At 41.2% G+C, this 71193-nt stretch overlaps 4 protein-coding genes across 6 annotated transcripts in view; 2 read left to right on the top strand and 2 right to left on the bottom strand.

The window, feature by feature from the left end:
• Positions 1-1238: 1238 nt before the first annotated feature.
• bin2b (bridging integrator 2b) lies at positions 1239-13535 on the bottom strand. 2 transcript variants are annotated; one of them, XM_061041463.1, is made up of 12 exons: positions 13054-13535; positions 10681-10761; positions 8457-8511; positions 7904-7998; positions 6605-6700; positions 6392-6499; positions 6211-6296; positions 5333-5408; positions 5135-5217; positions 3399-4077; positions 2231-2317; positions 1239-1729 (listed from the first exon to the last, which is right to left on the bottom strand). In XM_061041463.1, the coding sequence occupies exons 1-12, from the start codon at positions 13150-13152 to the stop codon at positions 1619-1621; spliced, it is 1656 nt and encodes a 551-aa protein (XP_060897446.1). In that variant the 5' UTR covers positions 13153-13535; the 3' UTR covers positions 1239-1618. The 2 variants fall into 2 exon arrangements, with proteins under 2 accessions (XP_060897446.1, XP_060897445.1); XM_061041462.1 differs by having other exon boundaries at positions 1239-1732; positions 13054-13534.
• Positions 13536-17131: 3596 nt separating this feature from the next.
• txnrd3 (thioredoxin reductase 3) lies at positions 17132-31900 on the top strand. 2 transcript variants are annotated; one of them, XM_061041464.1, is made up of 16 exons: positions 17132-17482; positions 18632-18692; positions 20212-20321; positions 21677-21784; positions 21977-22049; positions 22165-22347; positions 22422-22564; positions 22968-23083; positions 23580-23805; positions 24201-24293; positions 26244-26320; positions 27206-27362; positions 27984-28091; positions 28792-28887; positions 28983-29117; positions 30711-31900. In XM_061041464.1, exons 1-16 carry the CDS (start codon positions 17366-17368, stop codon positions 30771-30773), a joined length of 1866 nt encoding a protein of 621 aa, XP_060897447.1. In that variant the 5' UTR covers positions 17132-17365; the 3' UTR covers positions 30774-31900. The 2 variants fall into 2 exon arrangements, with proteins under 2 accessions (XP_060897447.1, XP_060897448.1); XM_061041465.1 differs by having other exon boundaries at positions 17133-17482; positions 22165-22284.
• A 9086-nt stretch (positions 31901-40986) lies between these two features.
• LOC132977088 (carbohydrate sulfotransferase 11-like) lies at positions 40987-57779 on the top strand. The gene is made up of 3 exons (XM_061041475.1): positions 40987-41477; positions 52451-52530; positions 55867-57779. The coding sequence occupies exons 1-3, from the start codon at positions 41384-41386 to the stop codon at positions 56710-56712; spliced, it is 1020 nt and encodes a 339-aa protein (XP_060897458.1). The 5' UTR covers positions 40987-41383; the 3' UTR covers positions 56713-57779.
• Positions 57780-60532: 2753 nt separating this feature from the next.
• LOC132977087 (solute carrier family 41 member 3-like) overlaps positions 60533-71193 on the bottom strand; it is an 11364-nt gene continuing 703 nt past the window's right edge. The window contains exons 2-10 of the mRNA XM_061041474.1: positions 69974-70081; positions 69493-69564; positions 66998-67142; positions 66618-66764; positions 66110-66254; positions 65919-65998; positions 62213-62347; positions 61472-61620; positions 60533-61366 (exon numbers count right to left, since the gene is read on the bottom strand). Coding sequence (XP_060897457.1) covers positions 61187-61366; positions 61472-61620; positions 62213-62347; positions 65919-65998; positions 66110-66254; positions 66618-66764; positions 66998-67142; positions 69493-69564; positions 69974-70081 — 1161 coding nt within the window. The 3' untranslated portion in view covers positions 60533-61186. The remainder of the gene's footprint in view (positions 61367-61471; positions 61621-62212; positions 62348-65918; positions 65999-66109; positions 66255-66617; positions 66765-66997; positions 67143-69492; positions 69565-69973; positions 70082-71193) is intronic.

Raw genomic sequence — 71193 nt, forward strand, 5'->3', positions numbered from 1 at the left:
TGAGGAAAAAAGGCTTTTTATTTTAATTGGAGCAGAGCCCAGAGTCTTCCACTGTGAATATCAACCTTCAATATTAACCTCCCAGTGACACAGAAATCTATAAATAACAGTTTCACTAACCTGGGGATTTCTATCGGAGGGGGAGGGGGAGGGGGATTGCCCTTACTCTGATCTTTGTGGAAGTATTTCTTCAGGCTGCCTGAAACCTCTTCTACACAAAACAAGCTACAATGATGCACAGTTATTTTTGGTTATCATGACAAAAGTTTTTGCTGCATCAGAATGAACCTTCAAATAGAGAAGGTCCAGCTCCTCAGAGGCCCACTCCTCATCACATCATGCATCCTTCCTTCACCATCACCATCACCACCAGTGTCTAGACTCAATGAGTACATGAACACATCACGATGGAGTCTCATTGCCTAAGACAGTGGTTCTCAACTGGTGGTTTTGTGGCGTGACTGTGTTCTGTGGGTCAATAACATGTCACTGGAGAAAAAAAAAAAGTGTCCAAAATTCTATGAATCGCTCTTAAAACATTCTGGGTTTTTTCCTTCTCTTACTCCATCATGTTTCGTACCGTCTGATGTCCAATCTGCACTTTATTTCATTCAACAAATCTGATTGGTTGGAAAAAAAATATCAGAAATTTATGTCACGACTGACAGACCCAGCGGTTTCACCCAACTGTAGCCACACAGTAATCAGACAAAACCCAATCAGCAAATCAAATTCTAAATACCCAAGAATTACCCATGATGCAGTGCTGCCCTGTAGCCGTACAGTAGTCAACTCCTTCCTGTCGTTTAACACCACATTTTGTAAGCTCATTATCCAGCTCGAAAAAAATAAATCTTAATTTTTAAGCTCTGCACAGTGGAAGAGCAAAGCTAAGCGATTTTCAGCTTGGTGGTATTTTTTTTTTATGCAAGACAGACTTTTCAGCTCTAAACTCGTCGCAGTCAATCAGCTTGTTTGTCTCACTTCCCAGCTCCTGACAACATCTTCACATTCCAGTCTGCTGAAATCACTGCAACCCTCTCAAATGCTCAGGCTGTTTATCTCTGCTTTTACAGTCATCATTCCTTTATTTTAAAAATGCAAAAATATTCACAATATGTAAAGTAATTTATCTGCTGCTCTTGGTTTGCAAATCTCTACATCTCATATCAAAGGCAGTACTGGTATATAAAACCTCGCTACCTATCTGTAGAGTTTTAAACCACAACGACATCCAGTTTTATTTTATGTATAACTTTATTAGGAAAATGTACACACGGTTATAGCATCAGTATAAAAGATTCTTTTTTCACAGTGTTTCACAGCAAGTTTTTAAAATTTCTAAAAAGAGAAAAATACTGTCAATTATTCCCATCCCCAAAAAGACAAACATAATGTTCTAAAAGTCACTTTTGTTCCACTTGTTGCATCACATTACCATGTGAGTGACCACGTGTTTGTCAGTCACATCATCTGTTTGTACAGCTTCTGCACCCAAAACACATGGGTTCACTCCCTCTGTGTGCGAGTGTGTGAATGTGTGTGTGTGTGAATGCGCGTGAGTCACCGAGAGCCTGATGGGAGAGAAAGTATTACAGGCTGAGGAGTGACTATTGCTTCACTCCGTCTGAACGCGCTCGATGAGTTTTTCCAAGAAGATCCCAGAGTGAGTTTCTACATCCCTGTGCTGGTTCCAGTTCTCCTCCTTAATCCCCTTCACCAGGCCGTCCTGCTGTGAGACACAGAACACAAGGAAGACGTTAGGGGAACAAGTCCACCCTCTGATTACATAGTTTGTGAATGATGGTTCACTTTCTGGGGGATTTCCTGTTTTCTTGGGGGACCAGTAAAAAGTATTGGGGCCGTTTGCACAAAACGATTTACCAAGAGGAGTTCTCCTGAAAGCTCAAGCCAGGAGTATTTTCTTAATATCCATCAACAAAGCTACATAGAGCAACTGTTACTGAGGGTTTGAGAGAACTATGCTAAGATAAGAGACAGCTGGGGGAAACCCTGTAGCTACCAAATAGTGATTCAATAATGGGCAGGTCAGTTTATCTTGATTTTGGTCTTGACTCGGGTATCTATCCCTAAATGTCTTGGTCTCTGAGCTGCTCTGGTCTCGGGTAAGTCTTGGTCTCTGTTAGTGTGGTCTTGACTTCAACACTAGTCATGAGTGCATTGATGAGCCAGGGGAAGCGAGATTTGAGTCACAAGAACACACACCCACCTGTTGGTTATCTGAGAGCACCAAGATGATGTCTCCCTGTTCAAACGGGAGCAGGCCGTCAGCTTCATGGCTCTCTACCGCCACCCCCTGGTAGAAAAACAAAAGTCACGTTAACACAAGCTCTAAACAACTCACACTCATCACGGGTACCTTAAAAACGAGCATCTCTCCTTATTGAGAACCATTTTTCAGGTTTGAAGATAAAGAATATTTAATTCATTTCAATGCATTTGTTTTAAAGGTTGTTGCAGCCACAGATGATTTTATTTCAATCCATCTCCTCTGCATTGATGTTGAAGCAGGAATCTCATGAACAGATTATTTCAGATGCACAACAAATGAAACCTGTTTAATGTAACACCTACATACAGCTGGAGACACTTGGAAAAGAAAACAACAGTTTTTCTAACATTTATTGTCTACATTTTGTCCCTTCATTATCTGAAGCTAAAGGTGCATTTGATTTATGTGTTTTTGCAACATGAATTAATTAGTAGTCAGATTCAAACATTTGGCCTTATCCTATAAGATCACGTGTTTGACTACAGATTATATGTTGTGTCTCGACGATTCAGAGACATTATTTCATAACAAAACACTGATTTTTGCTTCATTCAGCAACAACACAAAACTGCACATCCCATATTACTATTGGGTAATAGTTTGATGATGGAGTTGTTCATTTTAATTAAAAGCCATTTACATTATTTTTTTAAAGAATAAGACTTATATATGGGAGGTTATTGTCTATTACATCAAGAGAACATCAACTTCAAGCAAAAAAAAAGTCTTCATAAATGACGTTTCTATTAAAAAACACTTTTTTCTAGAACTATTGACCCCCAAAAAAATTATTTTGCCTACAAAACGCAGTGTGAAATCTGACAGACATGGTTTGTTGGGTCTAAAGACTACAAGGTGAAAGAGAATGTGAACAGGTAATGGGAAGTGAAGCAGGGCCTCTGTAGACGGCTTGTTTCTACATTTATATTGTATGTAATGTTTTTGACACGAGAGTGTACTGCACGGAAAAAATCACATCCTCTGATGCTGCTTCACCTCTTTTCATTGGTTGTTTTTTGACAATATCATAGGAGCAAGAAAAGAAAAGCAAATGAACATTCGATGAAATATAAATGTCTTAGGTTCCTAAGTCGCAGGTGTGTACCTTGTAAATGAAGCCTGGTGGATTGTCCGAGCTGCAGTCTTCTCCTGAGTCGGCCGTCTCCTGGTTAACTGATGCTTCTTCTGTCTCCTCCTCAGCAGGTGAGCGGGGGCATCTCTCTGCGGAGCGGAAAGAGCGGCGCGGGGCAGGAACTGGTCCAGGTTTTAGCTTGGCCTCTTCTTCTGACGGCGGATCGTTCACACTCTCCTGCTCTGGGCTGTGCGGGGCGTCGCTGTCTGCAGAATCAGACGGACTGCACACCTCTTGACTCACAGCCTCCGACTTCGCTACTCCAACCCCGGAGTCATCCGAGTGGTCTGAAGCGAGGTCTGCTTCTACTTCCGCTTCTCCTGCCGCCTCCACCTCCTTTGTGCTCTGATTGCTTGCGCTCTTGTCGCTGCCCTCGTTGTCGCACACCGACTGCCTCTTGGGCGTGTTGGTACCGCTGGAGCTGAGATCAGAGTCCGACGAGTGGACGTCTTTGGACGAGACGCTGCTCTCCTCCGCTTGGCTGGTGTCTTCAGAGGTGCTCTGAGGTCGCTCGGCAGGGGGAGAGTGCACAGCGTCTTTTCCATTTTCAGCGGAGGCATGGATGGAGACATGGTCGGATGGGAACGCTGTGTTGCAAGGGATGGGGTTTGAAATAACCACGGACTTTCTCTTCTTTGACTTGGTTGTCGTGCTACAAGAAAAAGTGCATCATGTGTTATTTTTGAACAAAGCACCTTTAACAGAATCTCCACACAGAGAGCTAGCTTTATCACAACATCAGATTACTAAACACTAAAGGTGTGTTTGTAATTTACCTACAAGACATGACATGACAAGAGCTCTTATTAAGAACACTCAACCACAGATAAGAAATCACATTAGGTGTGTCTGAAATCACACACTCAACCTGCACTATCTACTTCCCATATAAAGAGAGTTCTCTGTAGTGGACTGCACTCTGCTCACTCATTCAGCACAATAAGGAAAACATTTATGATATATGCTGCCAATAATGACATCATTTCTGTTGCACAACTAAAAGGTGTGCCTTAACGCCGGCCGATGACCAACAATAACGCTAAATAACAGCAAGAATTTCAGTGATAAATATATAATACTGATCGTATTTTCAAATGTTTTAAAAATCAATGAAAAGTACTGAATTTTGGCGTGCATAATGAAACACATTTTCGCACCAAACTCATTTATTTTAGCTTTTAGACGATGGTCTCGTGTCTGTCATCATGAGTAAAAAAAAAACTAGCGTCACTACTTTGAGGAACCTCTACCCTTTATCGAAACGGCTTCGAGATTTTGGGACAAAATATTCACTTTATTTGTGTTTCCGTGTTGAGTGTTAACGCTGGTCGCTCCTCTCGTCGGTCTGAGAGCAGTCAAACGACACGAAAAATAATTTGAACCAGGGCGCTGGTAGCCTTGTGGTTAGTGCGAGCCCTCCAAGCGGACGGCCCGGGTTTGAATCTCTCTCTCTCTAAAATAACAGCATAAAAGGCCCAAACATAAACCTAAAACAATAAACATTTTCTTGAAACAAATTGCATGATGGTATATGTTGCTTGGATAGTGACCATCGGTTGCACACTATTTCTCACAATGCATTGTGGGATACAATAGGGTATGATAATGCTCACTCAGTATTTGAACACCACTGGAAAATGGCTAATTCACTACATATAGTGCACTATAAAGTGAGCAGTGAATGAATTGGGACACGGCCATGTTCTTACCTGTTCAGACCCTTGATGATGAAAGCTTTTCCTGAGTGTTGAGTCTCCAGTTTCTTCATCACGTCGTACAGCTCGTGGTTCAGCTGCAACACATTGAGATAAATGATTAAGAGTGTTCATTGTGTTTATGTTTCGGTGGTTTTATTAACACATTACTCTTTTAAGAATTGAAATATGAGGATCTGCGTCACATCTTACCACACTCATTTCTTTATAGAAGACATCCCTCAGGTTGGATATGTTTTGGAACACCGTCACGTAGCAACCTATGCGGCTACACAAACACAGACAGCTTTTGTTTTGTCTCTTAGCTCATTCACACGAAGCAAAGCCAATCACTGGATCCAGTCTGTAAATGTTACAGGTCTAGAAAGCACATTTACACATCTGAGCTCAAAGTTACGTTTTCTCTTGGTTAATACATGAAGTCATAAAAAGGTACTGTTAACAATAGGTTTGCAAGTGGTTGGGTACGATCAGGGGGCTTAGGGATTAAGCTGCAGGCGCTCTGACTGCAAAACAAAAAAAAGTGGGAAGACATCTGGATTCTCTGCATTACTTCAGTTTATTATTACAGTTAAAAAATGCCTACAGATGAAGCCTCCGGACATTTCTCATGTTTACGTGGTAAGGCTGAGAGCAGTCCTTGATGGGACTGTGGATTGTGGAAACTAGTTGCAATCATTAATCTATCCACCAGGAGGAGCAATGATTACTGAAGATAAAGTGATTACAGCATCTGAGAACAGCTGCTCTTACTGTGCGGTTAAATGAATACGGAGGGATTTTACATGTTTGAAAAATGTCATCTGAATTTGTTTATTATTCAAAAACTATAAATGCTTATTTGCACCTCTGCACACTCCTCACATGTTGTGTATTCCAAATATCTAGAGCAGATCCTGTTATGCATGAAAAGCATAGTAAGCTACATGCAGATCTGTGTCTAACCTGCTCATACTTAAACTGTTATTGTACCTTTACCAAACTTTTCTGAACCTTTATGATGTAAAACTCAATTGAGAAGATTAGCCTTGTTAATTTACCGTTATGTGCAGTTTTTTTTTTCTTCTTACCTCTGATAGAGAACAGGCAGCTCCTCCCTCAGCTCACTGTTCATTTCTTCAAAGACGGTCTGGGATTTGTTGAACTCTTCCTCTGCCTGTTAAAAGTTCATTTGGAAGTCGATTATTAAAGCCTTCAGCTAATACCACTCTTATCATTTTTACGATCTGTGTGATGTAGAGCGAAAGCTACCTTTGCTATTTTGGCTTCATCCTTTTTCTTTGCACTCTGCAGCGCCTCCAGGTGGTGTCGTGCTGAATCGTAGTCGACAAGTTTCCGACCACGTTTAGCGACTCTTTCCTGAAAAAACAAACAATAGTTACCTTACGTGTAAGACTGCTAACCAGTCTGAGGTTTGTTAGCAATAAAGCAGGAACGTGTTCAAGTTCTAAAGCGTTGTGTTACCTTGACCTCTGGGAACTGGCTTGTGTAGTTCTCCATGGTGCGGACAATCTGGTCACTTAGTTTCTCCTCAAAGTCGTTCCAAAGCAAGTCTTCACTCTAACAGATGCAGTCGGTTTTAGATATTAATGCAACAACAGATGCAATTGTTTACAGATGATTACAACAGTAACAACTAAATGTCAGACATCGCCACAAACCCTGACTCATTCATCTTAACATGCTGTTTACTGTGATGCAACTGCAGCAGCTTATTAGCTAACTGGCCTGCCAACTGAAGTTAGAAATTAAGTTCCCCATGTTTGGCATCTCTTTCAACATGCTAAGGTGCAAAACACAACTTGCGTTCATGTTCTTGTGCAAGATAAGGATACTTAGGCAGGGATGCCGATGTGGAAATCTGCAGTCTGGCTCAATGTGAATGCGCTTGCAGCATGCAAGATTTGATTGGCTGTATCATTGCAGGAAGCTACTTTAAACCCAATGTTTGCCACCTGCCCAGCCCCAGAAAATCCCAAAGGCATGAGGGTAACAGCTGGTACGAGCACACATAATGGCTAGGTCATCCGCCGCCCCATAATAAACAAATCAAACGTAATAGGGCTTTAAAAGGTCACATATTATGAAAATACACTTTACCATTGTTTTCTAACAATAATGTGTCTCTAGTCTGTCTACAAACCCATCCTCTCCGTCTTCTGCCTGCTCCTCTTTTCAGGAAGATGTGTGCTCAAACAGACCGTTTAGAGATTTTCCCTTAATGACATCACAAAGGGCTTTAGCCCCTCCCCCTAGGTGGGTGACACTCCCACAGCGGAGCAGTGTTTATTCTACCCTCTGAGTCTGTCTTCTCACCGTAAACAATGAGGCATGGTGCAAGAAAGCCCGAACCACCCAAGCCCTTCCAGAAAGGGGCGTGGTCAGACACAGCTCATTTACATTTAAAGGTACAGACACAGAAACAGCCTGTTCTGAGCAGGGCTGAAATAGAGGGGTTTCCAGTTATGATCAAATACAGGATCAGAGTGGATTTTTGACAAGAAACTTCAAATACATATTATGGGCGGCTCTGAGACTTATTTAAACTGGTTGAAAAGGAGTCAAGTATGTGACCTTTAATAGTGCTGTCAAGTTCTGCCTACAGCGTCCCCATTTTCAGGGAATAAATTAGATAGAGCCTTAAGCAATCGACCCCTACCTGCTGAGACCAAAGTCATTTCACAAAATGATCTGGCTTTAATGACAGACTTACAGCCAACTGCTTTTCATGAGAAAATTCCCATAAACACATCATGAACATACTTCTGTGATTACTGCAAGGCCCTCCACGCCGTCCCAGTCTGGTTCGTAGATGTCTCGCAACGTCTGAGACAGCCGTTTGGACGTGTCATGCACGGCTGTGGAAAGGAACAAGAAGTCGTCTTTAAAATATTATTCAAACAAAAAAAAAAATCTAATTACCGTTTAACATTAGCAGCACAGTGCATTGTGGTGGTGTTTTTTTGTTTTTTTAGGGTTTGTGGTTGCTACACCCACGCCGGGAAGGTCAAACAAACACCAGTTTCCTGAATGGCGCTTACAATGTTGGAGCAAGAGCTGACACATTGAAAACATCAACAGTATCTTGCACATGCATCACATGCACAATGCTGTGTCTGCTGTTTTAGCTGCAGCGTTTTATTTGTTCTCGTACAACATGGCAAGATGGAAGACGGAATTGAGTAAGTCTGAAGAGAATCCAAAAATAGTAGAAAGTAACTTCCCTTATATTGACTAACTCTGCAGAGCAAAGAATGGCATTGTGTTAACACTGTGTTGTGGCTCTGTGTATGCTTCTCATGGTTTAAACACCCACCTTTTACTGCTGTATGGTAAGCTTTGACGTCTTTAAACAAGCGGCTTCCATCTATCTGTAAGCACAAGAAAAAACAGAACAAACCAAGTTCAATTCATGGACATGTTGTACATCTCTTCAGCTCATCTAAACCATGTACGCTTCCTCATTTCCTTAACAACCTAGATGGTGATGATTGATTTATTGTGTCATGCATAAACAACATGCCCAGCACAAAACAGGCTTACAAGACACCAATTATTAATACACAGAGACCACAGACAAAAAAGTAGACACTTAAAGGCAGGGATGGTAATTAAAAAAAAAAAACTAGCATGATTTTGAAAGTGGCATTCCCTCAGTGCTCCGTCTGCACCCACCCCCTCCCCTCTGTGTTCCCTCAAAAGCCACGCCCCTTGATGAGCGGACCTCAGCTCATCGATTGCATTGTGTAGAAACTACATCGTCATATGTCATTCAGCGGTACGTAAACAGTAAACGTTATCATAATAAATGTTTTTAAATAAAAGTGACTATTTTACTACTCACAACGGCCAACGACAAACTCACAGTGAACTCTGTTATCTGTGGCTTTGAATGTGGACGAGTGCATGCAAGGGGTAGAGAACGAGCAGGGAGACAGGGAGGCGTCTGATTGGTTCATCAGATTGGTACCTCGTGGCAGACATTGGTCAAAGTTTTTACAGGTTTACAAACGGATACAGATGACGGATTTTCTTTGTTCCTTTTTCAGAGAACATGAGTTATTAATGTCTGTCAGGACCTAAAGACAATTTCTCTGAAAAAGTGTATCTGGAGAAAATTGCCAACCCTGTCTTTATTAATACTTATACTAGCATATATAAACCATCCTGACGTTTCTTCCAGGCTTTAGAGACAAACATGGCCGAGTTTAACATTGAAGTTAAACAAACCGTTCCGTCCTGTCGTCATCAGAGCTCCAAAACATTTCAGGATTCTGAGCGTACATCTTATTAAATATAAAAGGTGTTCTGGACTCATCATAAAAAGGACAAAACAAAAAAATTCATTCACCATTTTTCCTAACTTCACACAGTCTGTGTTCCTGCAAGTTGCTTTTAAATCTGCCGACTTCAAGAGCCAAAAGAAAGGATTTCTGTTCTCAACTGAGCGACTAAAGATCTCGTCTAGATAAGTTTGCTTTGACATCCGATTGAGAGATTCAGCTGCTTTAAAATGGTGACATCATGTGTGTTTATGTTGCACTGAAGTCCGATTATTTTGCCAAGTAACTTTTCTTGCGTTTAACTCACATACTGTGACTCCATGACCCCAGTTTCAGGTTTTAAAGAAATAAGAATCACAACATTTTCTGTGGTGAAGGCTGAGGTGAAGTGAAAGCAGCATGTCTTGTCAGCGTGAACATTTGGCTTCCTGTTTTTTTCCTCCTTGGTTTCCCTCCAGTAGGTGCTGTAGTTGCACTTCACACTGAATGAGCTAGAGCCATTTCATTGCACATTTTCCCTCCAAAAGAAGCAAACCCGGCCACAAATGGGTTAGGGGAGAAAAATGAATGCTGAAATAATACCAATAGAACAAACAGGAAGGAGACTAAAGGGTGATTGTCTAACTTCCTTTGTAAAGGTTCAGTCTAAAATGAGCTAAACGAGCTATTATTAACACGAGGAAAAGGTCATATCGGACCAGGTGAGCCTGTAGATGTGGGTGTAACACAGAGGAGGGGTGCATTTTATTACTTTTGAATTCAATCCATTCCTTACATACACTCACTTCAAATCTTTTCAAAGACCATAAACTGTCTCAAGACATTCCTCTATGAGTATGTTGTTCCACTAACGACTGTTTCTTTAGTGCATAAAGAAGGTTTCTTTTGATATCAAGGGTGTTGTTTGTGTCAGGGCATCGATCGGAGACAAAGCATGCAGTATTTATGCAGAATGGATACAAAAAAACGAGAAGGAGTTTTATCTTTCTCAGAGTATTTCCTGTGTTCAAGGTTAGGCTGACTGTCTGAATTTGTGGCTTGGCATCTCAGCAACAAAAACAAAGCGCTTTCCTTTTTTTTTTGCAGATTAAGGAGCGCTCCATTGAAAGGGGAGTTTTTGATAAAGGGGACGAGATGTTTAACAGTTTACTTAAGAAAAAACCGAACATTACTCCTCTTCTTAAACTTGTACAGTGAATCAAACATGACGTGCATGTGGAGGCACGCTCCCATGTTATAGGCTACGTGTTTGTTTACCTGTTGTTTGTTGAGGCTCTGGCAACACAGCTCAAACTGTTCGTCTTTGGTCTCCATGGTTTTGCCCAGTTTTTGAAGGACCTACGAGAGCACAACGGAGGGGAGAGAAAGTTACAACAAGAAAAAGACAAAAAGGGTTCAGGGATGATTTCTTACCAAAATCTAAAATAGTTCACTTCATGGGGAACTCCACCAATTTGACTCCTCAATGTCTGTATGCAGGTGCTTGGCAGTATTACAGCATATTTAAAAATCTTCATTTTCTTCATTAATGTCACTCGAGTCTGAACTAATGCAGTCTGAACATGACAAGTTTAAAATCTCGGTGGCAAGTAATGGATAAAATAAGAAACACAAAACAAACCTCTATCTCAAATCTGGAACCGAACTGTTGTTGTCAGTGGTTGAAATTGCATTGTGGGTAATATGGGTGCCAGAATTGGGGTGGATGTGGTTGCTTCTTTAGCCGGTTCATTGTGAGCAACACAACATTGTGTAAGCGAAATGCTAACTTGGTGGAGTACGCCGGCTTACTTTGCTTTATGTAACTTGGTAAGACTGATTTATCTGCAGATATCAGCTACCTGCTCACTCTGTGTCCCCGTCACAAGTTAACATGTTTTTATCATGATGTTTTTCTTTGTTAAAATTACACCAATCTGCTAACTTTTGACAGCAGATTTATTTAAACTCTGGAATTTCAAATCGACATCAGCCTAAAAAATATGCACCGGCAACACCCACCGTTTATGATATTTGATAAGAGTCCCTCAATGTGATTTTAAAATGATTTTGACCAGCTGTGTAATGTACTGAAAAGCACATTCTGCAGAGAAAAACTCAGCTCTCTGTGGAGGTTTATCCTGAATCTGATAACGTGTCTTTTTATTCATGTCTGTTATCACATGAATGTTGAACACAATCCGGCTGTATAAGTCGTTTCCTGTCTCAAACTCCATTCTTGGGTCTCAATTTGCTTAGAGCTTAAGATTAGACATTCATGGGGCCGGATGTGGATCAGTGGTCGTCCTTCAAAAAGGAAGGTCGGGGGTTTGATCCCCAGCTCCTGCAGCCACATGTCCGATGTATCCTTGGGCAAGACATTTAACACCAAGTTGCTCTGAAGTGCTTTGAGTAGTCTGAAGACTAGAACAGAACTATACAAGCTCAAGTCCATTTACCATTTATTTACATATCTGCCACCTACACTGACCATGAAATATTGGCAGTCACCCGTAGCTCACAAAATACATCCTGATGCTTAAGAAGTAAATATCGGCCTAGCTTATAAAACTGTCTAGCACTATTAAATATAACACCCCAATACATCATAAACTGTGACGTACTCCATCGCCTGTCCCAGTCCACTGGTAACATATGAAGTGACCTTTGACTCCGCATCAAACGCTCTCATTATCATGTCTTTCCATTTATCCTTCAAAGCCCCAAAATAGGTCTTGGCCTACTACAACACATTCCAGTGCATGCAAACTAAAGCTGCTGTTTTGAGGTTTTTAAGGTGGAGCATTGAAATCAAACAAGTCGGCCACAAGCAGAGTGAAAAGAAAAAGTCCCACCAAGCGAGAGGAAGTGCACACTCGCATTCAGGAAGTGACAGCTTTTGTGTCCACACACAGCTGAACAACAGTATGAGGCTCAGACTGTGTCGTTGGGGTTTTTCAGCGTTTAAGTTAACAGCCAAGGGCCGACGACTCAGAATGAGAGAGTAATAACATGTGATGGATAAAAGGCTAAGAGCGAGAGGTTGTGTTTTATAGTCGTCTACGTTGAATGGTCTGCATAGAGAGGTTTCCCGTTACCCTCATGCCTTTGGACCAAGCTTTGACTTTACCCTCGTGGTCGTAATCACAGTTTCTCTCACTTTCTTTCTCGAGGTCCACTAACAAGGCTACAGATGTTTTTATCCTCTTGGACCATCTACTCATCAGCTTAGAGCAGGGGTAAATGATGGACTACAGACTGGGATGTTTTTGTGTAGTAGTAGTAGTAGAAGGGTGACATATTTTATAGGCAACACAACTGCACTCAAACACTTCATTTTCCATATTCTAAAAGGTAAATAATAGCTGCATTAAACCAGTCTTTGTAATCTGCTGCTTCTGACTGTATGGGAGTTTTTGCTCAAGCCTGTAAAAGCTACACATTCATCAGATAAGAAACAACACCTGGTCTAATTCTGAGGAAAAGTCGTTTGACTGCTATTTGATCAGGGCTCCGAACAAAGATACCTTTGGATGACAGGCTTGGATAAGTCTGTGTCTTGGCACAACAAGCTGAAGAGAACAGTTTATAGAAGAAGAAAAAGAAGACTCGGTATGATTTTTTTTTAGAAAGTTCATACCCCTGGCTCACCTTCTCCTGAGCTCGATTCAACGACTTCTGGACCCGTTTGGCGAGGAATCCAGCCCCGGCCTGGAGGTTTGGACCCATCTTATTATTATTCTCTGCCATCGTCGATTCTCCGTTTGTCTCTCCAAAACAAGAAGCCTTTACAGTCAGTCAGTCAGCCCCCCCACGTCTGCTTCCTCTTGAGAAACTGCTTCACAGCAGCTGAACTGCGCCTTAAATTCACTACGCTGGAGGTGGAGCAACAACAGTAGAGTCAAGACACCGCTACACACACACATACAGACAGTCACACGCAGTCTGTTTTGAAGCCAGCTGACAGTGGAGTCCTTTGCTTTATCCCCCTCCCCTCCACAGCTCGTCGGCTCTTGTACAAACTTGTTAGAAGGAATTATTTTCTTGCGTGTTCAAATCTGTTGAACTGTCATGTCGTATCCTCCACTGTAGCAAAACTTCACTCCGCTGCCGCAATCAGCTCAAGGTGGAAGTCAGCCAACAAACAACACTCACCTGGAAATTATGTGTCGATTGATTGCGTTTCTCTGATGATGCGTACCTGACTCAGCAGCGTGACGTCACCGCGAGAGCGAATCAGCGGCGGAGAGATGTGCCTTCAAAACTCAGTGTCGAAATAAATCACCGTAGGGGGTTGTTTTTTGTGTCCTATATCTGTACTCTTTATCACGACGGAGGATTAGGGCCACCTTTTAAAAAAAAAAAAATCGAGATTAAAATCGTAAATTTACGACTTTATTCTCGTAAATTTAAGAGTTTAATCTCGTAAATTTACGACTTTAATCTCGTAAATTTACTACTTTATTCTCGTAAATTTAAGACTTTCATCTCGAAATTAAAAAAAAAATATGTAAATGGCCCTAATCCTCCGTCCTACTTTCTGATAGGCTATAATGTAATAACTCTTTCTATCGCTCCTGAGCCCTGCTGACTTGTTTGCTTAGTTCGGTCATTGTTGACACAGCTGTTTTATCCTTTTATTAAAATGACTTGCTTGCATAACACCTCTGACGCTGACTCCAAATGACAGACACACGAGGTAGAATACTACACGATCTAGGTGTAAAAAAAAAATAAAGTTGAACAAAGATGCAGACATTGAAAGTTGGTCATCTAAGCGCAGGCCCAGGGCCAAAACAGTCAGCCCACCATATGTTTCACCTACACACCTTCAGAAATGCTTTATTGCCTTGCTAATTGTTTTTGCACTGAAACACCAAGTAAACATTGCAAAACTACAACAGAGAAACGTAACTAAAGATAACTATAAAAAAAGATTGGTGTAAAAATCTACTCAAGAACATCAACACATATAGGGGCCTGTTATTTGCCTGTGCCCATATCCAGCTGTGCACAGGTCAATTATGTTGGTGGGATTTAAAAGGGTCACTATTCCCATTAAAGTAACCTGGCTGTATCATGGCGTAATTATGACATTTTTCAAAAATAATTTACACCTATACACACATAGATCAGTTTCAGATCAAGAGTTATTATAAGGGAATATAACATTTATGTTCAAGGTCATGTCTGTGAATTTGTATGTATTTATTGAGGTCACCAAGGTTTAATCCTGCGAGTCAGAGTGAAGGGTGTAAATATCCCTTTTCGGTGACCCCTCTCTCTGGAACCCACTCCCCACACATATTCAAAACTGCACTGACCCATACACATTCAAAAAGAGTTTTTAATGTATGATTGTGATGTGTGTTATTTCAATGTGTGGCTTATATGCTGTCGTCTTTACGACCTGTGTGTAATGTCACAGTGTTTGTTCGTCGTGTTCTGTCTTGAGCTTTCTTTCCTTTCAAACAAATGTGTCTTTGAGTTTGTGAAAAGCATTTTATAAATCAAATTAATTATTATTATTAGCTATAAGTTGACATGGCTTGCATAAGTGACTAAGAGGCAAGATATAAAAGCTCTGCTGCTTTGATTTTGATACATCTGTTTTAATCAATCTGTCTTCATTGAGTCATTAAACATTATTAAAGTCAAGTTTTCAAGGAGGTTTCAAGGAGGCTTTATTGTTTTACTAAATGCGGTCTCTCTTAATAAAACAAATTAAGTGTTAATAAAAAGAATAAACAATACTTTAAGAAAGTAACCTTGATAAATATGCTTATGTATAATGTAAGATAGGCTATTTGAGTGAGAGAAAATGTGCTACTCTAAATTGCTGCAGAGCCCCTTTTTCACATAGTGGCTACTGGTGGTCTGTTCTCCATCTGCAAATTCAGTTCATGTTAAATTTAAATTAAATATTGTATATGTTATTAGAATAAGCTGTAGTAACTAAACAGGCTTCATTGCCTCCATTAAAGGCAAGTGTTTAGCAGTTGAATATTGAATGGGTTTACCGTTTGTAGGCTATTCAAGATTCCATTCATTTGTTATTTTTCTCATGTATCTGCAAGACAAAATGCTGTTCTCCCAGCCCCAAGCAGTGTGACAGAAAGAAAAACATGTAACATATAGACACATAAATATACGTAAACATCTACTAAGGGATCAAATCAGTTCTAAAAGTACATTTAAAAAATTACAATGAAAATCGCACAGGTAATATCAAGTGGGAAAAACTAAGTACAAGAAATAACACAGGCAGCATACAGTTAGCACCACAGTCATTCAATTCGTGTCTAAAGTGCAGTGGATTTAAAGTGCTGATACTAGCACTGATTAGTGTGACAGAGGAGGGGGGCACAGTTTGTTAATTATCCTGACAGTCTGTGGAAAGAAACTGTTGATGCTGCTCCAGTACCTTTTGCCTGACTGAAGGAGGTAAAACAATTTGTGAGATTGGTGGTTATATTCATCATCATCATCATCAACATCAACTTTTATAGACTCAAGGTCCATTTTAAAAGACATACAACACAAAAAATAGACAACACACATTTACATTAGAATAAAAACATTCCCGCCTCTTATAAAAGGCACTTATACCAATGTCTCCAAAGGTATGACTGGTAGCGTACTGCACTATAACTTGGGTTCGACAGCAGCATGATAATTATATTCTTTGAGTCATTCAAGCGACCGATAAATCTGTACATAAGGTTCCTCAATAAAGCTTGTAAGGTGTTAACTCCTGCATTCACAAATAGCTCACTTGCACTACTCCACCTTTGGCTTTTTAAGTAAGATCCTAAAACAATCATTGTAAGCAACCTGAAGTCTGTGCATACTTGATTTTTTGAACTTACCCCATAAGGGGGCAGTATACAGGGGAGTGCAATATGCTCTGAAGAGACATATCTTTACATGATCAGAACACATATAAAATGTCCTTGCCAACATAGTGGCTTGGGCGCCTAAGACACTTGATCTGTTTTGAGCTTTGATCTGTTATAAAGGTATTGTGCACCTGTTACATGTAATTGACTACTTTAACCTGCAGGTGGCGGTAGATAACTGACTTTCTGCTGATGGTACAAGTTTACATGCAAAAGTGGGCCTACAATAATGTATGTTGAGTTTACATTTGGTTGATTATCAACATAAATGAACAACCCCAGGTCTTAGCCTAACTTGATCCATTGAAAAATTCGGGAAAATGAGTTAAATCGTTTTTTTTAGTTAATTTCATGATCCCTCGCCATCTGAAGTCAGAATTTGCCTTGATATGGCTGATTTAAAACAGTAAATGACGTGTTGAGCCACTTTCAGTGATTATTATTTTTATAAAAATGTTGGAATTAGTATCTAGCCTACATGTGATATTTTACAGTCAGACTAATAATAAAGCGACGTTTCCCTTTAAAATGATTTTAAAATATATAATATATATAAATATAATATATATTTAATTATATTAAATATGCATTTTTATGCCTCTAAACAAATACTATGGGGTTTTTAATTGAGTATTTTCCGGGTATTTTTCACGCAGACGCTCCGGTTTCTCCGCAGCCTTGTGACGATTTTCAGGAGGTACGCTCATTTTGATGCACATGATACATCCGGAAGGGCGGTGTTCACGTTGTTCGCAATGGATAGCAACAGCACAGAGGTCGAGTGAGGTAACCCGGATCGAGCGCACCCCAACGCAGCGAGACAAGAAATAGCCAAAGACGTTTGGCGCGGTTGGTAGAGAGGAGACCGACACCAGACGAGAGAGGAGGGGGGCCGTGGTCGTTACCGCATTTCTCTTGTTTCATAGTGGTATCTTTGGCGACGGCACCAGCAGATATAACATTAGAAGCAGCTTTATAAAAAGAGAGTTGGTACGTTTTTAATCAGTGTTGTCAGTCTCCGGTTTCGCCGTCTGTCGGTGCAAGCAGACTGAAATAGCTTCAATATGCCTCCCATCGAAAATGACACCGGGAAGAATGAACTCAAAACTCGGATACAGCAGCTCATTGACTCCAATCAAGTCCTGGTTTTCAGCAAAAGCTACTGTCCGTATTGTGTGAAGGTAAGATAATCACATTGTGTAAGCGGAGGACTTTGTTAGCGGAGGTCGGAAACTTCCATTACATCTCCCGCGAAGTAACACGGGCTCTGGCTAAATGCTGGCGGACTCTGTCTAATTGCTGTGGCGGACTCGGGCTAATTGCTGGCGGGTCTATCAGCGTCAAAGCAGACCCCGGTGCTCTCTAGAGAGACTTAAAATAAGCATTAAACAAACTCGTTACGCAAATTATTATTTAGATGGGACTGATTTTTAACAAGTGTTGTAATAAATACGGTCGCGAAGCTTAGCAGAATGTGCCTTTTGGGGGTTTTAAAAGTTGGATAAGTTACGTAATTTATAGTTCATAGTTAACTTAACACCCAACGTGACCTTACGTACAAGACGCGCTGGGCACACGTCGTGGTTCATAAACACATTGATGCTTTGAAGTTCACATTCTTATAATTAAGTTATTGTCTATAAAAAGTTAAAATAGCAAACCACTGGATTAAATTATTTGTTGATATAAAATAAAATAAAAATAGCTGACGGATGAGGAGAATAGAAAATAATTGAATAGAATAGAATTACTATTACTAAAACAAAATGTTAGCAAATCTAAACATAATATAATATTAAATACAAAGTAAATAAGCACTAAAAATATCAAAACTAAGAATGTGAATATATACAACCAGGATTTAACTAAACATTACTATTCTTAAATATGAAGATTAAATGTAAATGTGCAAAAACAGAGTTGTAAATGGTTGTAAATTAAATAGGAAAGATTAAATGTAAATGTGCAAAAACAGAGTTGTAAATGGACAGTATTGACATAAGTTAAAGTGCATGAGTGTAGACATATTATCAGCAGAAACTAAACAATATAACGGCGAGTAGACAAACAAATGAAGTGAACATGAGTGCAGGGATAATTTGTAAATTTAACCTGTGCAGAACAGATTACAGTAAGGTGAGACAGATGTTATCATGATGACAGTTCTCTGATCGCATGAGGTGAGCTGTTGTACAGAGTTATGGTATCTAGTTAGAAATAAAGAGCAGCTTATCTTCTCTACAATGCGATGGTTTTGGTGTTATGTCAGTGTTTTAATATGTTGAATACATTTTAATACTGTTTCAATTGTTTCACATCTGTGTGTGTAGGTGAAGGACTTATTCAAAGAGCTCCAAGTCGATTACAATGTGGTGGAGTTGGATCTCATAGGTAAGATGGATTCATTGTTTTTGTCTCATTTTGCAGAGGAAGAAGGATGCTGTATTTATCATTTAGTAATATCCAACAACATTTAGTTTATAAAGCTCAAAGTAATGATAAGTGTTGTACTTTTTACATGTATAAAAGTGCAATGTCATACTTGTTGATGTAGGCTCCATGCAGGGCTGAAAGTTGTTTGAATCTTTTCTTTTGGCTTGTGTTTTACAAATGATGTACCGATAACGACAATAAAACAGCCTGTTACATTAGTAACACTTTAGCCAATCAGTTTAATGATTTACCTTTTTGATAACTGACTGTTGTCATAGAGTTGTACGCTGTAATAAATGTTGATTTATTTGACAACTATATCGATCATCAATGCTGCAAAGGTGTTGAATTAACAGATAATGAATGGCAATAAAGAAAAACCCTTTTATAATAATAATAAAGAATATGTTTCCTAGGATACTGATAATTAACTAATTAAACACATCATTCAAAACAGCATCCCTGTATGTAAGAGTATACCAACATTAAAGTCGTATAAATCCCCAGTTTTCTTCCAACACATGTCCTCTATGATATAGAGGGGAAATAATTATGTCACCCCAGACTCTGCTGTTGTCCTCCTTTTGCAGCAGCAGCAGCAAACCTGCTGAGTCACTCCCTGCAGACGACTTGGCCTCGTGCCATATCTCAGTAAACCTCGACGCCTCTGCTTTGTTTTACCGAGTAATATCCCCGAGAGTCTCTGCTGCCTGTTGAATCTAATACAGACGATTCATGATGACACAATAAATGAGTCACAAACTTAACCACCATTGGAAATATGACCGGTCATACTGCCCACAAAACTTCAGCTATCTGACTAACGTATCTGACTGTTGCACTTGCATAACTTATTTATTCTACTACAGATGCAAACTAGCCTTTGTCTACAATCTGGCATATTTACATGTTTATTTCCTGGCCATCAACTTCAGCCGGATCCACGGTTCCCATATTTTTGAGAATATCAGCTGAAAATAATTAGCATTCAAACCTGTCAGCAGGCAAAATAAAAACATTAATAATGTAATGAGTTCTAGGTCATAGCTTTTATCTAAGGCAGAAAGAGAAACATTAATATTTGTGGAGTGTATGATATGACCAACAGGTTTAAAATAACTTGTATCAGCTGCTGAGTGTTACCGTAAAATCGGGTGTATAAAACACATTTAATACCTATATTTTCATCGAAAAAGTGCGCTGTGTCTTACACACCAGTGTGACCAATATACCAGTATAAAATACTGACACACACACCGTCATAACCGAGCGTGAAGCTGCCACTGTCACACACTACACACGACCTGATGCGATTGAAAATTCATCCCCATTCAGTGTGTATTACCTGGATTTTTTTTGTTTTTGTGTCATGAAGTGATATCTGGAAAGACATTAATGCTATCAGAATATGTCTTAACTGCTGGTATTCCGTAATCATGAATATGTTTCACTTGAACAACATTAATCCTTTGACCAGATGATGGACCCAACTACCAGGAATTGCTGCTCGAGATGACTGGACAGAAAACTGTTCCTAATGTCTTCATCAACAAGAAGCACCTTGGCGGCTGTGACAACACAATGAAGGTAAGGAACAACACGTGTCCGACTGACTGTGCTGAAGGCATTTGGTTCATACTGTTGTGTCTGCCTTCAGTTCGTGACACCAGAAACAGACACTGTGTATAGACATGCCTGTACAACTCTGGTGACATTTGAAGCCCGACCCACACCTTAAAGCTTGGTACACAATCTGTCCTGCTCTGCAAGTCACAGAAGGAAACTACACAATCAACCATCATTGCAACAGACAGGAAAGATAATGGGTTCACCAGAAAACATGTAGGTGTGCCAACAGGTTATATCCAGTGAGCCATGAATGTTATTTGAGGGTAAATACCAGAACCATGAGACAAGGATGATAAGATAAAGCCCTCTGAGATTTCCTGTTGCAGGAAGATGGTCCACTAAATGGAGTGTACTCTTCATTTGTCTGTAGTGTAGTCTGGTTTATAGCTTGGTTCGTGGCTGCTTAAGCAGTGAAGCATTACACCGGATCTTTATCAATTGTTAATCAAACAGCAGCAGGTAGTTTAGATAAACTGTAAAATACTGTAAAATAAACTGTAAAAATCTTGCTTAGGCGTGGTACGGGGCAACTGGGCCTAGTGTGAGTGCACTGTAAGTGGACTGATTGCACGGAGAGAGAGAACCCTCCTTGAGACACAAACCCTATAAGGGTTCATTTTGTGTTTTTAATGTCTTTTAAGAAATGAGGTTGAGAGAGAGCTACACATGTTCTTAGAAGGGGAGGGAACTGGTCGACATGACAAGAGATTTAAAACAGTGGGTCGTTGCTGTTCTAGTTTCTAATGCACAGCGGCTTCAGCTGAGGTCCTCTCTCTCTCCGCTCTTACAGAGCAGGTGTGATCAGGTGGCGCTCGTGCATGTGTGAGCTCTGAGGAGATGTTGATTCTCAAGTCTTGCTTGATTTCCAGCTCTGCCTTTAAGCCAGGTTCTTCTTGTCAGAATATGAAATGGTGTTTAAAAAAAAAAGTTTCCCATAAGTGTATATCAGTGGACGCCGCTGTACCTACCTGTATATCTGTAGAGGTCGTAGATCTGCTCTAATCCTGAGCAGTGCTGAAATTGAAGTCACAGTTCGGAGTACAAAGACAAAAGCAGAAACTGTGGTAATGGCTTCACCTTAAGCAATCCCCCACAGCGGCGCCACATTTGACCTAAAAAAGTACAGAGCATCATTCTAATCTAGTGCTGATCCGTTTTCAATAAAAATTGCCGACATTTCAGTATACAGTGCAACACTATTTCCCAGCATTCATGTCATGTTACTCCAAGGAGTCTGCTGCCTCATCATTACTTCAGTAGGTCATGATGGACCTACTAATGATAAAACATTGTGTTTTTTTTTTTTTTTCCAGGCTCATAAAGACGGCAGCCTGCAGCAGCTGCTGAGTCAAGAAAATGATGCTTATGACTACGACCTGATTGTCATCGGAGGAGGATCGGGAGGCCTCTCCTGCTCAAAGGTGAAAACAATGTGAAACATATCCAACCTGTTGAAGCTTTATGGTAGTGGCTGTTGTCCTGTTGTGAAATCTTTTCACACGATCAGAGTGAAACTAAAGCAAACGTGCTCGTGTTGTAATCATCTCATCTTATTTGAGCCATTAACTGTACGTTTCTGCAGTGTGTAAGAAAAACATTCTTGAACATTACAGGAAGCTGCTTTATTGGGGAAGAAGGTCATGGTACTGGACTATGTTGTGCCCACACCAAAGGGAACCACCTGGGGTAAGATATTTCCACTTGTGCATACTTAACTGATACATGTGACGCAGTTTTTATTCTAATCTATTCTCTTTTCTAAATAAACTTTTGCTTGTGTTTTTCCATTATGCTGATTTAGGTCTTGGTGGAACTTGTGTCAATGTGGGCTGCATTCCCAAGAAGCTGATGCACCAGACAGCCCTGCTGGGCACGGCCATGCAGGACGCACGCAAGTTCGGCTGGGAGTTTGAGGAAACAGGTGAGCGCTCAGAGCACCGACCCAGGAGGTCGCGAAGGGGGGACATCTCTCCAGCTTGCCACGGTAAATCAGAGGCAAGCCTCATCAGTAGTTGTTAAGCGTCCCTTCATTGATGGCGACTGTCTGTCTGCACGCAGTGAAACATAACTGGGAGACGATGAAGACGGCTGTGAACAACTACATCGGCTCATTGAACTGGGGCTACAGGGTGGCCCTGAGAGACAAGAATGTCAACTATATCAATGCTTACGCAGAGTTTGTTGAACCACACAAAGTCAAGGTAAGCCAGGACTACGTTGAGTCAGATCCTACATTGTGCCTGTACGGATGTTTTACTGGGATTTCTGGTTTGGTTTCAGTTAAAAAAAGACTTGATTAATTAGTATTTTCCGTAATTACAATGTGCAACATTATAAAGTGATGTGGATGAGGTCTTCCCTCCTCCAAAGTTCTCACAGTTTGCCTCTCTGAAACTTCACCCTAATGTTGATACGCTGCCTGCTTTGAATTGTTGTCGAGCCTGTTGTGGTTTTTTCTTGTAAAACAAATAGGCTGGCCTTTTTTGGCTTCATTTCAGTATTGTTGTTGATGTTGGATGTCCTACTTATTTAAGAGTCAGTGGAAAGTTCATATTGTGGAACCTGTTTGAAAAATGTCTCAGAGCTTCCGTTATGTTCTGACAGGCGACAAACAAACGAGGGAAGGAGACATTTTACACAGCAGCTAAGTTTATCTTGGCTACAGGAGAGAGGCCGCGCTACCTTGGCATCCCTGGAGACAAGGAGTACTGCATCACCAGGTGAACGCACAACGCCTTTTCCGTGGTGTCTGTGACATTACAAGTCTCTTATCAGACCGAGCAGGAAGCCCCACCCAGTGCTACATTTAGACCAGAGGGTTTGGTTGAGCAGATGTTTGAAGAAGTATAAAATGCCATTGTGTGTCACATCTAAAAACACCAGCACACCTTTTATGATCCTGAGGCTTTTTATCCTGTGCAGGTGGCTCACCCTCGTTCATCAATCAAACAGCTGTCTAAATGCTAAGCTACATTATCCACAGGTGTCTCTGGTGGTAATCCTGCTGCTTTAGCAACCTACTAATGGTTTCATGCTGCGTACCACAAAGCCTAACATCCGATGATGTCGTGTTGTACTTGAGAATTGCATCAAAAAACAGTCTCCTTTTTAAAGCTGGAGCGCAATCTCTTACATTGACTCTGAAAGTTGAGTCTGAAAGATCACAGCCTCTTGTTAAACACTCACCCTGTTTCTCCGTCTGTTGTTGTCCACCAGCGACGACCTCTTCTCATTGTCTTACTGCCCGGGAAAGACCCTGGTGATCGGGGCTTCATACGTGGCTCTGGAGTGCGGCGGCTTCCTGGCCGGCCTCGGTCTCGATGTCACCGTCATGGTGCGGTCGATCCTGCTGAGGGGCTTTGACCAGGACATGGCCAACCGTGCCGGGGAGCACATGGAGGAGCACGGCGTGAAGTTCCTCCGAAAATTTGTGCCTGTAAAGGTGAGCGTTTGATAGGCTGTGACGCCTCTACAAAAAAATGTCATGGCATTAAAGCCTGTTGAATAATTTCAGTTCGGCTTGCTGCATTTGAATCAATTATAACTTATTAAAGTTAGAGCATATCCTTTTCAATACATCAGGTTCCCTGCCCAAATTAAGTCTGAGCAAGTCTGTCTTAAGTGGTCGCCACTGATGGCAACTAAAGTCAGTTGTCAATGATATCCTGGAACTTGTTCCCCGACAGAGACTAATGGTTATCAGTAGACTCTGGGCGCTATATAACTTTACAGCACCAGGCTTATTTATGTCCTCTTGTAGCATAAGTTTGACCTCTTAGCTCTTGCCTCTTAGACAGAAGCACCATTCATTTTTCTTCCCACGTCTGTGTGTGTCAGGTAGAGGAGCTGGAAGCAGGCACTCCTGGGAGGCTGAAGGTGACAGCCAAGTCAACAGAAACGGACGAGATCATCGAGGGAGAGTACAACACTGTATGTGATGAGTCGTCACTTCATCCTTCCTTTAACTCTCTCGTCTGTCACTGATGTTAAAGTTGTTGAAAACGGGGTTTGTTATTTTGGGATTTTTTGGAGTTTAAAAGTGTTGAATGTGAATTATTATTATTATTATTATAGGTTTTTTATTGTTAATAATTATGCCTCAAGAGGATATTGAACTTTCTCTGTTATTGACGGATATGCCACACACACACACACACACACACACACACACACACACACACACACACACACACACACACACACACACACACATACACACAGGCCCGTAATACACACATGCACAAACAGGACCCATAGACGGGCATTAATGGAGAGAAGTCAGAGTGTGGGGGCTGCACAAGGATGGGCGCCCAGAGCAGTTGGGGGTTCAATCCATTGCTTAACGGCACCTTGGCTGAACTCAGGAAGTGAACTGGTACCTCACCAGAAACTGATCCAATTTCCATGCTATGTCTGTGCCGGACCGTGAACAGTCAACCCTCTGGTCCCTGCAGACTGAGACACTGCCGCACAAAGTGCCGAGTCTTATCTTTATGTTTACTTCTTCTTTTTCAGGACAGTGCTTGTCATGACTCTCACCTTTTGCCCCTGCCTCTCTCTCTTCCCTCCAGCTAACTCAACCGCTGCTACAAATTGTAGCCAGTTAGCTCGTGTTAGCCTGACCAGCAATAACAACAAAATCTCAATGCACCAACTACAGGCTTTGGTTGTGAATAAACCTCTTAGAATTTAAGCCTGAGCTTAAAAAGATTGCTAACGCTACCTACCCATTCTTTTAGCTAGCTAGGCCGATTTGTGAGCTTAAATGTCTTCACTGTAAAGATGAATAGGCAGTGTTGGCTAGTCCCTATTGACCAGAGTACACAGAGAAAGTGTCTCTGTATCTTTGGACTGTAAAGGAGCTAAAGTAGATGATCACAACCCCACCTAGTTGGTTTGGTAGATTTTTAGTTTCTATGCCTCTGTGTAGTATAAAGTTACTTTAACAAGTTGCTCCAGTTAACACCGGCTAACTGCCTTGAACCTGGGATTAGTTGTTCAGTCATTCGTTGGCCTTCGGTACACTTGAAGACTTTAAGAAAACTTTAACAAGACATTTTAAAGACGAACATCTGACACTCTCACATCCAAAGACAGCAACTCAGCGAGTTTTTACTCACACACTAAAGACTGGGGATCTTGCAGGGTCACTAACAGCAAGATTACAACTACATCTTTTGACAGCATTTCCCATCATGCATACGTAGTTGTCTACATGAACTACCACTTGGCAGACTCAAAAAATTAATTCCACAATTTGAAAAAGAAAAACTACATATTTTGTGTCTAAGAATATAATGTAAAAAACGTGAACTTTTATGTAATTAGCACCTGTTCATCAGTGCAGACAAAGCTCCCACTCTGCAGGACCCTCCACGTAAGCACAAAGGAGTGGGGAGAGGTTTAAGTAACCCCCGCAATGTTAACTAGTTTGCAGCTTCCTGTTTGGTGCGGGTGAAACCGCTCCTGTTGGTTGCTGACAACGTCATTGAACCACACTATGAACCACAAACAAGACTAAACTAGACCTGGGATCCCTGTTATGAAATTAAAGTGATAAAGAAACAAGTCATAACTGATCTAGATCTCAACTTGATTGGTTCAGGATCTTTTAGCAGGTTGAAAGTAGATGAAATGTTTGTGTGTGATCGGCAGGTTTCAAATTCTGATGTCAATCCAGCTCTAATATATTTAGTTTTGAACTTTGGCTGTCAAGCTGAGTTGAAACTGTTACAAAGGATCTCTGAGTAAACACAAATATTAACATGTTGCATTACCTCTTTTCCCCCCCTATTCTTTCCTTAAAGCACTTGCAACATTCCTGCAGGAATTAGCCGAGCACTTCCTTTAAACTAAACAAGACGTTTCTTTTTTCCTTAGGTGTTGATAGCCGTTGGCCGGGACGCGTGCACAGACAAGATTGGCCTCGACAAGACGGGCGTTAAAGTCAACCCTAAGTATGTTATTATCTCATTGTGTTGTGTTCTCTTGTTTACCGGTGTCAATTTCAGCACTTTGCAGCAGTGCACTGTACCTTTAAGACTCACGGCACAGTCACAGTGATTCAGCAGTATTGTTGTCCCATGGCTCTCTGCAGGGGTTGTTTGAGTTTGCGATGGGAGATTTAGCAGGGAGAGTGGAGGGAAATCGTATTAGCAAGACGAAAAAGAGCCCCCCTGTACTGTGCTGAAAGTAGCTTTTAATGGGGGGGAGATCCATTTTCCATAAGTTAAAATTTCTCTTTCTGCTATCATTATGATTATTCGTCTACTCTTGCTAGGTCAGAGTCATTTCAGGGTTGATGCCTGTCATCAATACATTTCCCTCTGAGAAAAATAGACTTTAAGTTATAAACCATATCAGCTGTTTTTTTATTTTAAAAACTGATTAATTATTTCAAGTAACAGAAGAGAAATGAGAAATGTAACCATTTTCTGAGTTGTGTAGTGAGTCAAGTATTTTATGAATGAATGGTTCAGCCTTTGAATACAACAGGGATTAAGACATGAGGCTTTAAAGGAGTGCTCAGTGAGTCATGTGCCCTGTCATATGATCTGAGTAGTATTCATATGAGGCCAACACAGAAGGACACCGGGTTCGGGGTCTGCTAGGTCAGCTTCAGTACAGTACAGAATATAATCTGACTCATTCCTGCCCTCTGTTAGCCGGACGATGCTGATGTTTCAGATATTTAGATAAATTGGAATAAAAAAATAAACACAGAGTTAAAATTGTAAAATCAGCATGTCTCCTTTTTGTGACTGTTTGAATGATTTCCGCCTTGTCATAAAGTTTAAATGGGGTATTGTTTGTGCTTGTTCTCCGCTGCTGTATCATTCTAGGAATGGAAAAATCCCAGTGAACGATGAAGAGCAGACTAACGTGCCTAACATCTACGCCATCGGAGACATCCTGGAAGGCAAGTGGGAGCTGACACCTGTAGCCATCCAGGCCGGCAAGCTGCTCGCACGGCGCCTCTACGCTGGGGCAAAACTCAAGGTACAACTCTATGAAGAGACACGCAGAGCTGTACAAAGTAGGAAAACTTGTAGAACCCCGATGGCTGCTTTTACTATAGTTTTGGATTAGGTACAGTGGTGACTTGAACGTGTAAACTAAATCCCCTTTTCTTGAACGCTCAATAATGTTGATCATGTTAATGTTGGTATACAGAAATAATATATGTGAAATAAATAAATGCATCGTCATGCAGTTCATCACTGCTGTATGAGTCGCAAAAACATCATGGTGTGATTAAGATGTACAAAATGTTGTAGTGTTCCCCTTTTTAAAGATTTTACTCTTTGTTCCTTCATTAGAATTTTCTTTTTTTATTAATGCCCGGCAAACAAGTCCATATTGAGATCCTTTTTTTTTCATGGCAATTAGCATAAGAAGAGTCATAATGGTTTGTTAATTTCACTACAGCAGGGATTGTCTCTGCAATAAAGATATTATATAGATAAAAATATTTGCAAGAGTCGATGTAAATCCCTCCAGCAATCAAACACAGCTATCTTAATTCATCCACAAAATATGCAAAACCCGGGGAGGTTTTTCGTTTAGAGGACAAGAGGCTCTCTGTAAAACTAATAAATATCTATTGTATCTATTCTACAGTGTGACTACATCAACGTTCCCACTACGGTCTTCACCCCGCTGGAGTACGGCGCCTGCGGTCTGTCAGAGGAGAAAGCCACTGAGCTCTATGGACAGGAAAACATCGAGGTAACAAACACACACACCCATCACACAGGCATTTGAATAATTACTGACATCTGTGGTCTATCTGACAGTGAAACATGTTGCATGCTGTGACAGGAGCTGTACTTAGTAATCACTGAAGACCTGTAATACATGAGTAGACTTTGCCAAACGACACATACTGGTATTTATTCTTTTATAAGAAGCAGTTTATAGATTCTGTTCGTAAAGGAGTCACACAGGATTCAGGTTTAAAGTTAGTTAAGGTGAGAAACTTGTCTCGGGCTCTTCACCCATGCTGCAGCTATAAAAAGACAACATCAATCAATCAATAACAACAGTCAACTCATAACAAGTGTTATCTCGAGACACTTTACAAGAAGCAGGTAAAAGACCTTACTCATTGTTATGTTACAAAGATCCGTCACGTTAAACATCAAACTTTGAGGCCTGATATATTTGAGGTGTTACAAAATGATTCAATAATATGAGCTCCTCAATATGCCCATGCTTAGTTCCTCATTTAGTTGAACTGAGAAATGTAACTTTAATATTTCAGATTAAAGGTTTATTAACAAATGCATGCACGCTCATTTTTTTTTTTAAAGGGTGTGTAGTGAAAAACAAACCTGTTTGACTTTACTATCAATTGGACAAGATGTACTGATGCTGGCTTGTTTACCCCGTGACATAGACGCTAATCGTTGATTCTCTCTTCAATCAGGTGTTCCACAGTCTCTTCTGGCCTCTGGAGTTCACTGTGCCCGGCAGGGACAACAACAGATGCTACTCGAAGCTCATCTGCAACAAACTGGACAACGTGAGGCGCTCCCTCCGTTTGGCACAGCTTGTGTCACTTCTCTTTCCCTCTGTCACATAAATGATTGCGTTAACTGTAACCGTGTCACCCTGTAGGACCGCGTCATCGGGTTCCACTACCTGGGTCCGAATGCTGGGGAGGTGACGCAGGGCTATGGTGTCGCCATGAAATGCGGCGCCACTAAAGAGCAGCTGGACGGCACCATCGGCATCCACCCAACCTGTGCTGAGGTAGGACATCTTCTTACCATCGCCGGAAAGAGAGGAACTCATTCAGTGTCTTACCTTTCATTATTTAATGAATCTAGCGTCTTAATTTACCACGGCTTAGTACTTTTGCTAACTCATCAGCCAGTCTCAGACCGGTGCAGACTGATAAAATCTTTCCCACACTGTTTTCCTAACAGTTTGCAGGATGTATTTATTTGTTGATTTTCTGGTCATCATGCTTCACTGAGTGTGTTGACATGCACATCAGAGTCCTGGCTATTCAAGGTGTTTCGAGTATCCTGGTTAAACACATGAGCACCTTTTTTTTTTAGAAACCTGGTTAACCTTAGCATGTACACGACCTTCATGGTCTGAACATTATATTGGTGCAGAGCACAAAGACAGAGGTAATGAGAAATCAAGGAATAATGGCCCCCACACACTCAGAATGTATGGGTATAGCCGTCAACCACCAGGCCCCCTCCACCCTCACTGATCTCCTCCACCGTCACACGCCTTCTCGTTGCCTCCGTTCTTCCAACCTCTTGTTTCCCCCACAAAGAACCAAGCACCAAACCTGGGGGGGAAAGAGCCTTCACCAATAACTGCCTCTGGAACTCACTCCCCACACATATTCAACACTGCACTGACTCATCCACATTCATTACCGGTACTCAAGACTAGGAGATTCTTACCTTCTGAGATTTTAATCATGAATCATGAATCCAGAATGGTTTTGAATCAATGATAGATTCTGAATCGAATCGTGACCCCCCCCAAGAATCAAAATCAAATTGTGAGACACCCAAAGATTCCCAGCCCTGATATGGATGCAGTCTTGATAATGTAGAGACAATGGAATGAATAAGCAGGTTTCTCATGTTGTGTCAACATCATATCCTGAATATGGTACAAATCGGGTATCTGGTTAAAACTGCGCTCACAGTTTATATGTCAATACATTGATTTTATTTCAAGCTGAAATGTCATCTAATGTAGACCAGGACAAAACAGTGGAGATCAAATGTTAAGATTTCCTTCACTTCCCTTGGCTTTCTCCAAGGTCTGAAACCTTTCTGCTGAAATATATTCTCCTGCTCTCTCCCTCGGCTGGTTTTTCTGTGTGAATGGTGACTGTGCCAAATATGGACGTTGACATAATTCGTAAGAGGGCAGCAACTGGATTGGGCTTGAAGTATTCACAATCTGTGTGTTATCCAAGATTGTTTTCAATGCTTAATGATTATTAGTAAATGTTTTCTGTCTGCTGTGGAGCAGGCTTTGAATGAATTAGCATAATGAAAGATCTCAACATGACATTCAATATGTAAATGAAGTTGGGTGATAATTGCAGTACATCTAGCAGCTCATTGGTCTCTTGTTTGATGTTTTCCATTGCTTACATTTCCATTTTCTACAAAAGTTTGGCCCAGACTGCAGGACACTTCATTTAACCATGTTAGGCCCATTTCATGGAACTCAAGTTTTAGACACAAAACGTACACTTAGTTTTTTTTCTGTCCCATCAAAAACATTAAAAATATGTGTGTTGTTGTGGAAAGCCCCTTGATAAAGGTGCACTGCCTGACCTGGGTTTCTCTTTTATCCTTGCAGATCTTTACCACTTTGGACGTGACCAAGAGCTCGGGTGGAGACATCACCAAGGCCGGCTGCTGAGGTTAAACCCTGCTCGTTTAGCGGGCGGCTCTCATATTAGACTCATCTACCATCCCTTCTCAGCCAACCTTTAGGCTCAGCCTCACCCTCAGCTTCTCAGTGTACGCGGCAGTCGTTTTCTCAGGACAAAAACCTAACACCAAACCCAGTGTCTGAATCGCTGAAAGCACTTATTTAGGCTAGCAGCCAAGCTGAGAGGATGAGGACGTGCGAGCCTCTAGTCCTGGCTGAGGAAGTTTTTAAATATGAGAGCTGCCTGCTGAACAGCGGGGTTACTCTGCTGACATCCTTCTGGGCACCGCCAGTCGTCTTCTCAGAGGAGCACCAACACACGCAAGTGTGTTTGGGGCTGTTTGTGACGTCCTCGCCCTTAACCTGATATTCTAAGGTGGGCAAGGATCGATGTCCTTCTGCAGAAGCGCCTGATGGTGGCTTAAAAACCCTTCGTCCAAATCCCTAACTTCAAACACTTTTCATTCAACCCCAGAATACAAAGAGCATACAGACCGAGTTTTGTCAAAGAGAATCAAATTGGCACATAACCAGGGTTTGAAAAAAGATAAACCTCTCTGAACTCTGGTCCAGCTTATAATGGAAATGTATTGTTTAATCTGGTATGTGTGTGAGTGTGTTTAAATTTGTAACGTCTCTTCTCGATTTTTCAACACATTCCTCTTATCAGGTCTTTCGGTTTCAGATGTATTCAAGGTGTACATTTGCATTGTCAATATTTATCTTTGCTGGCTGTGTGGAGGGTTTCGCTGCCTTTTTAAGAGAACTCTATTTATCTCTACCAAAATGTTTTCTCTAAACAAGTCTGCAGAAAGATCGGGCGCAGATCGACGTACACCTCTCAAACCTGGATGTGCTGCATCACAACACTGTCGGGTAGAAAATTGAACGAAAAGAACTACCTAGTTGAAGTGAATGTTGTTTAAAAAAACATTTTCACCATTAATTTAATGCATCTTACTGTTTTACATTATGTGTATGTAAAAAATATATATTTGGTCTTCTAGAGGACAGTAGTCCGGCTGCTGTCAGTGAGTTGTTCATCTGTCTGCTGCTGTCAAACCACTGTAGTTGACTTCTTTTCAAACATTTAATAAAGGATGACTTTAGCATCACTTTTCTCACTTCTTCATTTGTGAACATCATTTTTACTAATCGTCTGCAGACATCAACTCAACAGAAGTGCCTTTTGTGAACTTTGCATTGATATTTCTCTTTTGCAACTTGCTCACTTCTCCAGTATGAAGAAATGACTGTTGAGGTTACGCACTCTGAATGAATCGCACTTTAAGGGATAAAGACAGCTCTCACCTATTTTCAGCCACTGCCATGTGCAAAGGGAATTAACAATAGTAACTAAAAGTGTTTAAAAACATTTTTATATCAGCCCAGCTATCTGTACATTGCCCTTTATGTGGCGAAGAACAGAAGTTATCTCTATTAAATAAAGATGGAATAATATTCTTCACATTTTGTGGAAATACAATAAAAGCTAAAAATCAGAATTTTGTTAATTATAAAATTATTTACTCTTGTTTTCCTATCACAAAAGTTTTTTTAAATTACATTTTATATATTATTTTTTATTTGGAAAAAAAACCTTTAGGAGGCTTAATTGCATTTAAAGAGACACACACACCAAAACGGAGCATTCTGAGAGAGCTGGTTTATACAGGGTCACAAACCTCCTCTGGTGCTTGATTCATGTTATATTTTGAACAAAGCACAGCACAGATGTTTCATTTAGACCACAGGAGACTGTTTGAAAAGGTGGAGAAGGGGGATAATATGTCCTCTTTCAATTTTTCATTTGATTTCCAAATGTCACTTTAGTCCCCAGACACTGCTCCCTCACCTTTCGGCCAATCAGATGCCTCCAGTTTCCTAACAAGCTCAGCAATTGCTACCAATTTCAGCCTGCTAGCTCTGTTAACTTGAGCGACAATGGTCAGTTGTTGTGAATAACTGTACATATGAAGAGGCTGCTCCTCTTCTAACTATAGGGGACTAATGTATCAGCTCATCAGAGGCAGAGAAAACCTAACCATTGGATTATCAATATGAGTGACAGATATGCTTTTTGTTAAAACAGGAAGTTGGGATTTTGTTGGAGAAGAGGGAAAAATCAGCGTTGTTATCACAAGTTCATGAAACAAGAAGTTAAAGATCTCCAGAAAACAACCCACACGATGGGAAAGCAGAGTAGAATCAGAGGTGTTCATGCATGTTCACTTAGAGCTTCCAAACAATGGGGAAGTTGCAGTCATCAAAAAGAGAAAACTAGTGTGTGCATATTGACAGTCTATGGTGCGCACATCCAAGCAAAATGCATACAGGTGTAGGACAACACCTACACCTTGTATACACTGCAGAAAAAAAGAGAAAGGTCTGAAAATGTTCAACTCCTTATGAGCAACTTTATTTAAAGAAGGCAACGTTCCAGTCCAAAAAGGATCTTCTGTCATAAAAGTGAAACACCGAAATGAGAATTGACTATATAATGAAAGCTGTTTCTATGAATCCCCAGTTATTTACTTAGTTAATTCATAACGCCTGGTTGATTTCATATTGAACACTTCAGGGTTCCTCGTGCCACTCATCACTCATGCTGCACAGCTTAAGAGGAGACCAGGGCTGGTGGGTATGTTTTAAGCGCTGCACACAGGTACAGTGGATCAGAATCCTCCCGTTGAAGTGGGCGGCCTATTCATGTGCGTCCCACATCAGAGAGCCGTGGAGAAATAATAGCATCATTTCCTCTGGGCGAGACTATTCAGACCTCCACAAGCGGCGGTCTTGATCAAATAGCATCTGTGCTGGTGTGAAGCCTTTGTTGGGCTCGCCGGCTCTCATCTGAAAAACACTGTCACCTGCACAGGTTGCCACGGCAACTCGGGCTTTGATGAGTTTCGATACGGCCTATGACCATTTTATTGAGGGCATTAATCGGTGGCATGAGCTGATGAGTCACGGCTGCTTGTTATTCCAGCGCAGAACAGAGAGGTCTGTTTCTGAGACTCGGCTGAAAGCTTTAAAACTAAGAGGGACCTTAAAAGTCCAGCCACCTGTGTGATGTTTGTCCATCTCACATTACGAGGACACTGAGCAGCAGTGTTAGCACCTCAGTTTGATAAGTATGCTGGTCTTACTTGTAAATACTTTTGATTATTTCTACCAAATAAAGTCAAACTAAGCAAAGCATATACGATCATAAGCAGGAATTAGGAGGGTATAGAGGGCAAATTCTTAGTTAATGGCCTATTAGCTGTAGACTATGGTCATGTAGTATAAGGTACTAATAAGCTCTAAATAATGACTTATAAGCAGCCAGTATGTTACTAATAAGCAATTAGTTAGTGGTGAAGACCATGACCTTAATTTAAAGTGTTACCTAATTATCTTTTGCTTCAATTTATTGGCTTTCTTGTCTGTATCTGATCTTATCTCTCTCTAGAAAACGTTGTCATCATGTTTTTTTAAATTGGAACCAAATTAGCCAAAAAAAGACCAAACAGTGTTTCCTTCCCTCCTGCTGCAGGGTGACAGCGGTGTTGTGGATATTCAAAGGTCAGGATAAAGTTTCCTGGAAAGGCTGTGATTTGCCAGAAGGAAACTCAAGTATTTACTGACACGACACACTGAGAAGTCCAACGTAATATCTGTCACTCTTTAACTGAGCTCGTTACAACCCTATGGTTACGACACGATTCTTATCATGACTGGGGAGGCTCAAGCCACCGGTCAAGTCCCATTTTTTTACGTAATCAAGTCTCACACATTACAGCTGTGATAGACAAGAGGTCGTGAGCAATGATTAACCGACATGAAAGGAAATAATCTTAAGTAAATCTGTGAGTTTCAGACACACACGGTTGTTAATTAATAAGATATGACTGTCCTGATCTGTAACTAGATAAACTGGAACTGCTTTCAGGAAATGTAATGTCCCTGTAATAATAATTAGAAAAGTGGAAGAAGGTGGAGGCCAATAGGATAAGAAGCTATCAAGAAATGAATTTGATTGATTCTGTGGAGATGAAAGTCCTCGAACATGAGCTCATTTGATTAAATTGTGTCAGTTTCACAAAAGCCATCTCATGCAAAACATGTTTGCAAATGTCTGACTCCACTTATGACAGATGCAAATAATCCCAACTCCTCTGATTCACGTCCTGTTTAAATGATTGTAAACTGCAATGTTGCTTACAGTCATTGGCCTGTAGAGGGCAGCCCAGTCTTAGAGATGTCTGCACTTTGCTGTGGCCTCGTGGGCACAGAGGGTACTCTCTTCTCTGGGCTGAGTATTCATCTATTTATAGACTTTAACATAAGTTTGTCCTCTCTATTTAGTTTTCACAGTTTGAGGCAGCTATCCTTAGAAATGTCAGGAATATTTTGCTGTGAAGACTTTCCACTAGGGCTGGGTGGTATGGCCTGAACGTTCATATTAAAACAATTATATATTTATTTATTTTTATTTTTACACCAAACCACACTTTTTAGTTACCAAAAAAAAAAACAAGTCCTGCTTTTATTTTATCAATGCAACTTAACAAACAAGCTTAATTTCCCTTGGAGGATAACCAAAGTAACCCTGAATTTGTTCTTTTAAGGGTTAAAGTGCAAGCTGTAAACTTGTCTTTAAAAGTGCACAATGCAGTTTCAGCGTTCAGCAAAGAAAATGTGGCTGAGTGGCACATACCTGAGACCACCCAGCTACTCTGTAGGAAGCAAATGAGGGAGGAGGATGTGAACTACGTGAACCCAAGGGGAGCGACAGTTTAAGTTAAAGAGAAATCTACCACAAATACAATTTATTGATAAAATCGATTTGATCTTACCACAACAACTTAATCGCTTTAAAGTTCAAATAATCCAAGAAAAGTTTATGGATTCACTCACATATTAAATGCAAACAAGTAAACACTGTGTATTCTCTTTTCCTTTGCATCGATAAGCATTTCTGCAGTCTGCATCTTTAGTACATTATGTTCCCCATAAAACCAGCGTGTGTCCCGTCCCTCCTCCTCTTTCTCTTCTTCTGCTGAAATGTGTTTGTAATTAATTCCAGGCGGGTTTTTATAGAAGAAGGGTCTTTGCAGGACATGTGGAGTGTCTCTGCAGCTGGGAGTTGTGTTGAGTTGGACGTGTGACAGATCCTGAAAGAGGGGTCACACCTCGCCGTGTGATGTCATTACACCCTGCAGGACAGAGAAGACAGAGAAGACTCTAAACAACCAGATGTTGGAAAACTTTAAGAATGCTCTGATAATTGTCAGCGCTGTCAACTGATTTACTGTTTTTTTTTTTTTTTACTTTTTCTGTGTATTTATTGTTTAGAGACTACTAATTAAAGGACAAATCCACTAATTTTACATAATGTGTGTCTGCTTACAGGTCTCGGAGAGAACTGCATTTGTATGAAATAAAACATCTTGTATAAAAAGGTTTTGTGGCTCAAAGAGGAGCTGTGCAAAATCTGATGAACTGATTCAAGTCGAACACAAGAGTTTAGAAATTAAAAATCCAGAGACGTGGATATGGTGTGTGTATGCCATTAGAAGTAAAACACACATTTATCCCTACCTGAACTGTTAGTAGTTGTGTTGCGCTGTAGGTAATAGAGGGGCCAGGCTTGGACAAGGATGATTGGCTGAATCAAAAAAAGTGTCTTTCGATCTACTGTGCTGATTTTTGTTTGCTTTTTTTCCCACCCCAACAGTTTATTTGAGATGCAATTCTGAATTCAACAAAGTGCTGTTTTAAGACAACTTTCAGACCTAATGGGAAAATACAAGGTGAAAAAAAAATAACAACAACATCGAGGACACAAACTAGGGAAGACAGGCGTACTTCAAGTTCATGCAAAGATATAAACCATTAAAAATGAAAAAAATAAACTTTTCCCTGTTGACCAATCAGCTGTGCAGCTTTCCCTTGATCGTGACGAGGAAGGTGCAAAACAAAAGGAGGGAGGGTGGGACTTCCTGTGCGGGTTATGGATTTGAGGTTATGAGTTTCTGAATTCTGAAGTCGACAAAGTGCTGTTTTTAAGACAACTTTCAGACCTAATGGAAAAATATTAGGTAAAAAAAAAAAAAACAACAACATCAAGGACACCAACTAGGAAAGTTGAAAAATCACAGATGACAACAACACATACATACTGTCATATAAGATTTTGGCATATGGGGCGCCGGTAGCCCCGAGTACAGAGGCTACAGTCCTCGTTGCAGTGGCCCTGGGTTCGAATCCTGAATGTCATCCCCTTCTCTCTCCTCCCAACATTTCCTCTCTCTCTTCAGCTGTCCTTTCCAAAAGAGGCGAAAATGGCAAAAAAAACAAACAAAAAAAAAAAACGTTGGCACATGCAGTGGTGCAATGTGCCACATGTTAGCGCCAGCATGTTAACATACTCGTAATGATTAATCTTTCATACAGATGTTTATCAGGTTCAACCACTTTGTGAAGAATGTTTAATCATAGTTCCTTTGTTTTGTGTTTCCCTTTTTGGTGTCATTTCATGGGTCTCTTCGCCTGCTCTTTGGTGTCCATTTATTTCTCTTTGTTGTCATTTTGAGTGTCTAGTTGTTGAGTGTCTCTCTGTTGCAGCTTTGTTAATTTTGCATGTCTTTGTAGTCAGTTTGTGGTCAATGTGCACCTCTCTTCTCTTGTTCTGTATCTCTTTACAGTTATTTTGATTCTTATTCTACTCATTCTGTGTCTCTTTGTAGTTTTTATGCATCTTTTTGTTACTCTTTTTTACTCTTTTTTTTAAATTATGGGTAGGTCTGTTAAGTAATTGATCCACTTTGCAGGGAGAGCTCCTCAGTCGTTCTCATGTGTCAGTATCTAACAGACATGTTTCCAACATGCAATTCTCTGTGCCAGTCAAACTTCACTAACCTTTTATCAACCAAATATTGATTCTGCTACACCCTTTCTGTCTGATTGGTCAGCATTAAGGCCGCGTCCTGCTGCCTCCTGACCGGCACCAGCCCACCCACGGTTACCCATCATTCCATTCTCTGAAAGTAAACACTCGCAGGCTTCACACTGTCTCGCTGTAAGGACTGGGGTTTGATCAGTCGCGTGGCTTCTAAACTCATCCTGACTTCTCTAAGGGATCTGGTCCACCGTGCCCGGGGAGATGGATATGAGGAATTTGGAGAAGGTTCAGAGGTCAAAATACCCTCTGGAGAAAGTTCTCCCTGCTCTAATAAGATAAAGCTTAAGTCCTGCACTGCTGTGGATGAAGCCGCCATCTGGTTCACTGCGACTGGGCCTGAATGTTCAAAAAGGGAGCAGATGTATCAGATGATAGACTTAAGTCAGTCCTTGAAGACTTTCTACAGTCATACACTCTCCAATGTGGAGGATAGCCTCTTCACTGTGTGTACGTATACAGTAGGATGCAGACATGGGAGTAAGTCACACAAGTCTCAAGGCTCAACCTTCAAGTCTCATGCAAGTTGCAAGTCACCGCGGTGAGAATCAAGTCAAGTCAAGTCAAGTCATACAAAATTCTGATTATACAGTTTCCACATGTCAATAAAAGATAGTGTTCATGATTTAATTGTTTAATGTTCAATAAATATATGATAGGATACAAATACTATTAAAATATGAATTTCAGAAGAATTTATTCATCCTCAAAGTGGAAATCGAATGTTTACACTCTTGTTGAACATGCTACACACACACAGGGAAAAATACACACACATGACTGCACATTGCTCCTCCAGTTCCCTACAGACTGAGCTGCTGCCCCATTTAAACACATTGAAAACATACATACATACATTGAAACAACAGTGTCTCGAGATAACACTTGTTATGAGTTGACGCTATACAAATAAAAATTGATTGATTGACTGATTGATACTTAAGGATGTGTTAAGTATATATTCTGTGTTCAATGATTTACTAATTGTCTCATGAGTCTCCACTGATGCTGAACACATTGTGCAAGAGCCAAAGTGTCCACAGTGGATGAGGAGATTTGGATTTATTTGTACGTTGTTCCACCAGACCCAGCACATCTTCTTCCTTCACACTGCCGTGACTGAAATAATCAACCTCCCTGCATCCTCCTGCACTCGTCAGGCCAAAATTCTTCATATTCAGCTCAACAAAAACAAGGGATTCAAATTCACAAGAGTTATTATGCAGATAACTTGGGGAGTGAATTCCATAAGATGTGCGTCATCATATGATTTATGACTTTTTATGTGGAATCTAATTTTTTTGGGGATGTGTGATGAATAAGAATATATTTAATGGACATATACCAAACGCATAAAATACTTTTTATTCCAATATCCCTGCTGTAATTCTTCTGGAATGTATGTTTTTTATGTTGTTAAGTAATAGATCTGCAGTAAAGTGACATTTGGATTCCTTTTGGCTCTTGTTTTTCAGTGAAGTGAAGTGAGACAGGATGACGCTCCTATAACTGCTGTTTTTATTTGACAGTGATTAATGAAGTGAGGTTGTGAAGACAAGAGGAGAAATCAACAGCAGATGCTCAATTACTACAAACAAATCCATCAGTTTGTCACATTTTGGACTATCATGTTGACGTTAGGAACACTAGAGCTATGTAAAGACAACCAGAGGCTAACAGAATAACAGCGGATATCAGTTCATGGTGGCTTCAAAATAAGAGCGTGAAGTTACTGTAATAAAAATAACTGGAAATAGAAATAACGGGGTGCAGAGAATACTGGAAAAGAACTATAGGAAGCTCAAGCATCAACTGTAAATAAGATAAGATAACACTTCATTGTAATCATAGTGGATGAAGCCTGAGTGACATCACACTTTAGTTTCTGAAGGGCTGTTTTGGAAGCCTGTGGTGGTTGCCATATTAGAAATGCTTACAGTATACAGTCGGTCAACCTATAATGACAGACAAAGAGCCAAAGCTGATGCGGGCCTTACACCTCCTGACAAATAGCTAGAACACTACGGCTTGCAGTTGGATATCACACCCTACATGACTTGTATCATTTCTAAAATAAAAAGAGGAGTGGGTAATAAAAAAAATCTCCCCTATGTGTCCACATAATGACAACAAAATCACTCAGCAGGTTTTAAAGAGCCCATATTATGCCCTTTTTGGGGTTGGTATATTTAATCTATGTTCCTACTTTTGTACGTTCACAATAGCTAAAGTCCGAAAAAAGTGTCTGTTTTCATGTACTGCTCCTCCTTGCTCCCTCTACGCTCTGAGTCCGTCAGCTACACTCTGTTGAGCCCACACTGTTAGACCCCACGTGGGCCAAGTCTGCTCTGATTGGTCTGCCGATCCGCTCTGTCGTTATTGGTCAGTTGCTCAGCACGCGTCTCGGAAATTTCAACATGAGCTGCAGGCCTTGCCACAACGAGCCAATGGGCTTAGATCAGTGATCTCACACTGACAATGAAGTCGGACTGACAAATCTTTATCGAGGGGGGCTAGAACCGAGCGTTACATGCAGCTAATGCTGCAGCTAACAGGAGGAGGTAGGAGAAGCTGCGTTTCCGTGGACTTTGAATTTTTGCACATAGATGTGACTAAACATGCACAGGACACATAGAAAACACACTAAATGGCATATAAAACCAGAAAAGGCATAATATGGGACCTTTAAACGCGTATTTCTATGGTCAAAACGGACTTTAATATGGGGTGCATATGGGACTTCTTGGTCTTTTGGAGCTGGCCTCAAGTGGACACTCCAGAAACTGCAGTTTTTTTGCACTTCCAAATTGGCTTCATTTTTCCACAGGCAAATATCCTTGTGTCTAATTGTCAATTGCATCTAGACAAGATTGTTCAAATGCAGGTTAAAGGCTAAATCAATTTTGAATGACAAGTAGGTCTATATACCCTTTTCAATCAATTTATGTTGTCACATCTAATTTATTAGGCTGATTAAAATGTGTCTGTGCGTTTTTTTTAGATGTGTTTTCATTTTCTAGACCTATTATTATCCATGTTGACTTTTACTTGAGGGATTTCTGTCACCTGAAGCCTTTGGTTGGGACTTTTAATTTGAAACAGTCAAGCGGAAGTCCCACTTTATGAAGCTGTAGGCTCGAGCTTGATTATCAGATATCTGCAGAGTGGGTGAGTTGGTGCAGACCGTTTGGGGAGAAAGGGGTTAAAGACAAAACCCACCGGTTTGGGAAGACGCTGGGGTATGTAAACCCCCCACCACCCCCCCCTTACACAAACAGACGGTGGCCTCCGCTCGGACACACTGACTGACTGACAGTGAACTCAGTCTGTTCCACTCTCTCTGAACCAGCACACATAGTCATGTAACGGTAACTACAGCGGACCGGTGAAGTCTGCTGCTACCCGGCTCGTCTGAGTCCCGTCCTGTCCCCCCCCTCTCTGAACCACGGCGGCTCCAATGCTACAGATCAAAGGATGTGCGGGAAGACGCGAGGACGCAAAGGTCAGCGAGCCGGTTCGCTGCTCTCATCGGTGATAAAGTAGAGACACCGCAAGTCCCCGACAAGGACGGATTTTTTATTTATTTTTTTTAATCTCGCATGAACCCGGGGAGGAATAGGCTCTGTTTGGGGGCATTTCCGACGACCCCAGGATGAGGAGCCCCGGAGTCCCTCGGGTGGTTTTTGCCGTGGGTCTCGGATGTTTCATTATGCTGCTCCTCTACTTCAACAGCAGTCTGAAGCTAGGTGAGCGTTTTTTCTTTTCACTTGACCAACGAATATGTTGAATATATTTTCTTCTCAACACATTATGTCTTCAAATGCTGTCTCAAAATTACGTTTTCCTCCTTTAATTATATTTATAAATATATAGGCTACTTTAAACAACGTTAAAAAATATATATAAAAAATGATTTAATGATGATAATGACAGTGGTGAAGAAAATAGCAGTGGGGAGAGTCTCTAACAAAATTTAAATTCAAGCATTTTTAATAGGCCTATTTAAAACGAAAGCCACATGTGCATAGGCTAAATATAATTACACATTGATGTGTAAGGGTCACTGTTCACATGTGTCTATTTGTAAGGATCCCCATTAGCTGTAGGCTACACTAGAGCTCAGCCTTTCTTCCTTGGGTCTACAGCTCATTGTTATCTCCACACCTTATTTTGAAATCCATTCATATCACGCACTGTTTCCCACAGCCGCACGATATCACGATACAGATGCCACGATATTTTTATTTTATTTATTTATTTATTTGTTAGGGACAGTGCATATTAATGAACAGCTGTAACAATCACAGCTGTAAAAAATGCCAGATTATAGCAGAAGTGCTAGTTTCCATCTGTTGTCCCTAGGCAGGTAACAGAGAAAGACAAATACAAATAAAATACAAATACAAAAGCACAAGTGACACAAGACAATAATAGAGGTTAAAGGTTAAAGGTGGTCAGACTTGGTTTTCTTTTATCCACTGTTTGAGGTGTGTTTTGAAGGTTGCATATGTTTGTGAGTCTCTTATTGTGAGTGGGAGAATATTCCAATATTTAGTTCCTTTGACTGACAGAACAGTTTGTCCAAATGTAGTGCGTCTGTGTGGGACCTCACAGTCTCCTCGGGCTGTGGCCCCTGGTGCCGATCCCACTGGCAGACTTCAGCTTTATAAAGTCCTTCAAAGGAGGAGGAGCAAGTCCGTGCAGAATTTTATATCTAAAACATGCATTTTTAAAATGAACAAAATTATGAAAATTTAGTAAATTATGTTTATCTAAAACAGTGCAATGGTGAAACGAAAATGGCTTTTTGTCAAAGATTTTTATGGCCTTTTTAAAAAGAGATTGTGTTGGTGTAAGTGTTGTGCCAGCAGCAAGTGACCATGTGGTTATACAGTATTCAATATGTGAAAAAATCATCGAGCGTAAAAACATTCGAGCAGCATTGATAGTCATGATACATTGATTTTGGATAATGACAATGTCCCAAACATAATTACATTACATCAGCTGTTCTTTATTGTTGAGAATAATAGGAGAGGTATTTTAAGGATCCTACTTACAAACACTTCAATTCAGATTCTCATGAGATCCTAGAATTACATTAAAATATTTGAATCCCAGAGATATGGCTATGGTGTTGTTGTGAAACTGTACCATAGGTCCATTGTCTTTCAAAACTGTCATCATAGCTTTGCAGCCACATCGATACAAGAGCACATGATGATATTTTGCCATTTTGATTTTTTAAGCACAGCCCTTCTACCAGTACTGTAATGCAGTGCGTCGAAAATCTACAGCAAATATTACGGGATGCATGGGAGCAAGTGTTTGAAGAAGAGGCCTACTTTGAGCCATTCACATCACTGAGGGATCTCTGTGTGTGCGGTTATTCACACATACATTTTAAACCGTATACATAACAGGTAAGAAACAATATACATTTGATTACAATGCCTATGGACCCAGGCACAGTCAAAGATCATAAAGAAAACAACATCAAAATAAAGTAGATCAAACATTGTACACCGTTTTATGGTTTTAAAAGATTTCTTGTTTTTAGATAATCATGTTGACACCAAATTTTTAGATTTGTGGGTATGGGATTTCACCTTTAACAGAATCAGGTTGAAGTATTGGTTTGATTTAGAAGGCGAGCAAGTAAAAAATCGACACATTTTCATATAGAAGTTAAAATTCAGAGGCAACATGTTGGTAAATAAGTCGCCTACATAAATCTATTTCCAACTGGTACATAGGGCCTTCATCTCTGTGTCTATATGTAATTGAATTCTTTCATTCTGAGTCATCACAGCACCTCCTCCCTGCCTACCGTCATGTTAGTCCTTCTGCACTCCCTCCCTGTGTTTGGATTTCCCAGAGAAGTGTGGATCTTTCTTTAGGAACAACTTCATTAAAAGTCTCCTTGGTGGAGGGGGGGGGGGGGGGGGGGCTTGGAGAAGTTGCAGCTGGCTGGTATAGTGGCCCTAGCAAAGATCTGTTTCCACCTCTCCCAGGTCCCTCTGTGCCACATACAATGGCCTCATTCAGACATTCCCAACTAAATATCATGGGCCAAAAAAAGCTTATATGGCTCATACTGTGAGGAGGTTTTAGGTTTTTAAGGGAGAGGTCAGTCAGTTCTGGGCACTTTCTGAAACAGGACTCTCCCAACACAGACTCTGCCTCCATCCTGGAGTGTAACTCTATAGCTGTAGATTCACTTTCAGCTGAATAAAGCATCCTACAGTCATTGGCTCCAAGATCAACGTAGATAACATGTTAAAAAATGTTGATTAGAAATTCATGAATTGCTGAATTTAAAAAAAGTTGTCAGAAAATTGCTCTGTGGTCAATGCAATCACTTAGTGATGGACAATGGCATGGTCAATCAGACCAACCCTATGGCCGAGTTAAAAGAGACGAAGGGCATACTCACACTAGACCATCAGTATCATGCCCGAGCACGTTTGACCCCAAAGTCCATTTTTTCGGACCACTGTGAGTGCTCCATACCAGGTGTGCCTCAGCATGGTACGGCCCCCTACTGCCTAATTGCCTAATCGATGCGACTGTTCCTCCTCGAAAATCCTTTCATACAATGGTGGCAAAGGGTTTACGTTGGTCCGATACAGAGGTCGAGTGTTTACTCCAAATTCGGGCAGCCGCAAATGTCCAGAGTCAGCTGGACGGGACCCACAAGAACTCAGAGGTCTTTGGTAAATTCCGGACTATTCAGTATTGATGTGATTGATTCAGAAGTGATGATGTATGTACAAGAGATAACCAAGCTCAGGCCTGGCTGGGTATTAACTTCTGCGCACAAGATGGGCTCCGTATGTTTTGGTCACATCAGGGACATTTGAAAGGGAAGCATCGACGGCCTAAGGGATCCTCCAGGAGTGTAAAAAGAGAGAAGGTCAGTACTGTATGGAGGAGCTAGGCCGTGTAAAGCTTAAAAAAACATTTTAAAGAACTTTAAATCACTTCTAAAAGAAACAAGGAGCCAGTGCAGAGATTCTGGAAGTGGAGTTACATGATCAGTTTTCGTTAAGATCCTGACAGCAGCATTCTGACGGAGTTGTTTTGAGATACTTTTGGGGAAATCCAGTAAAAGGTAGTTCCAATAATCTATACAGCTGGTGATACGAGTGTAAAATAAAATGTCAACAAGGTCTGACTTCGTCAATGTTTCTAAGTCTACGTTTCTCATTCCTCTCCTGAGTATAAACTGAAACCTTGGACCCGGGAAATCAGCAAGTGAAGAGTCTTCACTTTGATACAAAACAGCGGTCGGTTCCCTTCAGAGAATTAACACTCTGTAACAGCAGGTGTTGCTGTAACACGTCTAATCCAATGTCATTTAAACATCCAAACATGCTGACCAACTTGACTTTACGAAATGTTGAAGTAATGCGTCATTTTGTAGGCAGTGGCTTCTTCCTTTACATAATAACTTCAAGACAAGACATGAAAGAAAGGTTTTGGGTGAGTTACAGCATTTTGCTTTTTTCCAGAGTAATCGACCTGCTAACAAAACCGACCCATATGAGCATATCACGTGACCTTCGGTATCAACTAATTTTATGTGCTGAAATAATTGTGTATAGTTTATTTTTTGCAAATGTTAATTTCTTAATTAGTGTTTCAGCTCACTGTTGCAATTCTGGCCAACTGTACATTTGTTGTCTTCATTAAATATCTTTTTCACAAATGTTTGATACAATTGAGGGATCCACCCAATTCATGTCTTTGTAAATCTCCATCTATCTATCTCTTAGACCCAGGAGGAAAAAATGGATTCACTAAAGTATCGCAATTTTTTATTGGACGATTCAAAACATCGATTAGTTCCCCTGGGATCGATCATCGTGACGTCATATCCGATTACAGAAAAACACTGACGTGAGCCGAGAGCTTCTGAAAGTGTAGAGGAGCAGTCACTGCACATGTTGTTTAGCTCTGAGTCTTTCAGGTTATCAATATAGCTACATATCCACTCTCAGACTGAAGTTACAAACAAGAACGTTTAATTTATGTGAAAATATTCCATCTGTTGTTCCATCCTGACTGAAAGAAGTCATGTCTGTGTTCAGTTTCATACAACTGTCTCTCCTCTGTGAGCTACTAGCTCGCTAATTAGCTCCTGAGCTCACCTAATGAACACTCAGCTTAAAACACAAGCCACATTTATTTCATGTTAGTAAATGCGTTTGTAGCGGAGAGCCGATGAGGTGATCACAGATTAAAGTTAGCATTACCTGCCCCTATATCAGAATCGGCCCCAGAAATCCTGTATCAGTCGGGCCTACTTTTTTACTAATGTTCTGCTGCAGCTGTGAGCTGTATTTAGAATGTATAGCCTCAGTGCTGATAACTTTAAAAAGTGTGGCTAAGCAATTAAAAAACTGTGAATCTAAGATCAACAAAGCGACACCGTCATGACCTCTTGACGGTTTGCTCAAGCCACAATCGACCAAGTCATCTGTTGATTTTGCGTCACACCCTGATGTATTGCAGATAATTTATGAGAACATGCACACACCTTGATCTGAAACAGCACAGGAGGGTGGCCATCATGGCTCCACAAATACAGAGAAATTAGTCTTTCAGAGCTGCGTCAGTGAACGGTTAAACATCCGAGGTTTGTTTCTTTATTATCAGAGTTGGCCTCAAGTATTTGAGTACTGAGTCGTCAGAAGGAACCTGGAAGGGATCTCATGTTTCATCCTGTCAGCTTTAAATCTATGTATAATGAAGTTCAGATATTCCATCCAGTCTGTTCTATTTGCCCCGCTCACGCTCCATCTGGGGTAAAGGTCATATTGTGTGTTCAAACACTATATAAAGCTGCAGGAGAGCGGCCACATAACAAACCAATGTTCTGCCAAGTCAGAGTCAGATTGGCTTCTTTTTCAATTGTATTCTTTTGCACACATGATTCACAGAGCAAAATCTAAGTTTAGGATAATTACATACTGTAGATGCACAGTGGGTTTTACTGCTGCACTGTCATATGAACACACAATGGAACGAATACTTTGACAACACATGGGGTAAACCTCCCATCTATGAATGCCTTTTTCTGTAACACATATTCCCATTTTTCTCCAAAAGTACATAATGTGCTCTTTGGGCTGACAGGATTTTACATGTTTCTAATACATCGACACGACTCAAGAGAACCCATCTTGATATTTATACAGCGATTCATCTGGATTGATCTTTTCACTCTCGTGACATCTCCCTGACTTTTTCTAGGAGAAATGACCGGGGACGGCTGTGGCTCAGTGGTAAAGTCGGTCTTCTCTCAACCAGAAGTTTAGGGGTCTGATGTGTCCTTGGGCAAGACACTTAACCCCAAGTTGCTCCCACTGCTACGTCGGCGGCGCATGACAATTACTGATGGACCCCTTACATAGCAACCTCTGCCATCAGCGTGTGAATGTGTAGGTGTGACCTGCAGTGTAAAAGCACTTTGAGTAGTGCAAGCTCCAGTCCATTTACCATTTACTGGTTAAGACGGAAAGTTTTTTTAATTGTGTGGTGTCTTTATTACAAGGGCATCTGTAGTTTCCCTTTTAAAGTTTGCACAGAGACAGTGACACCTCAGAGAGTGGGAAGAAGACTGGAATGCAGTATGATGTGTTTGATTGTCAGGGTTGTCTGGTGAACCCAGTAACGCTGGTTTGTATGTCCCAGGTGACATTTACAGATACGGATGTGAGTTGATGGTTATCAGCTATCTAGTTTTAGTGTTTTACCTACAAGCAGAGCCTGGGACTTAGCCTAGGGGCTACTGTCATTTCCTCTGTACTGGAAGAAGCACCCCTACCTCATGCCTTCCTTGTCTTGACTTGACTTGAGGCCAATGAAAGTCATAAAGATTTGCCTTTCAACACTCCCCCCTTCATTTGAACACCTGCAGCTCACTTAAGTTAATTTGTTTTCTGGCTCTTTTGGAGAGGATTAGGACACAGCGCCCGTCTTTTGTCCCTCAAGTTTCATAAAGACTCGTGGCCGTGAGATTATCCAATATAACAGAGTGAAACGATCACAAAGGATCAGTGAGTGACCTGAGCGTCATGTGATATTCTACAGATGCCAGCTGAAATCACTTATGTCGGCTCACTGCTGTCAGATCCTCAGCCATCGCGGGCTATCTTCAGGATGACCCTGCTGTTCAGCCAGCTGTGTATTCATATCACAGAGCTGCAGGAGCTGATGATTCAGCAATTACTATGGCCATTTCTTTTTTCCAGTAAGGCCCATCTGTTTGGGAGCCTTTGCAAAGCAAGGCAGAAGAAAAGGGAAGTACATTATAAATACAGAGGAATTTTCAAGGCTCTTGATGCAGTCAAAGAAGTGTCAAAGAAAAGCATTATCCAACAGTTAAAGAGAGAGTGCAGTTAAAACCGCTGTCTCCCACCGCCCCCTCCTCCCTAGAGTCAGTGCACCCGCAGGACTCAGAAGCTTCAGTGTTTAGCCAACAACACCATTGGTCTTGAAACCTTATCTGCACCCTAACCATCTCCAATATTTATCCTATTTTTACAACGTGTCTGGTTGAGGCGCTTATAAAGCTTCAGGTCAGATTTTAACCCGGGGCTGCTCGCTCTCGAGGACTTAAGCCTTTTGTACATGTGGTACAGACAAAACCACTAGTCTACTGGCGCCCTGTGTGTGTGTGTGTGCATGTCGGACTGTGTGTGTGTGCGGAGCTTCCACTGTGCTGTGCTTTTCGCGCTTCTGCTACGACGTAATGCAATGTGAATTCAGCAGCCGGGACATCAATATTACTCTGCAGCAGAATGAATATAAATGACAGCAAAGCCTTGTTATGGCACTGTTTCTGGATTGCACAATGAAAAGCGCTAATGCTGTAAAAATTAACAGTGCTCCTGACAACTTTATCTGCTGTGCTGTTCTTACAATGTGCAGAACGCCCAATGAAATTCTAAAGGTTCATTAGTGTTAACAGGATTTGGAGCCAAAGATGAGAGAAACAGATTTTTTCTTGACTTGTGTACAGGTCTTGCTCTTCTCTGGCTCCCATTACGTAACATTCATTATGAGTATTTCAATATTTGCACAGAGTTGTCCTTGAGTCAGAGACACAGGACACGCCTAGCTAAATTAAAGATCATCCGGCTAGATTGCAGAGAGATTTTGTGCATGCACGTTCATACCACACTCAGCCCACAAAAAAGCAGAACAACAAATGTGACAATCTGCAAGAGTGAAAATGCAATGTGATCAAAAAGTATCTCACACCTCAGTGTCTTCTTCGTTTCAATGACTGGTCACTCGTTTTGTCTGACTCTGCACTAACACACACAGTATTGGTCTGAAAGGGTCGGGCTCTCACTTGTACAGTTTGTCTCTCTGTAAAGTCGCTCTTTGGCAGTAGAGGCCAAGGAGGGGGGGCAGGGGGGCCCCCAGTTTCCCCAGTGGGACATAAACACAGAGCTCCGTTTATGGGCTGGACAGGAGGAACACACATCAGCCTTTCTATATTTTTGCATTTCCTTAAGCTTCCAGTTCTGCACGAGCCATGAAAGGAATGCTGCAGAGTTTTCGTTCTGGACGGGGTTAACCCAAAAAAGGACCACTCCTTCATTTGAATGGACCTGAGGTGTGTTTGATGAATTCTTCAATGGAGGGAATTTCACTAACAGCGGAGACAGTGTTTGGTTTGAGTAGCATAAGAGTTGTGTGCGTTGTTTAGTTTCCTTTTGGAACACATTTCTTTATGTTATTTTTCTGAGGGCAGTAAATTAAAGCTGTGTCCTTTTTCCAACTTTTTGTGACATTTGAGCCAGCATGTGGGCATATCTTCTTCTTCCTCAGTCTGCTTCTTTGCACTGCTCTGCACTTACATGATGTGTGTAGAACTACCTCCTTTTTCTAAGAGGTTGAACTTAACATAAGGTGCATTGGAAGGTGCGTATCACAAGTGGAAACAGAACCCAAATCGATAAAATCTAAATGGTACCCAACCCCACCAATCAATAATATAACATGGACTTCCTATCTTGAAAGTTTTTCTGCACAGGGACGTGGAAGTGACTGTTTTGTAGTGAAATAAAGACCATGGGTCTTAATTCAGACCCTGGTTCACGCTGTAGAAATGCACAGAGTACCTCCTGGAGTCCATGGGCACAATGTACATACACCCTCTTTTTGTACACAAGTTTAAACATTTCAAAGTGGACGAGAACTGATGTCATTTGTGTTTCCAGTTGACACTTCAAAACAGAGAAAAGGTCGCCTTCATGATCACGAGACAACCCCATATGTACACAGTTCACAGCCCTTCTTCTACAGATCAAATAAATCCTGAAGGAGCCACAATAAACCAGCTCTCCTTCTTAATGCTACACCAAACAAACGGTACTCCAGTGTGAGATAACAGTTAACATAGCAGTGTTTCTGGAGGGTTAAAGAGCCGTTACATTTGACCACATTGTTGACACCTCTGAAGATTGTGTGCACAGTCCTGTGTGATCGTGTCACTTGAAATGGGTGCAGGAACTGAGATGAATAACTCTGCATACTTTACCATCACATGGTGTAGAAAGCACAGTTTTTTTTAAACAATTCATGCGTCTGTTTTAGGAAAAGTTAACATTTTAGGTTTGCAAGACAACAGCTTGGAAACGCTTCAGCTTTGTGTGTTGGTGTTAACTCCGTGAAGAATAGCTTTTCTAATGGATTGGCAAGGCCCGCCTCCTCAGGAGACATGAGGTGTTTACCTTTTGTCATCATGGTTATCTCTCTTACAGAGAATCTTTGACACATTTTTTGGGAATGATGTTGTCTTTGTGTTTTGATTGGGACTTTTACAGTTCTCTCCCTCTCTCTCTCTTTCTCTCTCTTTCTTCCTCTCTCTCTTTCTCTCTCTCTCTTTTTCTCTCTCTCTCTCTCTGTATCTTTCTCTCTCTCTCTCTCCCTCTTTCTCTGTATCTTTTTCTCTCTCTCTCTCTCTCCCTATTTCTCTGTATCTCTCTCTCCCTCTCTCTCTCTCTCTTTCTCTCTCTCTCTCTCTCCCTCTCTCTCTGTATCTTTCTCTCTCTCTCTCCCTCTCTCGCCCTCTCTCTCTCTCTCTTTATCTTTCTCTCTCTCTCTCTTTCTCTCTCTCTCTTTTTCTCTCTCTCTCTCTGTATCTTTCTCTCTCTCTCTCTCTCTCTCTCTCTCCCTCTCTCTCTGTATCTTTCTCTCTCTCTCTCCCTCTCTTTCTCTCTTTATCTCTCTCTCTCTCTCAATGACTCAGCACTTTCAGGCCTCGGCTACAGTTACACACAGCTGATGCTGATTAGCTAATCACCACCAGCTGGTCTCTCTTATGTAAACATTTAGAAACCCGTTGCATATCTACATTTTGAGCTCTTGAATGACAGATGATTAAAGAGGCAAAAAGACTAATATATACAAGGCTAAATAATACAATAGTGCAGTGGTTGGTAGTGCAAAATGCTGAGATGAACATGATAATAAATGTGTAATTATGTAACAGATGGTTAATATATATGAGGTAGATTTTACAGTTTTTACATACGCAGTGTGCATGGATTGATGAGGAGGATAATATTACAGTATTTACATGATTAAGTCATTGAAAATAAAAATAGTTCTAAATAATCTAATGTACACTCACGGTGGGTGCTTGATAACAGGGTTACCGGTATTTTACAGCGACAGGTCTGACACTCTGTGACTGTTCAGCGTTCATCAGAGTGACAGCCTGGGACGCCTGCCGGAGGGGAGGAGTTTGAACAGTTTGTGTTCGGGGTGTGAGGAGTCTGCAGTGATGCTACCTGCCTGTTTCCTGACCCTGGGCTGGTATAAGTCCTGAATGGGGGGGGCAAGTCGACACCACTGATTTTTTTCTGCAGTCCTGATTATCCGTTGCAGTCTGTGTCAGTCCAGTTTGGTTGACGATCCAAACCAGACGGTGATGGAGGTGCACAGAACAGACTGGATGATGGAGGTGTAAAACATGATTCGGCAGCTTTATTCATTTTTAGACACATTTTTTTCAGGTGCAGTGTAGTAGTGTCAACATTCTCACTCTATTGACAGTTTGTTGTCCTTAACTGCTACCTGATACAGATGTATCCACAGTATGAGAACATGCTGACCTGCAGAAAACAGTATGACGCTGCTTCACAATGTGCACAACATTTATACCGCTCTCTCATTAAGGTCGCATGATACAAATGTCATCATTGTCATTGTCAAATGTCATTCAAGGCTTGCCCCAACAGAAATATTACGGGGGTGCTGGCAGGAAAAAGTCTGGATTTTGGGGGAATTTTGAAACTCAACTCACCCCGAAAAAGACAGGACATTTGTCTGTTTGTTTGTGAAAACACCACAGGGGGTAAGAATAGCAGCTAAGCCAGCGACCAACAGAAAGTTGTATCGTACAGATAAAACTTTGGCAAAAACAAACCAATAAAACACATCATTTTACCAATGCAGCCATTTTTATTACCAGCGTCACTATTTCATGTTGACCACAAATCATTAAGCAACTCTTTTCCATGGGTACATGTTTTATCTCTCAGTGAACCATTTCAATAAAATAATTTTATTCACTAAGTGCTGTTGTTTAGTAATGCACTAGTCTAATTGCTGCCTTTAACTCAACACACATTCACTCTTGAATTTTTTTCCCTTCAGATTTCCTGACATGTGTTTGTTGTTTTTTTTCCCACAGCGTCAGAGCCGCTCGGTGACAGGAGCAGTGGGCAGAAGTCGAGAAGGAGTCCTCTGCAGACCCTTTATGAAGGAGACCAGGTCAGTGTTGTCCAACCACAGTCACCGAACTTTACTGAAGCTGATTGAGAGGTCAGAATCCAGTATCAAACCAAAGCAGCGCCAGGATTTTGTGGCAGCAGTACCGGTGATTTCATCTCTGCCTGACGTGTTTACTTTTAGATATCGTTGATATTTCACAACTAAACATTTTCACACTGGACACTACACTCCCTTAGGTCTCAGCAAGGAAATTTGGAAATCTATTTGAAGAAAAAGTTTACCGGTAATTGAATTAATATTGATGAAAAAGTACAAAATGTGCAAAATACTGATTTGTCTTTTACTATGAAAGTTCAGAAAACATTTCCGATTTACTACAGAAACCCTGCATCTCCCAGAAAGTTAGAAAGTTTTGTCTTATAAATAACACTTACAAAGACCTGTGTGTAAGACTGTCATTTTTTTAAGAGAATGCCTTTCATGTGCTTTAAGGCCACTTTAAGTTATCCTATAGTCTGTCAAATAACTCCAATGAATTGAAAATGATTTAAAATATCTATACACCCAGAGAGATAGTCCTTCCTTTATAGTTAAATAATAATAATAATAATAATAACAACTTAGATTTATAAAGCGCCTTTCATGAAACCCAAGGACGCTTGGATATCTGTAACTTCTACTTGGTGTATGATTGGTACCAAATATTGAACTGATATCTTTGACTTCCATTCACTGTCTGTGTAGTTTACATTTATGGGGATATGCCCAGCATCCATATGAAAAGTAGAACTGTCTAAAAGGAATAAAAAGCATGACTTTCAGCTTTTGCCCCGTAAATCTGATCCAGTTAAATCCTCCTTCTCTCCGTTAATCCTTAAGAAATGCATCGTTTGGTCCGAGTCAGTGGCTGAAACACAAATCACTCCTAATCCTCGTGATGTTTTTATTGATGTGAAATGTTTCATGTCAGATAGGGCTGCTTTGATGTCGCTATTTCCACTGAACAAAAGGTCAGCCATCTTTGCAGAGTTACAGCAGTAGGGGAGGAGGATTTATGAGTTTGCGCCGACGGTGTCAGACTGCAGGAAAAATCAAAGCTCTGTAACTTTAGAGCCGTGTCAGACGACAGTTAGAGATCTAGACGAGTGATGATAGATGTATAAGCCCACGTGGTGAGAATAACAAAGTGACCTCGGTGTCCATCATTAAACCAGCAAACAAATGAAACATGTGTTGTTGGTGAGTTTGGAAGCTTTGGCCGTCACAGTTGGTCTTTTTGTGATATTAAGCCAAGCTGAACCAAGCAGGTCCAGTGACGTCGATGTCCAGTAGACAGTTGGTCTGACACTTGGTTCTAGAGCAGTGGTTCTCAAACTTTTCACAGTTAGTCGTGATTTTCACTATAATGGCCAATTAACTAATGCACAAGGATCGAGGATCAGCCCCATTAATCGTCTCATTGACACTGATACCCCATCAAGTCAGGATTGGACCACATCTGATACCAGGATCAGATCGGTGCATCCCTAGATTTAAACACCCCAGGTCACCTGGATTCCAAAATAAAATTTGCTCTTTCTATTAATCCGTTTTTCCAGTTAGTCATCAATCGTCAAAGATAGAGCTGCATGTGCAGACGCAGCCTCTTAAAGTCGTCTGTGAAACAGCTGTTTCCGTTTAACTCTCCCTATGCGGAGAAGGGAAGGTGAACATGCCAGAAAACAAAGCAGCTCCAGCAGACATCATTTACTTTTAAGAGCTTTAAGGGCCCTTTCCATTTAAACACTTCCCTCTTTCGAGGAAGCTGCTAAGCTGTCAGGACGGAAAACAACAGTGAACTGGATTAATGCTGGATTTATTTATTCATTCACACACGTGAAGGCAATATGTGTATGCTCTAATGAAAAATTAAACATCAAAGTAAAGGAAAAGTAGCATCTGACCTGCAGACTAGCTTTCCATACAGTTAACCAATGAAATCGAGCTTTATTGACCACTTTTCTTTCGCTTCAATAATCATTAACAAAGAGAAACACCATGATTCAACTTATATGTTTGCCTATTTATAGCCAAACAAAACTTAACATTCACAACCACGGTAGCCTAAAGAATTTCAACATTGACATTTATGTCTTCATATTTCCCTCTTTCATTCACACAAGTTTTCTTAGCTGATCACCCGTAGATGGCATACCGACCAAACGTGCAATTCAGTACTCTTTACTTGAGATCTTAGTAAATCCGGCCCTTGGCTTGATCTCCTGACTTCTTGTCAATCTCAACCAACAAAGAGGACAATTGCGCAATTAAGACATTTGGATAACACTTCTATTTTTCTATGCTCCCTAACAAATTGGGATTAAATACACAGAAACTCATCTTGTCATCCCTTCACTGTAGAGGTGATATTTACAGCCCAATCATTTGACCACATAGTCAATCATTCACTCTAAGAAAGTTTGATGAACCCAAATGCTAAACTTGTTTTCATTTCATTTCAAACATGCTACAAAGACTACACCGCCTCTGGAGTGCAAGACAGGACACGTAGTAGATTTGTTTAACTTTCACAACATTTGATGTGTGCTTATGTTCCTGCAACCTGGTATTCCCTTCAGATGGCATGTTTATCTTGAGTTTCATCCTAGATGCTATTTTAATACCCCGTATCCCCCCTCCCCTCATATTAAGGAATTTAAAGTCAGAGATGGAAATACAGTGCTGTAAACATCCAGTACTCAAACTCCTGCTGAGAGAAGGGTCAGTGTTGGCTCAACAGTCTCACCCAGACGCCGTATCCTTGATGTTACAGTGTCTGCCAGTAAATACAGAGAGCCATACATCGTGTCAGGGAGGTTCAAACCGCTGCAGTGGAGAGCCAGGGCTGAGTAAATGAAACAGAAGTAAATAAAGCGTTTGTGCCATGAGGAAGCCGAGCTGAACCGCCTGACCTCACGGTTTTATTAGAGCAGGGATGAGACGAGATTAAGACCTCCAGGGGAGAAGTTATTTTAAATACACTTTCTCACACTCAAGAGAACTGAGACGGTCTTAGTGTAATGCAGAATGTTCAGGGGATCTACTCCACTTCTAGTACGGCCTCCTGCGGCTGCTGGCTCAAATACTTAATCTCCACAAATTCTAAACAGTGGAGTAATACATGAAAAAGTGAGCTGTGGGAAATCTTATAAATTACCTCAAGAGATACCACTTGAGTCAGTGACAGTCGAGGAGGATTATTGTGAAATACATCTAAGGGTTTAGACTTTGAAAGATGTGAGTTTGGGTTAGAATTTAACGTTTATTATTGTTGTTAAATAAGTTAGGCTACTTTGAAGGTTCTCTGATTGGTTCTTCTTTTCCTTCACTCTTCAGGTGGAGTCAGCAGTGCAGGTGATCCATCAGGGCCGCCGGGAGGTGTTAGAGGAAGCCTGCCGCTCCTACACCCGCAAACGCAGAGTTCTGATCCCCGAGGACCTGAAGCACGTCATTGTGGACGACCAGCACGGCTTGCTCTACTGTTACGTCCCCAAAGTGGCCTGCACCAACTGGAAACGAGTGCTCATGGTTCTGACGGGTGTAGCCGGGTCCCATCAGGACCCTCTGTCGATCCCCGCCAACGAGGCCCACGTCCCAGGAAACCTCCGCACCCTCTCGGAGTACTCCACCTCTCAGATCAACCAGCGCCTGCGCTCCTACCTGAAGTTCGTCTTTGTACGCGAGCCCTTCGAGCGGCTGGTGTCCGCCTACCGCAACAAATTCACGCGGAGCTACAACACGGCTTTTCATAAACGATACGGCACAAAGATAGTGCAGCGGCACCGGCCGAACCCGGAGGCCGAGGCCCTGGAGCGGGGAAACGACGTCTCCTTCGAGGAGTTTGTGTATTACCTGGTGGACCCGGCCACCCAGCGGGAAGAGCCCTTCAATGAGCACTGGGAGCGGGTGCACTCACTCTGCCACCCCTGCCTCATCCACTACGATGTTGTGGGGAAATACGAGACGCTGGAGCAGGACTCCCGCTATGTGCTGCAGCTGGCCGGAGTGGAGAACAAGGTCAGCTTCCCTGCCTCGTCCAAAAGCACAAGGACTACTGGAGACATGGCGGCCCAGTTCTTCCAAAACATCAGCCCCTTCTACCAGAAAAAGCTCTACAACCTCTATCGCATGGACTTCCTGCTCTTCAACTACTCTGTTCCAGTCTACCTCAAGTTTAGATGAGGCTGGGACTCGACTCAAACGTGTAGAGCCAGGACTTTGTTTTTGACTTTGTTTTTTTGTCAGCCTCATTATGGACCACTGCGAGAAATCTGATGATTGAACTGGAAAGTCACTTAAAGGAGCAATATGTAACTCTGACACGTAGAGCTTAAAATTCTAAATATGGAAGAGAGCTGTCTCCCCCCCTCCCCCTCCTCCCTAGACGCGATGCCCATGCGGGTTGCCATGTCGCGGACATGGAAGCTTCAGTGTTTAGCCAGCTCTGCATCTGTCTTGAAACCTTTCTGCCTTCTGTCCAGGCTTTTTTAGGTCGGGTAGAATCAGTCGGATCTGAACCAGTTCATCGCTGCAACTCCCTGTTGGTTTGTTGTTTGCCTGGCAAACCAAGGGGCGTCCAAAACGGCCGTGTGGAGGTGCCTTAAAACCGCCCTACCTTCTCTGGTCAAAACAAAAAAAGACCATTCAGGACCAGAATCTAAACTTAGAAGGAGGACATACTGGCTGTTGCGTTGTTGTCAGAGAAGCCAGCACTTCAAAATAGCATTTTACCTTAATGTCTGATGATATAGTAAGGTCATTTTTTGATATTTTACATACTGCTCCTTTAATTACTTTTTAAAAACAAGGTCATCAGACACACAGAGGATACAAGTGGAACTGAAGAGTGTTGCAACTAGTATTTTAATGTCAACAGTGATTCAGTGGATGTCGGTCACTGACTTTGAATGTGCTGAAAGCCATTTTCAATTCTGGGTTGTGTTTGTGTCTCCTGCTGTTTCAGAAGTGTGTATGTAATCTCATCTACAAAAAATGTAACTCTTATCACAATTTCCAGTGAATGTCTACGAACGTATGTGCCTTTTAATTGAGCCTTTTTTTCAACCCAGCAGACCATGACAACTTGTATTACTGTGACTATTTTGATTGTGCTGCAGGAAAAGGATTGATGTGCAGTTATAGGTTTGTCCTAATTTATTGTTTTACTTTTTACTGCGTAAGGACGGAAAACCCAACACGGGTTATTTAGTTTCTATGACAATTTTCAAATAAACCTGTTACAGCAAGAATGTGTCCATTGGTTTGAATATTGGAGTTGTTACTATTTACAATTTCTAATAGCAACAATCATGGTACTTGGTACACTGCTGCACATTCATACTGCAGAACACAGTTATGACTCATATTGTCAGTCTTTATTGAAGTGACAAATCATGGCTGCAAAGATGTCATCTAGAACTTTTTACAAACGTGAGAGCACTACAAAGTCCACTCAAGCTTATTATTGTTACCACCTTTTGGATGCTATATTCAGATTAATAAAGACACATATCTATCTAAAAGTGCATATCAAACAACTAAAAAGGCTTCATACAGAGACATCTTAATCAGTAGTTCACAAAACAAGTACAACATCTGTATGTCAAATCCCTTGAGCACATACTAACAGAGAGACGGTGAGTGCAACCGTTTATATTCACGGACACTGCGCTGTGCAAAACGTAAAATACTCGGTAGAAATTGTGCAGCATCAAACTCAGATTCGATGTGAACACATCAGAGGCACAAAAACATGAACATGACCAAACAGGACCAAATCTAACATTCATATGCAAACTGCAGCATTGGATTAATATTCACAAACATTTACTCTAAATTCCTAAATGATTATTATTATTGCTTTAATACATCAATCATTTGCCATCTAACATGTAGGAGCTGACAGCAGGTTTACAGATGTTAACAATACAGTTGTTTTACAGCGTTACAACATGAACAGTGTACATAAAGGCCTTTTTCCGTGCAGAGCCAAGCTGGGTGAACCTGCAGGGATCGTTGTGCAAAATATACTGACAACAGTAAATGTGGAGAATAAAGTGCAAAATAAGTCACTTTCCTCCCCTCATAACTTCTATTCTGAGCCCAGTGGTTCTCCTTATCCACACACTGTTATATTTGTGCCTCAATCCTGACAAAAAAGTGGTGTTTGGAGGAGAGATAATGGTGCTTTCGAGCACATAAGTCATCCATCCATCCATTATCTTTACCGCTTTTTCCCGGTTAGGGTCGCAGGGGGGCTGGAGGTGATCCCAGCTGTCATTGGGTGAGAGGCAGTTAACCTAACGAGCATGTCTATGGACTGTGGGAGGAAGCTGGAGTACCCAGCATGCACGGTGAGAACAGAGAGGCCACACAGAGAGGCTCCTGTCTGATGGGGATTTGAACCAGGAACCTCCTCGCTGTGCGTGCAGCCCCACATAAGTCATATTTTGTGGAAATTATCAAAAATGAAATAATGTAATTTTTTTCCAACAAAACTAGTCTGTGCTCAATTAACATACTGTATGTGCATGTTTGCTACATCTACTGTATACGGAAGCGTATTGCATTCATGTGGAGAATTTTTTTTTTGCTTGGTTTCTCGTTATAACGAGAAAAGATCTCGTTATAACGAGATAAAGATCTTGTTATTACGAGATAAAGATCTTGTTATCACGAGATAAAGATCTTGTTATTACGAGATAAAGATCTCGTGATAACGAGATAAAGAGAGAAAAGCATTAAGGTGGTGGCGATGAGGAGGCGTGGGTTTGTTTATGGGAGTGTACAATACACCAGTGGCAGCTCATTACAACATTTCAGTATAAACACCGTAGCAGGCGATTCTGGCGCCGCAGTTGTTTTTCATGGGGTTAAAGTATTTTCAGTAAATGCCTAAGCGTATCTTGAGACACCACATAACCAGTTTGAATACAATTCAGATGTGATGCATGACTTTATATCGGTGAAGCATATCATATCTATTTAACTGATCCTGGAAGAATGACGCTATGTCAAGTAGGTCAGAGTGTGCTTTGCTTTCCGTCTGAACAACCTTAACGCCTTCAGATGTCTGCGCTAAGTCGACAAGTTCATGAGAATACTATCTGTATTACTCAAAGATGATAATATTTCCCAATGCCTTAAACCGAGATGAAAATAAAACACAATCAAATCAATAACCCTGGACAATGCAAACTTCATTAACCCTCTAGTATCTTTTAGTCTTTGTAATGTGTGTCTTATCTCGTAATAACGAGATCTTTATCTCGTTATAACGAGATCTTTATGTCGTAATAACGAGATCTTTTCTCGTTATAACGAGATCTTTATCTTGTAATAACGAGATCTTTATGTCGTAATAATGAGATCTTTTCTCGTTATAACGAGATCTTTATCTTGTAATAACGAGATCTTTATGTCGTAATAACGAGATCTTTATGTCGTAATAATGAGATCTTTTCTCGTTATAACGAGATCTTTATCTTGTAATAACGAGATCTTTTCTCGTAATAACGAGATCTTTTCTCGTAATAACGAGATCCTTATCTCGTTATAACGAGATCCTTATGTCGTAATAACGAGATCTTTATCTCGTTATAACGAGATCTTTATCTTGTAATAACGAGATCTTTTCTCGTAATAACGAGATCCTTTTCTCGTAATAACGAGATCCTTATCTCGTTATAACGAGATCCTTATGTCGTAATAACGAGATCTTTATCTCGTTATAACGAGATCTTTATCTTGTAATAACGAGATCTTTTCTCGTCATAACGAGATCTTTATCTCGTAATAACGAGATCCTTATCTCGTCATAACGAGATCTTTATGTTGTCATAACGAGATCCTTATCTCGTCATAACGAGATCTTTATCTCGTAATAACGAGATCCTTATGTCGTAATAACGAGATCTTTATCTCGTTATAACGAGATCTTTTCTCGTTATAACAAGAAACCAGGCAAAAAAATAAATTCTCCGCATGAATGCAATACGCTTCCGTAACTGTACCTGTGTGAGCACAAAATCATAACATCAGTCCTTCAGTCTTCAACAGATTCTCTGGCTTTCTATACAATGACACGTGAACAAGTTACTAAATCGACTGGTTGGGACACCAAGTTGCTCCACCTTCACAGCCAAGGCACTCTATAATCAAGCCAATTTTTTTGGCGGCTGTGGCTCAGTTGGTAGAATCAGTTGTCTCATAACCGGAAGGTCGAGGGTTTGATCCCCAGCTCCTGCAGCCACATGTCCAATGTGTCCTTGGGCAAGACACTTAACTCGCTGATGCATCGGTATGAATGGGATTTGTTAATACTGATGGACACTTTAGCAAACTCTGCCATCAGTGTGTGAATGTGTAGGTGTGACCATCTGTGTTGAAGCACTTTGAGTAGTCAGAAGACTAGAAGACTAGAAAAGCGCTGTACAAGCTGAAGTACATTTACCATTTAAAATTGAATTATTCTTGCATAATCACTCTTGGCAATTGCAAAAAAAATATGTGTTTGTCTCATTATGGGTACAGTAATGTGGCACAAATATAATCCTATAATTACGCTCTGTTTCTTTCTGTGATCTATGCAGCTTATTTCAGCCACTTGCATATATTGGACATTACATTCAGGAAGTACAAAACCCACAGGTAAGGATCAAACTCCAGTCCTAGCAGAACTGAGCATCAGAATCAGTCTGAAGCTCAAGGCCAGTAAACCGGTCCCCAACAGGTCTCCCAGAGCTGTGAGGTAAGGGATGGAGAAGTTGTCTGGATCCTGTCCCCTTCTCCACAGCCATCGCACCATCAGACTGGCCGCATACAGCAGAATCACCACCTGGGGGGGATGGAGAGAAAACACAGGAGATTAAAAACGAGAGTATCTTAGATGAGAGGCACGACATGAAGTAGGCTTTTCTTTTTGTTCCCTCAGTAATGTGACCTGAAGCAGAGCTGCAGACAGGTAGCAGATGATGAAGGTGGGAGTCATGGCGGTATGGCCTCCCTGCAGGAGGTGGATGAAGTACAGGAAGAGGAGGTGACCGGGGACGACGAGTATGACCAGGACTCGGGCCGATTTGGAGTTCACATCTGGAGCAACAGAACGAGTAGAAACGGGCTGTGTGTAATGATGTGTTCAGTTACAGTCGAATTAAAAAAAGGATCCAGTTTTTATTAAAAGCATTTGAGTTTGCTGCTGTTTGAATTAGTCATACCAGTTTGTGGTCATAAAAAATGTGTCACATGAGACTTCAATCCCAAACAGACTTCACCACTCTTTATATCACATCACCTGAATTCCACCTTCAAGAGAGGTCATCAAATGACCTGAAGGCTACCGCAGACCGTCACCTGGTGGGTCAGGTGTTGGCGAAAACGTTCCTCCATACAGATGCAGAACACTCTGCCCGTTTGGAAGCGTATAATTCACTAAACTATGTATTGGTCGTCACAAACTCCAGACTTGAAATACTGCGCCTAAAGTGTTAAATTCACCACTACTTTCAACAGCTAGCTGCTTCCTCTCTCTGTCTGTTATCTGGAGCTGGGAAGGCAGCGCATCAAGCATCAACATTTTTTTTCAGCTGAAAAAATGTCTGTCAACAGCTGATTTTAAGCATGAAACCAAAAACTGTATCAACAGACTAAAGAGCTCAGAAGAAGCTTTTTTTTTTCATCTGACCTGAGGAGCAGAAGGTAGCACATGGTCCAGGACAGTTCCTGCTCGTTTCTGATGGAAGAACCCCGGGAACACTCCAGTAGTGGAGATAGGTGGACATCCTGCTGGCCTGGATGGCCACGAGATTCCCCCCTACACCTGCATGGGTGTAAAAAAAAGATCTTCTATTATTATCAAAAAAAATATATACAACCAGTATGAATCACATTTCAAATTGTACTTAACATGGCAGCCAGAAACAAAACCACTGGATATGATGAAACACTATGGCTCCCAAAGACATGCTTATTTATCTGCTACTATATAATCTCTATGATACACATCCAGTCTTTTCTCAGCACCTGGATAAGTGATGTGCATTTGTTTGCTGACTTTTCTGAGCCAAAAAAATAATACTGTTTTAATCAACACGAAAACAGTTTTTTTTAGCTGCCACAATATTTTATTAATTTAAATATTTTTCATATATTTGTGAATTCCACATTTTCATTGAAAAAACAACAGTTGACCAGCTTATACCTCCGTTTGATTGTGGCGTGGTCTCTGAAGCGGTTACAGACACACTGGTGTTGGATTGGTTAAGTTGGCCTGGTAATAAAAAAGGGTAACCGCTTCAGAAACCACTCCACTATCAAACGGAGGTCAGCTGGTCCACTGTTGTTTTTTTCACTTATTTGTCCCGACTGCAGCGCACCTTGTATTATCCAACATTACCCCGACACACAGTGAGAAACGTCAGCTTCCATTCATAGTTTAAGTTCCGACATTTTCATTACTGAATGAGATGCAAACTGCGGCACCATCATCAGTTATTTTCTAATCTTGAAGCGGCTGAGCAGAGGCTGAGAGAAAGCACTCAGAGGGATGGATCCTTTTTTTTTTTTTTTTTTTTTTTTGGAAATCATTCAGCAGTTCATTCCAACACGGCCTCCAGGAGCTTGTTTCTTCTGAGATCTGGCTGAGCGGCTGTGGTTTCCATGTTCATTGTAACACAGCTCTCTTCCCAAGCAGATTTAACTCGGAGCAGAACAGAACCTCTTGGCTTGCTCTGCTTTTTAAACACATGGCTCATTTGTACCAAACAGGAAGAGTGTTTCTGGCACTGGTGACTCCTGTGCTCATAAATTTAAAGATACTTGTATAACACTTGGATATTTCCATTTAGGCAACTGTCTACCTCTTCTCAATCTAAGCTACAGAGACATGTTTGGTTTTTTACTCTTCTTCATTTACGCGACCACTGATTGAAGGTAGATGCCACATTGTGGATTAAGATTTTACAGAATTTGCTCCACATTGACATTGACAAAGTTTTGTAAGCCACATTGAAATCATCACTGTATTAATGAAACATTATGACACTATTCTGCATGAGTCCTGCAACTTTTCACCCTCTAGTGACTAGGAAATCACAAATTCAGTGCTTTTAAATTCAAAGGCTGTACGTCTCTTACTTTTTCCACCACTTGCTCCTGATGAACAAGGTCGGGGTTGGGTTGGTGGTGGGAGGGGGGGGGGGGGCTCAATTGATATGCAAATGCGCTTCCTGTACGATGACTTCAATACATGCAGGATTCTTTGGAAGCCGCTGGCCGAGATGCTGCAATCAGGAGCCAGTGAATGCATGGTTGGCATTCTGATCAGGCTTGTGGTCTATGTAAAGACCATTGTTATTCCTCTCTACTTAGTATGCTGCGTTGTGGGCAACAAACTTGAGTCACTACTGAGGCTCTAAAATGTGTCTCCGGGGGTTCATCTGACAGGGAGGAGGCTTCAGCAGCACTTTAATACCTCCTGATTGATTCATAGCTCCGAGCTAAAGCCCTTATAAATAATGATGGGATAAGCCGCAGGGTTTGAACGCTACAACTGTTTCAACACGACATCAGTTGCCACAAGGCTTTTTAAAAAAAAAAAATACTAATAATGAAGCTAATCATAAAGCTATAATGCCAGTCTTCAAAGATAAGGAGTGTTGAGACACCATCACCCCAAATCCCAGATCTGCTTCTCCTTCGGGAAAAACATGTCAGCGTTCATTTCTTTTGCTCGTCAGCGTTTGAGGAATGAATGTCACAAAGTGTTTCAGTTTTAATTATCGAATGAATCCACAAGAATATCAAAATTACACTGCAAAAAAACCCCAATAAAGAATACAAATCTTAGCGAGTGTATTTGTCTCATTTTTAGTCAAAATATTCTTATGACTCTTATTGATAAGCATCTTATTTTAAAGGAAGGATGTGCGACTTTTTGATCCAGTAGATGTCACCCTAGAGCACCAGCACTAAACCAAAACAAACTGCTGTTTGGTTATTCTGAAGCCTCCACTCTCCTCCAGCGGCAAACCTCCAACCCCCCCTCTCCATTCACATTCACACAAAGGAGTTATCAATGATAGGGCACCATAATTAAGCCCCATTAAGCGCAAGAGGAAGGACAAAATTGTCCTTTGCTCGAGCTGCAATTGCCTGTGTCCTGCATTGTTGTGTTAGCGGGCTAATGTTAGCACACTTTGGTTAACTCGTAGCTTCACATTGCACATAAATCCACACACAATGACCGAGATCTAAACACACTTATGGGACATCTAAATAATCAGTGAGTATGTTATTCTTCTTTCCTCTAGTCCTTGACTAAAACAGCTTTATACACAAGGCCGTCCCGTCCATGTAAACATGACACAGCTGTGTGTGTCTAAACACAGCTCAGACAACAACAGCCAGAGGGACTCAAGCTTCTCAATCATTGTAGACAGTCATGACTCTGAGACACATTTACACAGGAGATACTTCATTTATGCTTTATTTATGTGTTAAATGTTGCACATTCTGCCTTATTTATTGCTGAATTGCTTCTAATAAGAAAAAAAAACTGCCAATGGGCAAGCTACTTTATCTAATTTAACCTAATGAACTTAAAAAGTACATTTTGCTTTCTGCATTGGCAGATGTTTTTGAGTTATTACAAGTTATTACATTCCTGCCTTATATTTTGCTTATTATATCTAATAAGATGTTTATCTGGATGTGTTCGGTTAATGTGGCTTATAATAAAAGTGTTATTGTACATGTTTGACGATAAAAATAGTGGCGCGACGGTAGTTTAGTCTTTTGGGAACCAGAGGCTCGCTTCAGTGCGGAGGAAAGTATGGACGTTGGTCTGGTTCCTGGAGAGTTGCCTGGTCAGTTCCTGAGGATTGAGCACCCTGAGCAAGGAAGTCTCAAGCTCAAGTCCCGGTGCAGTGCAAAGCACCAGAAAGCAGCCATCCTCTGCAAATCTCTCCACTAATGCATGTCTTTAGGGTCCTGTTTGTGCATGTGTGTAGTTGTGTGAGAAGCGTGTCACTCAATAACAGAGTGTAAGTATGATTTGAGTTTTTGCAGTGTAGTCAAAGGTAAGTTATCATCCTTGTATTCCCCGTGGGCCTCTAAAATAAAGACGCTATCTGATAAAGTGTTGGCAGAACATTAAGTCCATGCATATCTGACTCATGTAAACCACCTGATAAAAGATCAGATCCAGAGTTTAACTTTTATTTCTGGTACTTAATACTGTAAATGTTGACATACGTGTTAACAACATCGTCTATCTGAGTTTAATAAATGACCTGTTGGGTGTTTTCTGCACTGTTTTTAATGTAACACTTTAGGTTAAAGGTTAGTGTTGCAAAAAAAAGTCAACTGTTTTCTGTTCCTCTCCCACTCACCATTTATGACTGGAGTCAACACGGCCATGCCCTCAAAGTCTGGATTGCTGACCGTGTTATCCAGAATCACACCACCAATACTGGGAAGAGACAGAGCACAGGCATGTTTTTTTTTTTCTGAGTGGGAGACACCCGCATTAAAATATCTGGCTCATTCCCCTTTGTAGATACGGTGCCATTGGTTCGCTCACCTGCTGATTGACATGGCCAAAATGACCGGTGTCCAGCCTGACTTGAGGATCTCTCTGATTGATGGAGAGTGACGAGCGATTGTGAACCACAGTGGGATAAGGATCAGGAAGAAGCAACACATGGCAGGGGGCAAATACCACATGTCTGGAGAGCAAAAAAAGAACAGGATACATCTGTCAATATGCACATTGGTGTTGGAAAATAAATCACAGTCTTCTTTTGAGAGAGGGACAGACGTCGGGCAAGTCGTAAGAATTTCTGACTTAATGGAAGACAGAAGCAAGGCTTCCTGGTGTTCGATATCTATCTAGTTGTCAATGTTGCCCTCTTCTGGCAAAAAATGATAATCATCACAACTGTTGATGGATTTTGATCCTCTTTGTCTCTTAATTAGACTACACTGTCTCTAAACATTAAACTAGAGTCCACACATATCACAGGTGCAGACAAACAGTGTCCTGAAACCGAGTAATGGGCCTCTCTTTGCGTCATTTGTGACCTTCTGACCTCTATGGCTGAAGAAGAGGCTGCTGACCCCGGCAAGCAAAGACAGAGTGGTGATGTCTCCGAGGCTGGCGGCGATGGGCGTGGCCACATTATCTGGGTTGATGCCCACTTTCCTGGATCCAATAATGACCGCCACCATCACCAGACCTGAAAAAAAAAAAAAAAAACACAAGACAAACCCCTTGACATAGAAGTCAAACAATGAATATGCTCTCCAAAGCATTGCCTTATAAGTGGCAGGATTAGTTTAAAATGCAAAGAGGCGGACATTGTTCTCCTTAAAAAGGGGGGCCTGACAGAAAAGCTTTCAGAACCACTGATCTACATCATTCTAAGTAATTTATTCTTTTACAGCAGCTTCCTTTTTTTTGTTGTCTGACCTAGAGACAGTGCAGTGACAAAGGCAGTGGTGACGCTGCTGGCACACAGGACAGAAGCCTGGATAATATTCAGTCTCCCCCGGGTCAGAACACCAAGACCCACCGCTGCAACGGCTGCCAGGAAGCCCACCACCGTGGCCTGGAGCTGGAGAAGAAGGAACAAAGAAGCAGAACTTCTGTTTTTTTTTAATAACGTATAAATTGTCTGGTGGATCAACCGATTACTATCTGTGTCTGTCTCAGAGAAACAACAAAAGCAGATGGACAAACAAAAGGGGATTATGGTGAAAGAGAAGAGGGGAAAAAAGAGTGTGTGTGTGTGAGGGGGGACAAATCAGGAAAAAACTGTAAGGCACGACACGACCATATTGGGTCTCCAAGTTTGGGATTATCAAATAAATCACATGATCATATGAACAAACAGAACTTAACTCTACATGTTTTTATGATACAGATGATAATGTGTGACTAAATCTCATGATTCTTTGTTCTTTTTTTTTTTTTTTTTAAACAGAAGGGTATTACTGGATGCATCAGTCCCCGCTGACATTTGGCACGAAGATGGTCTGTTGTCGGCAGGTTGCCAGTTCATCAAAACCATTCACACTCACACCACCGAGGCGCTAATTAACGTGCATGTTTTTGCAGGTTTGTGGAAAGAAACAGGAGCACCCAGAGGAAACCTACGCACACACACAGGGAGACCATGCAAACTCGAGTCTGACGGCAGGTTTGAACCATAAAAAACAGATCCAACCATTGCATCGTATGCCTTCTTCTTTCATTTTAAGGTCTATTTCATGTCATCAAACACAGTAAAAGAGATCAACTAAATCTTTTCCTTCATTTTATGGGGCAACCAATCTCCAGCTACCGCAAGTCACATGTCAAAGTTTCCTTAGGTCAAGACAGTGGACCCCGATGTGGTCCTGCTGGAACACCAGCTGTGTGGATGGAATCATGATGGGCAGCGTCTGCAATCAGTGTGTGAATGTGGTGTGAAAGGGTGAATGTGACATATCGTGTAAAAGTGCTTTGAGTCGTCTAGAACAGTGGTTCCCGATGTGGGGGTCTTTAAGATGCCTTAAAAAAAATACAGATTTAAATACGGACACACCTGTGTCTACACATTGGACTGACTTGTATTCTGCAATTCTAACATTTGTTACAATTAATTAAAGGGATACTTCACCCGTTGAAACATGAATCTGTATTGACTTTGGGTCATATATGTAGTAGAAATGTGAAATACATTTTGAAGTTGGTGCCTTCTTGGCCGAGAAAAGGCAGCCGCAGCAGCCAAAACACAAGACCATCAGCCGTCTCGCTGTTAGCAATATGGCGGACGTTAAGTTTGGATTCTCGGACTGAGTTCCCACCCACTGATCTGTGATCGGTCTGTAGCTTCAGTGGTCGAAAATATAAGGAACTAGCGGTGTAGTTTCACCCCGCTAACAGCTTCCAGTGATGCAAAAATCGTCATTTTGCGTCACTGGAAGCTCCTTTTCAGACTCAGAAATACAAAGATTTCCCATCTCAGGGGAAAATGAGGGCTGGCTGCACGACCATTCAAAAATACTACCAGGTTTCTAATGATACAAAGATTAATGCAAATGGGTGAAGTATCCCTTTACGAATAAAATATTCTTGGGGTTTTAAGGCTGTTGTATTTTTTTTGTGTTGTTCGTTTGTGTTTCCAGTGAAATAGGCCGGTTAGTGCATGTGCATGGCGGTGCGCTACGTTGCCTTAACCACCTCCAGGAACAGTGGGCTCAGCCACTGGGACCCTAACGGGATCACCGACTGAAATGTTTGGGAACCCCCTGGTCTCGAAGACAAAAGAAAAGACAAAAGTCCATTTACCATTTCCTCTATCTTAATCTTCATGCTGCATTCACACGATGAAGGCAGAACAGCAAGGACAGGGCAAAAATGTAAATCCATCCCGTGAGCATTTATCCATTACACTGAAGCGCTTAGTTGTAGTTCCCACTTGTAGTCCCGCTGGATTGGTAAAATACATTGGCTATCTTTACTTTGTTACATATCTGTAGCGGTTCACTCAAAAGAGAAACCAGACAAACAGAACTGTTTAAAAAAAAAAAGACTAAATCAATATTATTCAGTTGCTAACACTTCTGTTTAAACAACTGAGATATCTTATGTGTAAGAAATGCAGAGTTGAAATCCAAGGTGAAAAGACAAATATAAACAAAGTGATTAAGCAAGCCATCAAAGAATCAGCCCAATAATAGGATTTCACGCTCCACTCTCTTATCACAACTCCCATTTGGAAACCCTCTGCGACTCTTATCTTCCCAGTATAATTGGCTGAGATGTGAAGCGAAGTGTTTTGAATGTGCCGAAGACTTCCTCGCAGCAGAGGAACCTTCCCAGGTTAAATAGATTTTGTCTTGAAGTCGGCAGAGGCGGGTCAAAAATGATGGAGTGCGTCATTAACGGCGCGCCGGCTGTGCGGTGGAGCGGCGCGTCACCTGAATGAGAGCCAGATTACAGATCACCATCCTCCACTTCTGCCGAGCCTCGTCCATCTGCCCCGTGTTGGCCTGCGGATGGAAACAAAGTTCACGCTCATCCCCGTCTCTCCCTTACATTGTGTTGGGCACAGCTTAAGGAGTCATTTGAAGTCCCACCTCTTGTCAACATAACACGAGGATTAGCTTAATAAATGTTCTGATTTGTCCGTCTTAAGTTTGCAAAGCTGAGAGCAAAGATTCCTCTGAGTTTAATTAGGATGCTGCTCCCTGGGTAGAAGTCATATACTTGAATAATTTGCTTTTATGAAGCAGAATTTCAATCACAGAGACACTGAGCAAAACGTTGGAAAGCTGAGAGTCGTCACTAGAGAATTCTTTTTTTTCCCCCTCTGGTACCTATGAGAACTCGTCTGGGACGCATGCGGGCACACACACACACTGTTGCATGTCTGTTTTTGGTGAGTATGTTTCCACTCACTGCAGTTGACAGTCTGGATGCCAATGTCATCTCCAGATTCCCCTTCAGCCCGACCAGGGCCGGCACCAAGATAAACACCTCCGAGATCTCCTGGAACACCTCCCAGTGCTAAAACACAACACAGTGTGACTTTTAAATGACCTTCTGTTCACATTAAATCAACTTTCAAACACAGCCTAATGTTTAGAGATATGACACAGTGAGGCTATACATTGAAAGAAAAGATGCTTTCGGCCTCAGGTTTTAATTAAGCACTAATTTAAACAGGCAGTATGTTTTGTTTTTTTGTAGACAGCAGAAACATATTTGACATTATGACCTGTTAGGTTGTGAGAAAACATTGCTGATTTACGCTACACAGTAACTACAACGCCACATAAATTATGTTATTATTATTATTTTTTTAAATCCTAAGGGAAACATCCGGCTTGTTAGCTGCTCAACGCTCCACGTTGATCACCTGCTAAGTCTTTGTGTCTGGTTGTTTGGTGCTGAGCAGGTCTGTAAAGGTTTATCAGAGCTGCCATATCTGATTAAATGTAATCAAAGAGACAGGAACGTTTCGGGCCATATAGGTTCAAAACGAACCAAAGACACTCCAAAGTTGAGGAATACTTATGCTGATCATCACGAGGCCCAGTCACTTGAGATTCTTCATTTCTGTATTCGGAGATTTTTCTGAGATGACATCATTCAAACTAACCACAACAAGAAAAACAGCTGCCGAAAGTCAATGACCATGTTGAGGCCTTTAAGGCGAGGAAATCACATTTTGTTAATCAGCCTCTAACCCTGAGTGATGTGGTTGTGTAATATGAACACAACAACATTTTGCAGCCATCTTAAAGCAATTTGGTAACGTCACATCAGCTTTTCTGTCTGTGCCTTTAACGCTGCTCCTCAGTGGTGGTTTGAGGTGTTTGAGGCTCCCTTGTAATTGAATTTCCTCCATTTGAATCAACATGTAATGACAATAGGAAATTACTTTGGGTTGTCATTTTCAAAACCTTAAATTTGATGGCTGCTCGTCAGTCATTAAGATTTACTGTAAGTGAGACATAGCAGGGGTTTTAAACCTATATAAAAAGATTACATTAAACATATATCAAATTCTTACCACCTCTGACTTGCAGCAGAGATTCATGCAGACAAAAAAATTGTTATTGTTGATTAGACTTAGGGTTATCTTGAAAGTGATCATTTGTTGTTGTTGTTGTTTT

This window comes from Labrus mixtus, chromosome 7 (genome assembly GCF_963584025.1).
Source record: "Labrus mixtus chromosome 7, fLabMix1.1, whole genome shotgun sequence".
Taxonomy (NCBI): Eukaryota; Metazoa; Chordata; class Actinopteri; order Labriformes; family Labridae; genus Labrus; species Labrus mixtus.

Excerpts from the sequence above, each read along its gene's own strand:
- txnrd3 (XM_061041464.1), top strand. The coding sequence starts at position 17,366 with ATGCCTCCCATCGAAAATGACACCGGGAAGAATGAACTCAAAACTCGG. Across the intron at positions 23,806-24,200 it reads GAAAATTTGTGCCTGTAAAG|GTAGAGGAGCTGGAAGCAGG; the intron begins GTGAGCGTTTGA and ends TGTGTGTGTCAG. Across the intron at positions 28,888-28,982 it reads TCTGCAACAAACTGGACAAC|GACCGCGTCATCGGGTTCCA; the intron begins GTGAGGCGCTCC and ends GTCACCCTGTAG.
- LOC132977088 (XM_061041475.1), top strand. The coding sequence starts at position 41,384 with ATGAGGAGCCCCGGAGTCCCTCGGGTGGTTTTTGCCGTGGGTCTCGGA. Across the intron at positions 41,478-52,450 it reads CAACAGCAGTCTGAAGCTAG|CGTCAGAGCCGCTCGGTGAC; the intron begins GTGAGCGTTTTT and ends TTTTTCCCACAG. Across the intron at positions 52,531-55,866 it reads CCCTTTATGAAGGAGACCAG|GTGGAGTCAGCAGTGCAGGT; the intron begins GTCAGTGTTGTC and ends TTCACTCTTCAG.
- bin2b (XM_061041462.1), bottom strand. The coding sequence starts at position 13,152 with ATGGCAGAGAATAATAATAAGATGGGTCCAAACCTCCAGGCCGGGGCT. Across the intron at positions 6,701-7,903 it reads GCCTTGCAGTAATCACAGAA|AGTGAAGACTTGCTTTGGAA; the intron begins GTATGTTCATGA and ends TGCATCTGTTAG. Across the intron at positions 1,733-2,230 it reads TGCTCTCAGATAACCAACAG|CAGGACGGCCTGGTGAAGGG; the intron begins GTGGGTGTGTGT and ends TGTGTCTCACAG.